Raw genomic sequence first — 67,353 nt, forward strand, 5'->3', positions numbered from 1 at the left:
AAAAAATCCCTGCAAGTGAGAGCAAATAAGGGCACTTACAGAGTGTTTACTGTGTACCATTCACAGTTCCCGTGGGTTCCTTCCTGTAATTCTGCTCACAGTCCTAATGGGACAGATGTCATTCTCCTCCACTTGCAGAGGAGAAAGCTGAGCTATAGTATATTCACATGTACAGAGAACAGCTTTGTGCAGGGCAATTTATTAAAACTGCAACTGCACATGCTGTTTGAGCTAACAACTGCACCTGTACAGAGGGCAATGAACAACCAGCGCAGCTGCACAGGACCCCATGATTAGGAGGGAGGGCTGTGTTTGGGCTTTAATGCTCTGTGTCACTCTTTTTTTTTTTTTGTGGCTGCTCTGGGTTTTAGTTGCAGCATGCAAGATCTAGGTCCCTGACAGGGACCAAACCAGGCCCCCTGCATTGGGAGCATGGAGTCTTATCCACTGCGCCACCAGGGAATTGCCCTCTATGTCGCTATCTTGAAATTCTTAACACTTTTCTTTCAATTTGTGTTTTGTAAGAGAAGTCCAGTGGGGTAATAGAATGTGTGCTGACGGTTTGGGGCCTAGATTCAAGCTTGATCAGGCTTCTTAATCTCCCCAGGACTGGTTTTCAGATGTCTTCAACTCCCCCCAGGAACCACTGCCACCCTCAGTGCCCCCCAGCAGGAGCCTGGGCACAGGAGACAAGTGGAGTCAGGCATACACATGTGTTATGCCCAGTAGACGGACGAGACCCTAGGCATGTGGGAAGGCCTACATTCACCCTGATGCCTGAAGAAATGCAACATTAAATAGCAAAAACAAAAACAAAGCCACCGTGACATATCAAGAGTGAAACCATAGAGAAAGCTGGAATCTTCTTGGAAATTCCCTAGCTTTCCAGTGGCATGGAATCCAGGCTTCCACTGCGGGAGGTCTGGGTTCAACCCTAATCAGGAAACTAAGATCCCACAAGCCTCATGGTATGGGCCAAAAAAGAAAAAAAAAAAACTTTTTTCTTTGTCCTGCTGAAACTTTTACAATCAGAGCCTAATATAAGGGTTGACACACATCATTTCTGCTAAATATTTATTAATTTAAGTTAATGGAATACATTTATATGTAACCTAGTAGCTGGTAGCTCAGATGATAAAGAATCTGCCTGAAATACAGGAGACATGGGCTCGATCCCTGGGTTGGGAAGATCCCCTGGAGAAGGGCATGGCAACCCACTCCAGTATTCTTGCCTGAAGAATTTCATGGACAGACCATGGGGTCGCCAAGAGTCAGACACTGAACAACCAAATAAACAAATAAGAATCCATTTTCCAAAGTTCAAGAGGGCTATATTATATATTAATGTGGGATTATGCATTACGTAAACATAAGAAGCAAAACAGCGCATGATCTATATTTTACACACTCTCTAGAAAAACTTACGCAGCACTGCTGTTAGGGAACATCTCGGTAAGCCCTCATTTACTGAGTGCTTACTATCTCACATATGGACAGTGTGTTGATTAACATATACATTAACATATTGATAGCATGCCACTTTGCATACTTGACTGTGTACACAGACTGTTATCAGACCTGGTGAGGGGGTGGCTCAAATGGACACTGCTGAGGAGAGCAAGAAACAACTGAAGAATATTTGTAAGAGTACATAACATTTGCCACACAGAATTAAAGTAACAATTAACTGTCAGGACCAGCCTGACCAACAGCACAGAGTTGTTAGACACGACCACACCATGCTCCATGCTCAGCAAACCCAGAGGCTCCTATAGCGATTTCTGTAACTGGCACCACCGGCTTTGTTTCCCCATTCTCTCCCCTTGTCCAGAGACCATGTCATCCAAGGGACTGCTCACCCTGGTTCCAGAAATCCACCCCCTTTACAAAGATATGAGGCAGTCGAGGGCATGGAGGTAAGGGAAGTGAGCTCTTCAGAGGTAGAGTGACTTCAAATCCTAGCTCTCGGCGACTTCCTTAGCCATCTGGTGGTTGGGACTCTGAGCGTCCAGTGCAAGGAAAATGGATTCTTATTTATTTGGTTGTTCAGTGTCCGACTCTTTGCGACCCCATGGTCTGTTCCATGTAGGTTCCACCCCAGATCTCACTTTCCTTGTGACACGGAGGAAACTGGAGAATGATGCCCCAGCTGGGGGATGCATCCTGGTTGCTGGTCTGTCCTCAATGCCTGTGTTGATTGACAGTCACTGACTTTGCAGATCTTACAATACTTTCTTCATGCCTGCCTCTCAGGTGGCAATCAACTCGTGACACTCAACTTGTGACTTTCCAAATTGTATTAATATTCTTTGGGAGGGAGAAGCTAACTAAATCCAAGCAATACATCAGAACATAAGGAAGGGCATTTAGATTTGCAGTGAGAGAGGGAGGTCAGACATTAAGAGGAATGAATGGCCTGGTGATGACAGAAGATGGTAGAAATAGGAAACTAAGTCTAAATGTTTCTTCCTCATTTTTTAAAAAATCCAACACAGATCCCTCTCCCTTGGCTAGCACCTGGACATAAGGGGTTGAAAAGACCTTGCAGACTATTTGGATAAGCTTCAGCCTGAGGTCCAGTGAGTGATTCATTCCAACAGGTCAGATCCTGGAAGCCCCCTGGAAGGCTGGCCACCAGGAGGGAGTGGGGGAGGAAGGCCCAGTACCAGGCAGCCTCTGCTCCGGCTCTGAGTGGGTGGGGAAGGCAAACCCTGGTCATCCCCTGGCTCTGTAGCCCTTTTGTGTAAGTCCTGGCAGGGATGACGTGGGGCTGTGCCTGGGAGCACAGCTGTGGCTCTGCTGGGGAGGAGGCAGGGCCAAGGCAGCTCTGCCCTCCCCGATCCTCCCCTAGGACTTTTTCAGGGGTGGGGACATGCACCCCCAGGGCCTCTCCTTAGCCTGACCCTGCTGCAGGGGCTCTCTGTCCCCACCGACAGTGGAGATGGCCAGTTTATTGAGCTCCTCTCTGCCCAGCTGTCTCCCCTCCCTCCTCTTCCTCCTCCTCCAGTTGACTTCCATCTCTGCAGGTAAGATTTCTCTTTATTCCTGCCCTGGGGAGACTCTGAGAATAGAAAGGCTAGTTCCCCAGGCTCACCTCCTTCAACACATCCTCAAGTTGCCATGCAAGTGATCTTTTCAAAACATAGATGTGCTGACATGATTCCCCTCAGACAACTTCAGTGCCTCCCTACAGCCTTCAGAAGGGACCCCAGCTCCATCATGTGACCTTAACTCAGGGCTCTCCCTGAACTTGGTTCTTACCTATCTTTCCAGCTTTGATTTCTCACCTATCAAACAGGGAATATCATAACAACCTTTTGGAGTTGCTGTCAGAGTTCAGTGAGATGAAACTTATAACATGTTTAGTCACACTTGTCCCACGGTAAACCTCGATAAATGTTTGTTGAAGTGTCTTGTCACGTTTGAGAGTTCTGTTCTGCAAGATCAGACACTAATAAGTTTTTACAGAGGAGCCCTGCTCTCAGAAGACACATTCCCAACCTCAAGGAGCCACCTAACAGAGAGGGGCTATGCATGCCTTCAGGAAATCTTTGCAGGTCTAATGGAGAAAGCAGCCTTATCTCCCAGTTGCTCCCAGTTGCTCCCAGTTGCTCCCAGTCTGAGGCGGAGATACATCCCACAGATGAAAAGACTGGGAGCATGTATGGCAGTGTCCAGGAGCTATAGAGAGGGCTGAAGATACAGAGGAAATGAAGAAGAAAATAGAGCCACCTCTAGAGTGATCTCAGAGAAGAATTTGGGACCAGGGTGTGAACAAGGACAGAGAGCTCAGAAGTGATAGAGAGGTGGTAGCAGTGAAGTGACCAAAGCAAAACCGCTAAGGGGAGAGTAAGAATCAATCTGGCCAAGTCTGAACAGGAAGGCCCAAGGGACCATTAAACTGAGCAATGTTTGGCTGCATTCCTAAGGGATGGGATGGCCACTGGCTAGAATGGTCTATGCAGGGAACTCACAGTATCTCTCTAACCAGAGACCTTTAAGAAATATTGAGCTTCTCCCTGGCTCTAGAATTCCACTTAAAAATCAAGCTGCTTCTTCTTTCCCTGTTTGAAGCAGCCCTTCCTTCCCATGAGAGACTTGTTTGTCCAGGTTCCCTCTGACGCTCAGTTTCTTTTTTTTTTTTTTGGTGTCTTGGACAGGACAGTTCAGAGTAATAGGACCAGGACACCCCATCCGGGCGCTGGTGGGGGATGAAGTGGAATTGCCCTGTCGCATATCTCCAGGAAAGAACGCTACAGGCATGGAGGTGGGATGGTATCGGCCCCCCTTCTCCAGGGTGGTTCATCTCTACCGAAATGGCAAGGACCAAGACGAAGAGCAAGCACCTGAATACCGGGGCCGCACGCAGCTGCTAAAAGAGACCATTGGGGAGGGGAAGGTGACCCTCAGGATCCGGAATGTGAGGTTCTCAGATGAAGGAGGTTTTACCTGCTTCTTCCGAGATCACTCTTACCAAGAGGAGGCAGCAATGGAATTGAAAGTGGAAGGTGAGTAGTGTGTGTATCAGTAGGTATCGCCTGATCGATGGCCAAGACCTTCCTCTGAGCCTCTGACCATTCTCTCAGTGGAGATGAGATCCTTCAACCCGAACAGCTCGCTCCTGGGAATTAACTTCATAGAGATACACACATCAGCACGTGGGAATTCATATGCCCACAATGTCTGCTACATCATTATTCTACATGAGAAAGAAGCCAGAATCAGAGTCCAGACCCAAGAGTAGGGAGTGAGTGAGTGAACACTGTTATCCATATAGTGAATATCATGGAGCCATGTAAAAAATTGCTTTAGGGCCATACCAGACAGCCTGGAGGCATTTCACAAGGTATTGTTGGATAATAAAAGACAGCTACAGAATATAGGGAACAGGACAAAACCTTATGTTTTATATCAGAGAAACATAAAAAGACATCGGTAAGAAAGTTAATATGGTTCACTTTGGGGGAAAGAAGGGAGGATAGGGTGTGATCCAACAAAAAGAAAAAGGACTGTAATTTTATCCATATCATCATATGTATCCATTTATATAAAAATGTATACATAATGTATACATTTGTGGGTATGCCTAGGGAAACCTTTTTATTTTAAATAGAAAAAAATGATAAATGCAGGCAGCAAAATCCAGAACAATCTATTTTTGTGTTATTTTGTGCTACTCAAGGGGAATATGAATTATCTAAAAGTTAATCAAAGTATCCAAGTGGACTTTTTCCCTTCTTGTTTTGTTTTGTATTATCTTTTTATTTATTTGTTATGAATAAGAGCCCTATTCCTAAGGAGTCAAACTGATCAAATCCTATTACAATGAATTCCTCAGCTGATGTGTTTGTGGTGTTTTATTAGATGAGGTACATTTTTGAAGAATATATTCCTGATAAACATAGCTGCAAGTGAGTTAAACAAGTAGAAGAAATGTCTGAATATATTCATAGAAAGAGATGTTACCTGTAGATTTTACCTCCATTGCCTCCTTTCTCCAGAATTTCATTGCAGTATGTTTTGTGTGATGGATGACTTTGAAACTTTGTTGTTTTATCTATCCCTGAGAAGTTAAGATGTGCATGAGAAGCGGGAGATTTGAAAGTTAATTGCTATTTAATTGAGGATCAAAAATATTTTGAGGCCAGAGCCTCAGGTCATTTTCCTTCCCTCCTCCCCACCTGCAGCACAAACATCAGACAATCAATCACTTTTGTGTCTCAAGGGCCGCTGTCGCAGCGCTGGGACCAGAAGATGGCATTGTATGTGGGATAACAAAGCACTGTTTCTACAGAGGGATTTCAGGCATGTGAAAATAGCTTTGTGTGGCACAGAATGTTCTTCATACAGCTGTTGTTACTGGGGGACTTTTACCTGCAAGGGAGTCTAAGAGTGAGGACCTCTCCAGTTGGCTGATTTTCCTCATTCCTGCTCAGTAACTTCCTCCTTGCTCAAAAACTGCCCCCCCCCATACATTTCCCATTCCCACTCCCTCAGGGGAAAAAAAAAAAAAAACCTCCCTGGGGAGAAAGTTTTCCTTTGGGTGAATTTCCATAATCCAACCCACTTCCTCCTGTCTCATAATCTGCATGCCTAAGAGTCTTTAAAAAAAAAGAGAGAGAGAGTATTTTATAAGGGACCACTCACCTAGCCTGTGGCTCCAGGAAGCCAAGACAAATTTAGGACCGGAATGCAGTAAGCACGTGATTGCCAAATTTCAGGTGTAATTGGTGGTTTAGTCACTAAGTCATGCCCAATGCTTGCGACCCCGTGGACTGTAGCCTGCGTCAGGCTCCTCTGTCCATGGGATTCTCAGGTGTAATTACCTTCCCTTTTCTCTAAAGAGTTTCTAATCTCACTTTCCAACTTTACATTTTTCTTGTCACTTTTATGATTTTATTACTAGTTGTCTCTAAACCTTTCCTTAAACTCTTCATTATGAAACTGTAAAATACTCCCAGGAGTAGAGAGATTCTTATGAGCCTCCCAGTTCCCAATCACCTGACTGCAGTAGTTATGAACCAGGGACAGACAGCCTGTTTCACCCAACCACACCCATCAACTTCCTCCCCAGCTGAATTACCGAGGCAAATCCTAGACAGCATTATCATGTCATTTGCTAAATCCTCAAGAATGTATGTCTCAAACAGAAAAACTCATCAAACAAAACAAAATCGTAACCAAAATATTGGTTACATCTTTAAACTTTAACAAAAATTCTTATTAATACCCAGTCTGTGTTCACATTTTTCTGATTATTTTATAAATACATTTTTGCAGTTGGTTTGCTTGAATCCAGTCCAAACAAGATCCACAGGTAGGTATTTGCCCTGTAGAGCTCTCCATGATTTCAATCGCATGGTGTTCAGCATGGTGTTCCATACCCTTTATTTCCTATGAATTCATTGGTTAGAATATGCACCATCAGATTCAGGTTTGATTTGTTTTGTCAGGCACATTTCACTTATCACTTTACATCAGAAGTCTCCCAATGTTTGCTTTTCTCTCATGTTGTGATTCTAACCCTTTGTTAAAATATAAAAGGTGTACAATGAAAGGAACTAAAGTATGTAATTGCTAAATCATGTTGCTCCAGGTTACTTCCGATAAGAACTTTGAAAACAGAGTTGACTGTGTTTTCTCCTGGGGGACACAGTAACAGACAAGAACCTGAAACTGCAGCTTGAAGGGTGGTATTTTTACCTAAGAGACCAGTTTGAGGTTTTTTGCTGTGACTTAATGCCTATCCTGATGTCAGTATCTTTATTTAGCCCCCTAAGTGAGTAAGTGAAGTCACTCAGTCATGTGGGACTCTTTGCAACCCAATGGACTATACAGTCCATGGAGTTCTCCAGGCCAGAATACTGGAGTGGGTAGCATTTCCCTTCTCCAGGGGATCTTCTCAACCCAGGATCAATCCCAGGTCACCCGCACTGCAGGCGGATTCTTTACCAACTGAGCCACAAGGGAAGCCGTTAGCCCCCTAAAGCAGAGGACAAAATGAAAAGCGCAGTCCCTGCACGCTGAGACTACACCAGGAGAGCTTTGAGGCACTGAAGGGCAGACTCTAAAATGGGCACTGATGGCACCAGAAAGGCAAAGGTTACCCCCTCTCTCTTTACCCTTTCCAGTCCACATCTACCAAATCCCCAGATTCCACTTTCTCAAAATCTCCAGAACAGAGGTTCTGAACTTTTCTTTGGGTCATGCACCCTTTTGTCAGACTGGTAAAGTTGACAGACCCCTTCTCAGAGAAGGATATTTGAAACGAATAACATACTTGTACTAAAATAGTTATCAAAATCGTGTTGCTCCAGGTTACTTTTAAATAAGATATGGGGTGGCCCTGATCAGAGTGTCATTTCACAACGGTGACCATAGGTGATATTCTGAGATTTCTGTACCAACTATGATATGAAAATAGTTGTGCTTTTTAGGGATGACAAAGTCTCAGGTTCTGTTCATATTGTTTCAGAGTGTTACCTACAAACATAATTGAAAGAAACACTACATTTCAGTTTAAAAGTTACTGAAAAGACTTTTTTCCTGTTTAAGTTCACCTCGATTTCCTACACTGTCCTAGTTCAGGCTCATGTTTTTTACTTTCACTATTATAGCCTCTTAATTAACTCCCCACCCCCTCCCCCCTATCCTGCAGTGTGTCAGATCTTGTTACTCCTCATCATGGAATCCTTCAGAGTACCCCCATGACCTTGAGGGTCAGATCTAAGTCCCTTCTGTGGTTCTCAAAACTCTCCAAGACTTGCCCAATATATAGACTCCTGTCATTCTAAACTACCGGCCCTGCCTGGAAACAACCACTTTTCCTTTAAGCCTAAGCTCAGATGTCAGTTCTAAGTCATCTTTGGGCACTGTGCGGAGTGTTGAGGTTGACCACGGGGCCTCCCTGGTTCTGCCTTTCAGATCCCTTCTACTGGATCAACCCCGGCGTGCTGGTGCTCATCGCCGTCCTGCCAGTGCTCCTCTTACAGATTACCGTGGGCCTCGTCTTCCTGTGCCTACAGCGCAGACTCCGAGGTACAGGCTGGAGGGCGGCTGGCGGGGGACCGTCCCTGAAGTGCCTGGCCTCTTGGAGCTTGGCCAGCTGATATCTATTTTTGAGGGACTTCTGGGTTCAGAACTCCATAATGACAAGTTTTATACCTTGCTAAATGTAAATATCATTTGAGCAATAGGATCTTTAGCTTCCATAAGAGGTAGGGCTGACATGCAATAACCCCATTTTACAGAGCAGGCAACTGAGGCTTGGAGCAGTTCAGAGATTTACTCAAACTGGTACAGCTTGTAAGTGGCAGAGCTCAAACTGAAACCCCTATTTTCTGGCCCCTGTAGCATACACAGCAGCTCATCCTTCTGAGAGAGTGTGAGCTTCAGAATTTGGCAGGTCTGTGTATCTTTGTTTAAAAAGTCCCTACCACATAGTAGGCATTTCTCCTTCTCCATCCAACACCGAGGACTGGGGTCCAGCTGTCTGAAGCTGCCTCTTGTGCCCAAGAACATTCATGACTAGACTTCTCCCCTCCACCAAGTGCTCCCAAAGCCAAAGCCTATAGGGCCTCTTTCCCCTTCCCATTCCTAAGACGCTAAAGCAACAAGGATGGTTTGGAGTATATAAAGGGGTGATATTGGTGGGGTCTTCTCTCCCCATGACCTCATCCCAGATATTCAGTAACCTCTTCACCCACATGGCTGAAGAGAAAGGACCTAGGAGAAAGGACTAGTGGCACCCCACTCCAGTACTCTTGCCTGGAAAATCCCATGGACGGAGGAACCTGGTGGGCTGCAGTCCATGGGGTCACGAAGAGTCGGACACGACTGAGCGACTTCACTTTCACTTTTCACTTTCAGGCATTGGAGAAGGAAATGGCAACCCACTCCAGTGTTCTTGCCTGGAGAATCCCAGGGACGGGGGAGCCTGGTGGGCTGCCGTCTGTGGGGTCGCATAGAGTCGGACACGGCTGAAGCGACTTAGCAGCAGCAGTGGAATTGGGCAGCCTGGGTTTGGGTCCAGCTCAATGACCAGACCCCTCCTCCGAGTCTCAGTTGCCCTGTCTGTGCCTGGCAGAGATAACACCCTCCCTCCTAGAAGGTAGGGGACAGTGTTATGTAAAGTGCCTAATACAGAGCCAGTCACAAAGCAGCTGCTCAACTAAATGTTTAGTTCCTTCTTTCCTCCTTCAGATGGGAAATAGCTTTAGATTAACAAATTGACAACCCAGCAGGGTGGAGTGCCTGTGTGACCCCAGAACCAGCAGGAAAAGGAGCAGTGGGGGAGGTAATGGTTGGTTTGGGGTCCTGGGGGACATTGCTGTCTACCAAGGTCTCCATTTCTTTAACCCAGGCAAAGAATGAGCCTGAAGCCCGGGATTCAAATTTGGTTCTCACTCTAAGGATGTTCCCAGGCTGCTGAGAAAAGAGCCTGCACAAAGGCCCAGGGCAGTGGGTGTGGAGGGGCTCCATCTACTGCCTGAGGTAGAATTAACAATGTTGCCTTTTTCTATTTTAGGAAAACTCTGGGCAGAGATAGGTGAGTTCCAGGCACCTTCCCTCCCCAGACCCTACTCATAACTGAAATGGTCATTTTCTCTGACCATCTCTGCCTCTGTCCCAACACCCTGTGCTCCCTTGGAGCAAGAACTTCACTATTTAAAACTCCTAAAACCAGTCGTACAAAGTTTCATTCCTCTTCCCTGCCTTCAGGGAGAGCAGAAGTAAAATCCTACAGCTTCCCTTCCTCCATCGTTGTGCACCACTTACAACTACAAACAATTGAAAGTGATTAAATAACAAAGGCTCAGAGGAGAAAGGATCATTGCAAGTGCACTACTAAGTTCATTTGCATTTTTTCTTCTTTCAGAGAATCTCCACCGGACTTTTGGTAAGTTCTGGGATACCCAGCCCCCCAGGGCAGCTTGGTGTTTCACTCGACTCCTGTCACCTGGGGACATAACGACCCCCAGCTCCCGGTTGGTTTTCTCCCTCTCTTGTTCTTTCTTTGAATGTCATCGTCTGCATCTAGGATTGGTTAGATAATAGCATTATTAATTAATAACACTTAGAGCTTCCAGATGGCTCAGTGATAAAGACTCTGCCTGCAATGCAGGAGATGTGGGTTCGATCCTTAGGTGGGGAAGATCGCTAGAGGAAGAAATAACTTGCTTCAGTATTCTCGCCTGGAAAACCCCACTGTAGACCTGGTGGGCTACAGTCCATGGGTCGGAAAGAGTTGGACATAACTGAGCACACGAGCACACACTTTCATGCGTGGAACTATAACTAACAGCTTCCCAATGTAAACTCATTCTAGGAATTACAAATACTTTATGTACGTGATTATATTTTTTCAGGAATTACAAAGGGGAGGTAAACAGAGCCTCTGCGCATCAATTTGATGTCTAGTTGGGGAAGTGATACATACACATAAATTAACTGGTGAACGAAAGTACATATACGTCATTGACAAATCACAAGGAAAAATGAGTTTTCATGAGTACAGAATAAGTAACTGACTCCTCGGGGAAGACTCAGTGGCGGAAGTGAAGACATCCCCCCTAGAATGCTGGCCTGGCAGTCCCTGGCAGTCCACTGCGGAAGACTCTGCACTTCCACTGTAGGGGATATGGGTTTGATCCCTAGTGGGGAAACTAAGCTCCTGCATGCCACACAGCAAAGGAAAAAAAAAAAGGTTGGCCCAAGGATATGGTTTCTGTCTTTTTTGTCACTGCAGATCACCTAGCACCTAAGGACAATGCCTACAACAGAAGGGCACCCGAATACTTGTTGAGTGGATGTTGCAGAAATTTTAATATGGTCCCTGCCCTGAGCAGCCTTCCCGAACAGCGTTTGCTTCTGAAGGGGCTGGAGGTGCCCTGGCTCCACCCTGGCATTTAATCATTGGGTAGAAAAACACACACAGTCTCCAACTCAAAGGGGGGGACCAAGATCTTTGTTTTACAGGATTCAAATAACAAAGGTCTTAACTCTGTACTTTTCAAGTCTGTGAAGCCTCGCGAACCTCTCCCTTCCCAGAATGTTTTGAAATGTACACATAAAATACAACACATATGATTACAAAGAAAATCATTGTTTTGAAAGTTATCGAAATATAAACAAATTTGTGATTAAAGTAACCAATGTTTCTTTAAATAACAAAACTATAGATTAAATAATAAAACGTAGTGGCAAGTCTAACAATCTGGTATTTCAAAATATTGATAAACAGTATTTTGAGACTTCAGAAACAACTCTGATGGGAATGATGTTTCCATTGGTGATAAAGTCACAGGTACCACTGATAACTGATTGGTTACCTACAGTCCTTTTTCAGGAAGAAAAAGCTAAATTCAGTTCCAAGTTAATGAAAATAAAAATGTAGTGCTTTTCTCATGCAAATTCATGATCTACCTGGATTCTATCCAAACTATTTTGGGACCCAGGTTAAGCAACCCCAATCCCAAAGAAATGCAATAATAAATGGAGGGGGTGGGTGGGACACAAGGGGGAACACAGGTTCATCCTGTTTGTTTTGTGGCAAATAATTCAGATCCCCACTTCCTGATGGTGCCCTGCTGGAAGATAACCCTATTTGTCATCGTGCCGGTTCTCGGACCCCTGGTGGCCTTGATCATCTGCTATAACTGGCTACACCGCAGACTAGCAGGTGCAGTGCTGGGGCAGCAGACGGGACCACTGAGCTGGAGGGGTCAAGCCAGCCCTGAATGGGAAACATAAAGAGGGTGGATGGGAGCAGGGTTCAAGACCCAGAGCCGGAATGTCCTTCCTGCTCTGTCCCCATGGCCAACCCCAGACTCCTCAGAGAATCCAAGAAGCGAACCACTTATTGAGATCTGAGGGGTCTCTTAGTGGAAGGGGGGAGGGGCGTGACTACAAAGTCTACAGGGAGGATGTGGGAGGAGCCAGTCATCTTCCGCTCATCACCTATTTCTCTTTGTTTTCAGGACAATTTCTTGAAGAGCTAAGTAAGTTTTCTTCAATTTCTTGTAAGCTGAGAGAAAAAGAGAAAGAGAGCAGCAGCAAGGGAAAGACGGGGATGCTGAGGGATCAAAATCCAAGAGGAAAGGAAGGGGCTGGCCTGGGTGGAGGGATATCTCCTCCTGGGGGATGATGGGAGCTGAAGGCACTCTAATCTGCTGCCTGATCTGCCCCAGCTAGGAGCCCCACTGTCAGGAATCCCACTCCGATCGCCTCCTTTCCCATTAGTTCATCCATTCCCTACAGCAGCTGCCCTGGGCCTCACCTCTGAGGCTGGGTGGCTCCTCAGGGTCTTTCTTCTCTCTGGTTTAACAGTTTCATGACAGGAACTGTTGACAGCTTTTTCAAGTTATTTTCTCCTCCTTCTAGGAAACCCCTTCTGAAGGATACCGTATCTTGGCTGGGATGGAGAAGAGCCTGGCTGGTCCAAGAATCAGTCCTTGGGGATGTCACACCCATTGAGTTGCACATTCACTGGCCTCCCTCCTCGCTGCAGGGACATTGCAATCTGCATTTCCAGGAATGCTCTGAATTCCAAACAGGATCAACTTCTCTTCTGCCGTTACCTTGTCTGTCCTTTTCCCCAGCTCCTTCCTTCCTCTCCCCCTTTTTGCTGCCCACATCGTTCTGCTCCTTAGTCTGTCTTCCACCTGAAGTCCTCTCGGGCTACAGCCAGGCAGGTGTTCTTCTCTCTGTCAGAGGACACCTGTGCTGCAGAGTAACACAGACAAGTGGGTCTCTGCCATGAAATGGAGACCAGGAACCTCCTTGTTGCAAATTACAACACATCAGCTTTGCAAATGGTAGTCATTTCTTCCAAAATCTCAGCGCTGGTAGGCAGAGCTGAGGGGTGTGAAGGGTTGAAGAGAAGGTGCAGGAAAAGTCCACAATATCTCAGAGAGAGCCAAGTGACCTGCAGAGTGAGGACCTGGGGAGAAACCCATGGAGTGCCAGCCAGAGCTCCATCTTGCCTGGGCAGCTCAACGAGGAGCCAGGGGAGCAAGGGATGAGAACGGAGCAACATGCCTGTTTTCAAACACCTCCCTCTACTTCCACACCCCGTCCAGATGGGCCCCTCAGACTTTCCCTTCTCTCATCCTCTCCCTCTCATCTTCATACCTAATGGAGATCCACACTGTCTTTCTGAACAATTGGTCTATCAGACACAAAGAAACAAGCCAGGTGCTAATTAATAACAATACAAGTTTCCAAGTGCCACTTCTTGTCCCCTTTCCTTTCTGTATGTCCTCCACTATCCCTTCACCTCTCTTCCTTTATCCCAGTCTCCTTACCCTGGAGGTCATTCCTCTGGAAAACCAAACAGAGAAAGACCTCGGGCGGACAGGCCATTCATTTCCCTTCCAAGACCTTCACTGCCTTGTCTGCTTTCCTTCTTCTGCGTGCCTTTTCCTCTCCCTTCCTCCCCTTTCCTGAGGGTCTGGATCTAGGGGAATGATTCATTTCCTTCCCTGCCACAGCAGAGGCATTGGGAAAGAAGCCAAGCCACTGACCCAGGATGGCCCAGCACTTGTGGGGACTGCCCAGGAACAGCCCCTTGCTTCTGTAGCCCCCCCAGTGACCCAAAAGGTCCTCTTTCTCCCCAAAGCAGACATCGCAGATAGGGCAACAGTAGACCCTCTGCTTCCAGTGAGTCTGCTGATGCCGGATCAGCCCGGAGAATAAAGTGAAGGACTTGCCACAGTGGAAGCAGCGGTTGGACTGCTCTGTGAAGTGGGCCTTCTGATGACTGGAGAGACGGGTTTTCTTGCTAAAAGTCAAGGGACAATGAGGGCAAGAGAAGACCTTGAGTCTTGAAGGCTTCTCTGGGTGAGAGGTGGACTTGGTGTTCAGGCGTGTGGCTCGCATGTTGGCTGCCAGGGTCCTGGTCACAGGCTCCAGGGCTGGGGTCCTGGTCACAGGCTCTGGGGCTGTAGTAACTGGGGCCTGAGCTCTCACAGTGATTACCAGGCTCTTGGTGGCAGGTGCCTGGTTCCTGTCGATAGACGGCTGGGGCTGAGTCTTGGGACCCTTGGTTTTAAGTGTGGGTCCTTGGGTCCCAGCCACTGGTGCATGCTTCCCTGTTGCCAGCCCCTGTAATCCAGCTCTGGTATCCAGAGTCCTCACAATATGCTTCTGGTTTCCAGCACCCAGATTCTGGCCTTGGTGCGTCTTCTGGTGGCGTTTGAGCTCAGACTGGTCCCGGAAGCACTTCCCACAGAAGGGGCACGCATGGGGCCGGTAGCCCAGATGGACACGGCGGTGACGGCTCAGTCCAGAAGCATCACAGTAGGTCTTGCCACAGAGCGAGCAGCAGAAGGGCCTCTCCCTGAGTTGCTTGCGCCGGCTGGAGCTGAGGTCCTTGGGGTTCTGGAAGGACTTCCCACACTGGGCGCTGTTGTGAACAAGCTGGTGGTTATAAAGGCTGGAGCGCTTGCTGAAGCACTTGCCACAGGTGTGACAGGTAAAGGCTGGCCGAGCCCAGGATTCCGGCAACGCTGGCGTCTTGTCCGGGGACCCAGTTGGAGGAGAGGTTGGGCCCGAGCCTCTGTGAGCAAGGGAAGCCTTCTTATCATCAACAGTCCCCTCATCTCCCAAACTCTGACTCTGTTCTTGGCGTTCCTCCTTCTCGCCTCCTGGAGGGAATGAGGAAGAAGGATGGGATTCATCACGACAGCCCTGACACAGCTCTCTGTTCAGTCCACACTGCCTCCTCTCCCACCCGACATTCACCCTCACCCTTACACCTCAGAGACCAGAGATAAGAATAAACTTTTGGGTTTTCAAATTAAAAGCATTAAAAAATTTAACTGGAATCTTCCAACAATATCGGAGATCAAAATTTTAACCACATTTCTGGAAATCCATTTCTTTTCATTTCCTTTTTTCAATTACTGAAGTATAGTTTACTTACAATGCGTGTGTTAATTTCTCTCATCTGCAATATTGATCACACTCCCAGACACCCCAGATATCCACAGGTGACCTCATAATATATCGTGAGGAATGGGACACTTGGATGACCAGAGGTGCTATTAAGAATCAAGCTAAGGTGAGAAGCATAAACCAGAGCTGTCCCAGCAAACCAGGAGTGGGGTCAGCTCAGACTTAAATTTCTCTCAAGTCCTTATTCTACTCTCAGGAACAAGTCATCCTTAGTCCAACTCAGCATCAAGCTTATCTCCTATCCCTTCCTTTTTCTCTTGGGAAGGACTTTTTAATCAAGAGGCTATCGCTGCCATAAGCAACTGACATGGAAGCTCTCAGTCTCTGGAAACTGAAGATATTCACTTGTCCCGAATGGCTCAGATACTCATCTTCTTGATGCCAGGGGACTTGAGCAGGTGATGTCCAGGCAGGAAGGATGCAAGCTAGGACCAGGGATACAGAGCCCTGTTCCTCTTAGGCATTTCCATGCTCCTGAGGCATGTCCTGGGCCCTTTTCACCCTCCTCTCTCCTTTGCAATTCTCACCTGAATGAAAGCCTTCTCCATTTGGGGAACAGAGATCTGCTTCCCACTGTTTCTCTTCTTGCTCAAGCTTGGCGATCAGATCTAGATTAGACAGAAAGATTCCATCTGGGGAATGGGAAGAAGAAGAAGAGCTGAGGTACCAGGCTCAGTCCCTTCACACCTCATGGGGAGAACAGGCTCCCTTCTTGCATATCTGTGGTTTAAGAGCCATAATCTGGGACACTTAAGTGCTGGGAGGAGACACACAAAAGGCCAGATTCCAACAAAGTGCCAGGTACATAAGACAATAGGGAAGTCGCTCAGTCATGTCCGACTCTTTGTGACCCCATGGACTGTAGCCTACCAGGCTCCTCCCTCCATGGGATTCTCCAGGCAAGAGTACTGGAGTGGGTTGCCATTTTCCTTCTCCAGGGGATCTTTCCAACCCAGGGACCGAACCCGGGTCTCCCGCATTCCAGGCGGATGCTTTAACCTCTAAGCTACCAGGGAAGCCCACATAAGACAAATGACTTAGTAAATACTGACTGGATGAATAGGCAGATTTGCATTCTTTGAAAACACTGTCATCATGTTACAAGTGTTATCTTTGCTTTCACGCAAGCTTTCATTCCTTCTTTCACCCTGAGCCTAGTAACCCAAATCTTTCCCACCTGGAATATAAAGAACCAAAACCAAGGATCAACGAAGATAACTGTGAGCTGATCTACCTATCCAGGGAAACCAGATGTTCCAAAGGCCTGGGACAGAAGGCTTGTGAGGAACCCCAGCCTCTTACCCACAGACATCAGGTTTCTGACAGTCTCTGATATAACATCCTGGTAGAGGACCCTCTGACTGGCATCTAGACATTTCCACTCTTCCTGGGTGAAGTTCACTGCCACATCCTCAAAGGTGACTGGCTTCTGAAAGAACAGGAGAGATTCGGGGAGTTTGTATACAGACAGACAGACATCCAGTCTAAAGGTTCAGAACACTAAGAGCAAAGAAAAACCACGGAAGGAGGGAAGAAATAGGAATAGGAAAAGACAAGTACAAAGTCAGCAACTTTAATGTACAAACAGGAAAGGAAGGGTGGAGAGGAAGGGAGAACAATGCAGGGGAGAAGGGAGGGCTATGTACTGAATACAAGTAGGAAGGATGAAAGGCTGCCACTCTGATGAATTTCAGCAAGTAGTCCTCGAAGGATTCCAGGTTGGTGTGGAATCTGAAAAAAGGACTCGAAGCCCCTTCTCCTGGATGCTTTTCAGCTTGGAACCCTCTGAGATTCCACTGGTCTGCAGACAGGATAATGGATGAATGAGCTCCTAGAGTCCAGGACCTGCGCCCTCCCTCCCTTCCTCTCGCTTGGTCTCCTCACCTTCACCCACGCCTTCCACCAGCACTCTCCCTTCTGGGCTTTCGGCAGATCCTCCTCATCCACCTGAGGGAGCAGCTTCTGTACAGGTTCCACTGGCTTTGGCTGGTCAGACACCTTCTCTTCCATGCTATCTCTTTTAAGCTTTATCCATGCGTGGCCTGCCCCCCAAGGCTGACTAGGCTCCATCCTGGGGCTATCTACCTTCCAGCGACTGAGGAGATGGAGAGACCTGGCAAAGGCCTTTGCAAGGGGTTTGAATTGGCCTCCTGTGTCAAAGATATCTGCTCCAGGGGGCTATCTTCCTTTTTTGTTCTGCTGTCCAAACTCTCCTTTCACAACTGAGAACACCTTTGATTCCCTTCAAGCCTCAGCCACAGAGTTCAGGGACCTGGTCCGCCTTGGCTCAGCTCAGCAGTCACTATTCAGTAATGCCAGGGTGCCGCTCTGCAGGTGTCATCTGCCTTCTGCTTCACCCTGCTTCTAGCTGCTGCCCACCTCCAGGAACCTGAGGTCAGAGAGAAACAAAACTTATCAGTAAGAGGGGGAGTGAGGAACAACAGCTTCCTAATTTGGTCAGGAAACACCAAGAGTTACTGAACCTCTGATCTGTACCTAAAACCTCTCAGTACTGCCTCATGAGGTAATGATTAATAACCTCATTTTAAGTAATCTAAAGTACAGAGATGCTAGGTAATGTGCTCAGGGATGCTCCCAGTCTACAGCAGAGTTAGTGTTCAAAGCCTGGACTCTATCACCAAGGACAAGATCCCTGCTGTACCAAAGCCCCCTCTAGGGTGGCAGTATGGTATTCTGGAAAGAAAGCATATGCCTGAGGTAACCAGCCCTTGTTCTGTCACAAACAACCTTGTGCAAGTATCTTCATTCTGATGTGGTTTTCCTGGAAAATAAGATTAAAGGAGACTCTCTAAGATCCCATCTAAGATGATTCTGTGAATTTTTAACACATACAGATCCTTGTAAAGAATGATAAGGAAGGGACTTTCCCTGTTGGCCCAGTGGTTAAAAGTCCAGGCTTGATCCCTTATGGGGATCCTGCATGCCCCACAGCAGAGTTAGTTTAACGACCGTTAAAATAAAAAAAGGGGGTAACAGCCCAACAACCAACACTTACACAGGGCTCCCAGGGAGCCAGCGCTGCTCTGCCCAAACATGGCGGAACTCCCACCTCCTCCTGTGGACTGCCACTCAACCCCTCTAGGCCTCCCTCCAGATGGAATGAATGGAATGAAAAGAATGAAGACTTAAAAACCTGTTGATGTTCTTCCTTTCACTTTTTTGAAAGGTGGTAGAATTGAAAATGCCAGAAAGGAAAGGGGCGTTCAACAATGAAGTTAATAGGACTGCTAAAAAGAAAAGGAAAGTGAAGTCGCTCAATCGTGTCCGACTCTTTGCGACCCCATAGACTGTAGTTTACCAGGCTCCTCTGTCCATGGGATTTTCCAGGCAATAGTACTGGAGTGGATTGCCATTTCCTTCTCCAAGGGATCTTCCCAACCCAGGGCTCGAACTAGGGTCTCCCGCATTGTAGATAGACGCTTTACCGTCTGAACCACCAGGGGCGTGCTAAAAAGAAAGCTGACAGGAAAGGTGCGTTTCCTAGGAGGTGAAGTTGGTCCCTCCCTCCCTTCGCTTCAAGCCCATCCACAATCAAGCAGTGAGATGGTGCAGGTCTGGATTATTCTCCTACTAGCCCGTGGAACACAGCAAAAGTAACACTTCAAAAGTCTCTATAATCGTATCCTCAAAGTTCTGGCTCTACTGTTTTCCCTCAGGAAAGACCCACCCTTGTAAGTCTTTCTCAAAAGCATTTGCTGGGGGTGGAGGCCCGGGGCGCTCGGTCCAGAGTCTAGGCTGGTTGTCTGGTTTGGGGAAAGAGCATGACTATGGAGTCTGAACTTCTGGCCGCTGCCGCCTGCCCCTGGCACGTTGACCTAGAGAGTACTTTCTACATCTACTCGCCCCAGAGCTCAAACCGGTTGGCCGGCTAGTGCGAGGCGGCTGGGATAACTTACGACTCTAGGCGCAGACCTGTTAATCAGTTCAGGGCCCGTCCCCGCCCTTCCAAGAACGTAAGCCCCTCGAGGGAATGTGTCGCCATCTTCCAGTGCTCTGAGTCCACCCGATCTCTAATCCCAAACCCGTCCAGTGTTTTCTGTAGCGATTCTGAGAACCACTGAAATCCCCAACACACCCTCCAGGCTTCAGGGGGTCCGCCCTCCCCGCCCCGCTCGCCGCTGCTTCAGCCACTGGAGTTTTCTACCCTCCGGCCAAGCAGAACGACCCTCGGGCCTTCGCCCTTTTCATCCGGTCTTCGGGTCTCTGCTTGGTCCTAGCTCTGCCCGGTCAGATCGCGGGCGAGCGGCGCTCACCTCTAGCCACTGCGCGCCGGGCCTCGGACCCCAGCCTCGGAGGCTCCCGCGGGCAGGGACGGAGAGTTTCGCTCACGATTGCGTGGCCCGCTCCTCAATACCCACTGAACCGGTCCCGCTGACGGGAACTGCACTGCCCCGAAACCTCGTTGAGGGGACCCCGACTTTTTCAACACGTGCTAGCAGCCCGTGCTCTTGGCTGAATCCCCAGGGAGAGAGTGGTCGCCGCACCGGACCACACCCTGACCAGTCCAGGTTTCCCCAGGGCTTGGGGAAACTCCTCCAGGACTAGGGGCACGACTCTCCCCTCGCCTACCGAGGTCCGGGGCGGAAGATCGCGGGACAAACCTTTCACTAGCCTCCACCACCCCGAGCTCAACTCCCCGCTGCCCTTACTCACCCGCCGCTGCCGACGACCCGGGCTCCAGCACGTAGGACTTCCGGTGGGCCAGCGGCTAGCCGCTCCAACCCAGCGCAAGTGTACCGGGAGCCCACGACCCCGCCCCGGCCCTGCCAGGGCCCCGGCCCGGCCCCGCTCTCCTCGCGGGTTTCCGCAGACCCACCGCGTACCCTGCCTGGCTTTGCTTGTGGGACCGCCCAAGTCAAGAGTTCAAAACAATCTAGGAAGCTTAAAAGAAAAAGGAACCGCCCATCCCACTAGCCCATCCCTCCTACCAATTGTAGCTGCTGGTCCCACCCAGGGCTAGGATCTCATTCCCAGTCTCAATTCACTCTTGGGAGAAAAGGGGTTGAATTATTTCTGATAAAAACACACAATTGGGCTACCCAAGTGGCTCAGTGATAAAGAATATGTTTGTAGCTCGGTCGTGTCCGACTCTTTGTGACCCCTTGGACTCTAGCCCACCAGGCTCCTCTGTCCATGGAACTCTCCAGGCAAGAATACTGGAGAATGGAAAAGAATGGTTACCATTCCTTTCTCCAGGGGATCTTCCTGACCCAAGGATCAAACCCACCTCTCCTGAACTGGCAGGCGGGTTCTTCACCACTGTAGCTGAGATGGTAAAGAATCTGCCTGCAACACAGAAGACCTGGATTTGATCCCCGGGTTTCAAAGATCCCCTAGACAAGGAAATGGCAACCGACTCCAGTATTCTTACCTGGAAAATCTCATGGATGGAGGAGCCTGGCTACAGTCCATGGGGTCACTAAAGAGTCTAACAGGACTTAGCAACCAAACAACAACAAAAACACACAATCACCAACCACCATCACCTAGAGCCCAAAGGGGAAAAATGAGATCTTCATGGGCCCCCAGAAGGAGACCTGGAAGTACATAGCACCTTAGAAAAGCAAAGACAAAGGAGGAGAACACACACTGCGACTTAGATGATAACAGCATGCATGTGGTGCAGAGAGGACCATGCCCAGGTAAAGTTTTACTTAACCTTAGCTGCTTATCTGGTTTCTCAGCAATGTCTTTTTTTTTTTTTTTTTTTTCAGTCTGCTAACAGAAATTACATTTATTCTTTCCACTTAATTAGCACTTATCATAAACCATTTTGTATCATGATCATGTTTGACATGTCACACTGGCATGGGGTTTTACAATTTTCAAAAAAAAAAACAAAACTTGAAAACATAGCCTCCATTAAATCCTCATAAACATCTTGTGAGAGGTTGGAATTGTTACTCTGTCTTTACTGGTAAACAGGTTCAGAGATATTGAGCCTTGCCAAAGCCCACATCTGGCTTCAAGGAACAGGAAACCAGACTCTACTTCAAAGTCTGCACATTGGAGTCTTGACTCCTTGGTTAGTACTGGATGGTTAGCAAATGTGGGGTGGGGAAGGGGGCTTGCTAATTTTATTTTTTTAATATTTATTTATGGTTTTTCTTGACTTCCTACTTTTGCATTCCAGTCCCCTACAATGAAAAGGATATCTTTTAGTTCTAGAAGGTCTTGTAGGTCTTCATAGAACTATTCAACTTCAGCTTCTTCACTGTTACTGGTTGGGGCATAGACTTGGATTACCGTGAATCCAAGTTTGCCTTGGAATTATGGTTTGCCTTGGAAAAGGACAAGCTAATGGAGTTCTGCCACGAGAACGCACTGGTCATAGCAAACACCCTCTTCCAACAACACAAGAGAAGACTCTACACGTGGACATCTCCAGATGGTCGACACCAAAATTAGACTGATTATATTCTTTGCGGCCAAAGATAGAGAAGCTCTACACAGTCAGCAAAAACAAGACCAGGAGCTGACTGTGGCTCATATCATGAACTCCTTATTGCCAAATTCAGACTGAAATTGAAGAAAGTGGAGAAAACCACTAGACCATTCACGTATGACCTAAATCAAATCCCTTATGACTATACAGTGGAAGTCAGAAATAGATTTAAGGGACTAGATCTGATAGACAGAGTCCCTAATGAACTATGGGCGGAGGTTTGTGACATTGTACAGGAGACAGGGATCAAGACCATCCCCAAGAAAAAGAAATGCAAAAAAGGAAAAGGGCTGTCTGAGGAGGCCTTACAAATAGCTGTGAAAAGAATAGAAGCGAAGAGCAAAGGAGAAAAGGAAAGATATACCCATTTGAATGCAGAGTTCCAAAGAATAACAAGGAGAGATAAGAAAGCCTTCCTCAGCAATCAATGCAAAGAAACAGAGGAAAACAAGAGAATGGGAAAGACTAGAGATCTCTTCAAGAATTAGAGATACCAAGGGAACATTTCATGCAAAGATGGGCTCGATAAAGGACAAAAACGGTATGGACCAGAAGATACTAAGAAGAGGTGGCAAGAATACACAGAAGAACTGTACAAAAAAGATCTTCACGACCAAGATAATCACAATGGTGTGATCACTCACCTAGAGCCAGACATCCTGGAATGTGAAGTCAAATGGGCCTTAAGCATCACTATGAACAAAGCTAGTGGAGGTGATGGAATCCCAGTTGAGCTATTTCAAATCCTGAAAGATGATGCTGTGAAAGTGCTGCACTCAATATGCCAGCAAATTTGGAAAACTCAGCAGTGGCCACAAGACTGGAAAAGGTCAGTTTTCATTCCAATCCCAAAGAAAGGCAATGCCAAAGAATGCACAAACTACCGCGCAATTGCACTCATCTCACATGCTAGTAAAGTAATGCTCAAAATTCTCCAAGCCAGCCGTCAGCAACACGTGAACTGTGAACTTCCAGATGTTCAAGCTGGTTTTAGGAAAGGCAGAGGAACCAGAGATCAAATTGCCAACATCTGCTGGATCATGGAAAAAGCAAAAGAGTTCCAGAAAAACATCTATTTCTGCTTTCTTGACTATGCCAAAGCCTTTGACTATGTGGATCACAATAAACTGTGGAAAATTCTGAGAGAGATGGGAATACCAGATCACCTGACCTGCCTCTTGAGAAACCTGTATGCAGGTCAGGAAGCAACAGTTAGAACTGGACATGGAACAACAGACTGGTTCCAAATAGGAAAAGGAGTACGTCAAGGCTGTATATTGTCACCCTGTTTATTTAACTTATATGCAGAGTACATCATGAGAAACGCTGGGCTGGAAGAAGCACAAGCTGGAATCAAGATTGCCGGGAGAAATATCAATCACCTCAGATATGCAGATGACACCACCCTTATGGCAGAAAGTGAAGAACTAAAGAGCCTCTTAATGAAAGTGAAAGTGGAGAGTGAAAAAGTTGGCTTAAAGCTCAACATTCAGAAAACAAAGATCATGACATCCGGTCCCATCACTTCATGGCAAATAGAGGGGGGAAACAGTGGAAACAGTGGCTGACTTTATTTTCCTGGGCTCCAAAATCACTGCAGATGGTGACTGCAGCCATGAAATTCAAAGACGCTTACTCCTTAGAAGAAAAGTTATGACCAACCTAGATAACATATTAAAAAGCAGAGACATTACTTTGTCAACAAAGGTCCGTCTAGTCAAGGCTATGGTTTTTCCAGTGGTCATGTATGGATGTGAGAGTTGGACTGTGAAGAAAGCTGAGGGCCAAAAAATTGATGCTTTTGAACCGTGGTGTTGGAGAAGACTTTTGAGAGTCTCTTGGACTGCAAGGAGATCCAACCAGTCCATTCTAAAGGAGATCAGTCCTGAGTGTTCATTGGAAGGACTGATGTTGAAGCTGAAACTCCAGTACTTTGGCCACCTCATGCAAAGAGTTGATTCACTGGAAAAGACTCTGATGCTGGGAAAGATGCAGGAGGAGAAAGGGATGACAGAGGATGAGATGGTTGGACGGCATCACCAACTCAATGGACGTGGATTTGGTTGGACTCCGGGAGTTGGTGATGGGCAGGGAGGCCTGGCATGCCGCGGTTCATGGGGTCACAAAGAGTCGGACATGACTGAGCGACTGAACTAAACTGAACTGATTTATGTTTCGGCTGCACCAGGTCTTTTAGTTGCAGCACTCATCATCTTTATTATTAATAGTTGCAGCGTGTGGGATCTAGTTCCCAGACAGGGATCAAACCCAGTCCCCCTGCATTGAGAGTGCAGAGTCTTAGCCACTGGACCACCAGGGAAGTCCCTAGAGATAGGTTTTAAATCTGAGTGTTCCCCAAGGTACCTGAACCAGTGATCTGCCTTTGCAGACAGATGATGCATGTGGGCAGGCTGAGGAGGCGCCCACAGAGTCAGGTGGAAATAGCAGGCAGGTGGAGATGGTGGTGGAGGCAGCCTGTGTTCAGTGGCGCCCCTTAGGGTTCTGGGCCTGCCACCTTCCTAACATGGTTACTGGGTACACTTTTCTTTTTTTGAAAAGCCACATCAGCTTGCTACTGGGCTCCTACTGAAACTAAACACCTAACACATGGAGGCCTTCGGACACTCTTGCTTAATATTCACATTTGAGGGTAGGTCAACTTGGACTCAAGACCTCCTGGAGTAGGATATAGCAACCCACTCCAGTATTCTTGCCTGAAGAATCCCATGGTCAGAGCAGCCTGGTAGGCTACCGAGCCTGGGGTTGCAAAGAGTCAGACATGCTACAGCTTGGACTCAACTTCTGACAAAGTGGAAAGGATTTAATAATCCTCACTTGGAAATGGTATATTTAAAGATGTGGCTGGCCTGGCCTCAACATCTCTACTTTACATGAAAAAGTGGCAGATATCCCTCTGGGGAAACTTTTCCCCCTACTCTGCCAACTGAAGCAGAGCTGTCGGTTCCATGCGGCCCTTAGCTCACAGAGATTTCCCTAAATGTCTGGCCCTGGTTCACTGTGGTTCCGCTAAATTCAACTCTCTCCCTGGCTGATTCAGCCATTCAGTCTCATTGCCAGTGATGCAGAGCCAAAAATGGCTGTTGTCAGTCCTCTTGGCGGGCAGAACTCAAGGCCATTTCATAGCTCTCACCAATAATCCCTTTGATCAACCTTCCTGTAGTTTTACTGCCTCCTGGGCTGTTGCCAACCTATTTGGTCTGCCGCTTGAAAACTAGACTGGTTAGGCATCTCTCTTTGGAGTTGGAAACTGTGGAAATAAATCATAAATGCTTATCTAACCACTGAGAAAGTTCATCCTTAGGTAGGTTGATAAGGGGTCCAGGGCCCTTGAGGAGGAGGGAATCCAGGGCCTTCAAGAAAGAGAAAGGGGTCTGAGGCTCTCAAGGAGGAGAAAAGGACAAACTTTTTTCCTACATACCTTTGTCTTAGTCAATATAACAATGTATCTTGCTCTAGGACATGTTTCTTCTTAACAAGAAGGTACTGATTAATCTTGTTATCTTAAGATGGATTGTTTTGGGAGTGTGTCTGGTAAGACCCTTTACTGTAATAAGGTATATAGCTCCCTTGCAAAGACTGGTGAGCGGGGGCACTCTCTGTCCCCTTTCTGATGTCTATGTTAGAAGCTTTCTCTGTCCCTCTTTATATTTTAATAAAACTCAAAACACAAAAGTTCTTGAGTGATCAAGCCTGGTCCCTGATCCCAAAGCTAAATCTTCTTCAGAGATCATGACTCCGACATCATCCATCGTAAGCTATCACCATCTGGGTCACTCAGGTGACTGAACACAGAATGAGTCTAGTCTCTGATGGGGTTGGTTATAATCAAGCTTCAGGTGGAAACATGTTTTGTGAACTGTCTCCCCTGCTGCCTGAGTCTATCATCACACCAGACTTGGCAAGATATTCACCATCATCAACTAGTAAAGTAAAGGACTCAGATTTTTTTTCAACATTTATTTACTTACTTAACTTGGCTGCCCTGGGTCTTAGAAGTGGCACACGGGATCTTCGATCTTTGTTGCTGCATGACACGCTGGATCTTTAGTTGCAGCATGTGAACTCTTAGCTGCCCCATGTGGGTTCTAGTTCTCTGACCAGGGATCGAACCCAGGACCCCCGAATCGGGAGCTTGGAGTCTTAGCCACTCAACCACCAGGGACGTCTCAGGACCCAGTTTCTGATTTGGACTTGCGACTGCTGTCAAAGGTTGACTTGTCTTACCATGATCGAGGCCACACAGCATGGGGCATTGTCCACACCTGCTCCTGGCAGATGGGCTCCATGGGCTCTTTGAGCCCCTCAAGGGCTGTTAGTGGTGTCTCCCGAGTGTTGACACTTAGGGTGCATGTGTGCTAAGTTGCTTCAGTAGTGTTTGATTCAGTGTGACCCTAGGGACTGCAGCCCACCAGGCTCCTCTATCTATGGGATTCTCGAAGCAAGAATACTGGAGAGAGTTGCCGTGTCCTCATCCAGGGGATCTTCCAAACCTAAGAATTAAACCTGCATCACCTATGGCTCAGCATTGTAAACAGATTTTTTTTACCCACTGAGACACTGGGGAAGCCCACACTTTAGGGTACAGTGCTGTTATTCTAGTCCAGCCTCCTCCATCCATATCACTGAAACTAATGTGTCATGGTTTTGACTTTCTAGAAAACACAACTTTGATCTGTATAATTCTGATTTCTCTCATACATGTAAGTAGATAGACGTGTGTGTGTGTGTGTGTGTGTGTGCGTGCGTGCGCGCTCAGTTGTGTCTGACTCTTTGGGACTCCTTGAACTGTAGCCTACCAGGTTCCTCCATCCATGGAATTTCCCAGACAAGAATACTGGAGCAGGTTGTTATTTCCTACTCCTGGGTATCTTTCTGACCCAGGGACTGAACTCAAAACTCTTGTGTCTCTTGCACTGGCAGGTGGATTCTTTACCACTGTGCCACCTGGGAAGGCCTCACTCAACATGATGTGCCTTTTACTGCAAAGCCACTTGACAATGGATGATAGTCAAGGTATCAGTCAATTTTTCATGTTTCCTACCACATTCGTGTTTAAAAATGCCACAGATTCAGACTTATTCTAATTTGTAAAACTTTAGCTCTATTTAAAATACACCACCCTTGCACATCTTACATCCTGAGGCTCAGTTTTCAAGCCACTATGACTTTCATGGTTAGAGATAATATCAGGCATGCTTTAATGAGTTAAAATCTTATCTCAGGTTAAGTTACAGTATGAGGGTTATAGTAATTATCTGCTTTGTCTCCTACTCTGTGTTCTGATAATCTGTTTCTATTTTGGACTTTCTTTTTAAAAAAAGAAAAAAATATATATATATTTAGCTGCATCAGGTCTTAGTTGTGGCATATAGGATCTTTGATCTTTTCTTTTTTTTTTTCTTTTTTTTTTAGGATCTTTGATCTTTTAGTTGCAACATGTGGAATCTAGTTCCCAGACCACGAATTGAACTCAGGCCCCCTGCACTGGGAGTGAGAAGTCGTAGCCACTGGACCACCAGGAAAGTACCTAGTTTGGACTTTCTTAAAGCCCAACTGTTGGCTCAGCTTAGCCTAAGACTCAGAACTTGTTCGATCCTAAGTGGAGACCAAGTCAATAGTTTTACAGCCTGGATCTGTCAGTGCTTCTATTCTTAATCCAGTGTTTTATCCTGAGTCTTATGACTGCTTGCTTACCTTTTCCTTTGGTACTTTACTCCAGTTTCTGAAACAGGTTCCACTGTGCCCTGCCTGATCTCCAGCTTCTCAGGATGACTGCTCTTCTCTGGTCTCTCATTTTCTATGTACTGCATTCCTACCCTTGAATTCTAGACCCCTCTTGCTGCCAAATGCCTATAGGGTCTTCTGCTATTGTTGGCACCTTCTTCTCTTCATTCCACCCTTCCAGCCACATGGAGCACTTTGCTGATGGCTCAGCAGAAAGGGATTTGGTGGACTGATGGGCACTGAAGCCAGAATGCAGGGAGCCGGTATAGACTTTCCAAGAGTCTTCACTATGAAGGAGTGCAAATAAATAGCATAGTAGCTTATGGTTTGTTGTTTTTTTGTTTGGTTTTTTTTTTTACATTTTTAATTAAAAATTTTTTTGGTGGTGCCACTCAGCTTTTGGGATTTTAGTTCCCTGACCAGGACCTCAGCAGTGAGAGCACCAAGTCTTAACTACTGAAATGCCAGGGAATTCCTGCACATAGAAGCTTATTTAGATGGGAGAGATTTGAGTACAGTTCATGGGGTCACAAAGAGTCGGGCACGACTGAGCAACTAACACTTGCTTACCTACAGGTCAAAAGGATGGTGTAGCAGTGAATATCTTCATGGTAAACAATTACCAACAGTTAATGTATCAGGTTACTTTTCTATCCCACTCAACTCAAAGGGTTTATCATTACCCTAGTGATTTGGATTTCTAAGTCTTTTGTCTCTTGCATACTGATGAGCCACATTTTTGCAAGGTATATAATCTAAAACTGTGACATGAAGATGGAAGACCAGAGAACAACAGGGCAAAAAAGTCTGCATGAGGCAAATCAGGTGGGTAGGAATAAGATGTTGGTAGGTGTCCTGGTCACATTCCAAAAGGAGCAAGGGAAGAGCTAGTTCCTGAACCCAATTGAAGCAACTTCAGTCAACTCATTTCCACACAGAAGTTGCCTACAGTAATTTTTTAATCTCTGTGGGATTAAGGAGCATCTCAAATATAAAGAAAACTAAACTGATACTAATGTAAGTGATCTATTATACCTGCAAATATTGTTAAAGACAAAAAATGGACTGTGGGATTGAGGTCTAACACAGGAGTTATATTTATCTAGCACCATACTGTACAACATGGTGGTCACTTGCCACATGTAGCAATTTTAAATCCATGCAAATGAAATAAAATGAAAAATTCAGTCCCTCAGTTGCACTAGCCACATTTCAAATGCTCAGTAGCCACATGTGGGAAACCACTACTGTATTGAAGAGGAAAGCTATAGAAGAGTTACATCACCACAGAAAGGTCTATTGGACAGTGCTGATCTAGCAATATCTGTGGTAAAGGGTGTCCTGCTGATACAAAAGGGTGGGCATCAGGATGATCATAACTTAAGTGTAATATTCCTTAAGCCATCCAGTTTCCCTTTTTCGGCTTCTGTACTCACCAATTCTGAACCCCAAATTTACCAACTTTTGGAAGGACATCTATTTGAGAGTAGGTGAGTTGGGTTACCTCTGAGTGAATCCAAATTTGTTTAAGGTCTTGTTTAAGTGGGTAATAGAAACTGACAAAATATGGAGCTGGCAGAAATATGAGATATTACTACACTTTATACTCTGACCTTCTTCCTCACTCTGCTCACCTAGGTTAGATGTCCCTCCTCTGTACACACCTAGACATACCTCTGTCATAACCCTTTTTGATTATCTGTTCATAGAGTGATCTATGCCATTAGCTGTAAACCGGCCAAGAGCAAGGATTTCTCTTAATTCATCTCAGTAACTAACAATGCCTGGCACATAGGAGGTTCTCAAAATTAAGTCTCTCACACAAATAAATTACACGGTATAAGCTAGACTTTTACAGCCTGGTTAGCAGTTCCCCAATAAAGATATGAACAGAAAACAAAAAAACTGCATGGTGACCTACAGCAATCTCAAGATAACCTTTGAGGCTGAGGGTAGGAGGAATGGAAGAGGCAGATTGGAACAATTCCTTATTCACCATCTTTGCCCAACCCAGGTCTTTCCAAATGGAAAACCCAATATTTATGAAATATCTGATACATGCTAACGTTTCACAAAAATCAAATCCTCTTATAAATGCTAGGAACTATTATTTCCCAACTTTACAGATTAGGAATGAACATCAAAAAGGATAAGCAACTTGAACAAACACAAGGCAATGAAAAATAGCGAAACTAGTTTTAAACTCCAGAACTATCTGACACTTCTGTATAAATGAGAAACGTCACTGAACCCTGCAAAAGAGAACTAGCATTAAAAAAAAGTGTGTGTGTCGGGGGGGCAGGGAGTTACTCACTTTTCCTGGGTCGCTCTCATGTATATATGTTATTAAACTTTTGTTTGATTTTCTCCTGTTTAAAAAATAAAGGTCCATTTAAGAGACATGATCTAATCATGAAAGCACTAAATCTTTTATTTTTCCTATTTGACTTCTCAAAAAGGGTGGCATAGTTAAGAATCTTCTTTGAAGTGGCTTGATCATTGTGTTGTTTTCTTCTCTATTCTGAGACTTTTCCATCAGAACATTCACTTTAATCCGACTGCTATTGCATGGCTGGAAAAGTGGATATGCAATAACACTTTCATACTCTTTTATCTCTTTCTTTATGCTCTTTATGCTCTCACACTTCTCACGAAGAGGAGGCTGGCTCCGGTCTTTCCTCAAGATTCCTTCCTTGAGTTTTTGCTCTACAAGTTCTCTCCCTCTAATCATGCGTTCCCGGTGATCTTTAATCTGCATCTGTTCTCTCTCCTTTACCTGCTTTCTTCTCTGTGTATTCTGGATGCCATGCTCTCCCAGCACAATTCTGGGAAATTTTATTTCACTAGAGTACGGTGGTAATTGTTTCAATGTTTTACTCTTAAACTCTCTGACCTGTCCACCTCGATGTATGTGCCTTTCTATATGTTTCATTTCTCTCTCAGGGAGCAAATAATACCGTTTTTGTCTCTCTGTGCTTTGGGTTGTTTTTCCCTCCAATCTCTTGTTGATTTCACTGCCTTCCTCTTGTTCTTTCACCGTCTCCATTATTCTTTTATTATAATAAGACTCTGCTTTGGCAAGCCAGTAGTCAAGGGAAAGCCCTTGCTCCCTACAGAGTATTTCATACTCCTCTTGATATTTTTGAATTATCAGTTGTTTTGCTTCTGATGTATGTACGCCACCTAGATTCTGTCAAGGTGAGGTGCAGAATTTTGTAATATGACCATCTTTTTACTTTGAACATATTTAAACAGAGCCTATTCTCACTGACACCAAGAAAGGACCACGGCGAGGGTGGGGGTGGGGGAAGAAAGGACCATGTTCTTTCATTAACTTTGGAGTAACAGGGATTTTACTTCCATCACTCCTAGGTGAGCCTACAAGCTCTCGAAGTTGATGTTCTTACCACCAAAATCAATAACTAGTTGGTTTGTTTTTTTTAAATAGTGTTGGTAGCTTTCAAAATAATACTTTGTTATAAAACAAAATAATACTTTGTTATAAGTAAAGATTTAGCTGGAAAATATTTGCCAGTGTGGACACATTACGGCAAAGTGTCACTTGGGTGGCAGTAGGATTTTAAACCTAACTTTCCTTCTTCTAGTCTTTTCAAACAGTATGATGTTAGGATGATTTATTTACCAATATTTTTTTCTCCAGTGGAGACTGTAGACCTGCAGCAATCCTAGGGTCTTTTGATACTTTAGCCCAGGCCAATCTGTAAGATAAAAAAGCAAAGGTAAAATAGAAGGTGAGAGATGTCAGAACAAATTTGCTCTTATAACAACTGAATCAAAAGAACCCAATTGTTTTGGCTAAGGCCAAAGGTATTTCCCTCAGAAAGAAAACACCTAGGAATAGGTAGGACTACAGCAGGGCCATTTTCTGATGAGAAACCATGACATTCCTATGGTGACAAATAATGAATACTCTTAAAAATAAGGACATATAAATAAGAGCATACAGTCATCCCTCAGTATTTGTGGATCACCCTCCCCACCAATGTCCCTTGGTTCCAGGACCTGCTTCCTCCAGATACCAAAATCCATGTGCTATCCCTTATATAAAATGATATCATATCTGCATATAACCTTGGCACATCCTCCCATTTACCTTAAATTATCTCTCAATTGCTTATAATATCTACTACAATGTAAATAGCTGTTAATACAATGTAAATACTACTTAACAGTTGCCACTAAGTGGCAAGTTCAAGTTTGGCTTTTGGGACCCTTCCACAATTTTGTTTTCCCTGAGTATTTTCCATCCACAATTGAATCTGTGGATAGAGAAACCTCCGATATAGAGGGCCAACTGTAATCCTCTCATATAAACTTAAAAGCATACTTCTCCTGTGGACTCAACATGAACCATTCTGAATCTTGCACCCGGGACTGGGCGTGGGAAGAGATGGGCTCCTTGGTGAAGCGTTGCCCAAGCACATTTACACCATACTGCTCAGTCTGGCTTCCTCTTTTGTCTTCTGGGATGAGTCTAGACTTCGGTGTTATCAGTTCATTCTCTTTGTACAGTTTCTTGAGCCGGGCCCTCTCTGCCTCTATCACCACATACAGCATCTCCGCCCTATAATCTTTTGTTCTGAAATTCTATTCTTATTTGTTCACTGTCTGCTTGCCTTCCTTATTCTGCCAGTCATTCTTCAACCTAAATCCACTGAGACTATTCCCTGTTGATCCACTAGGGATGAGAATCTGGGGTCACTCTGAGTTTGTTTATAGGACAGGCTGATGGCAACACAAATGAAGACTACCAACTCTTTGTGTGCCATCTCTGGTCTAATCTGAGTTTACTGTGAGGTCATATTTAAGCCACCAAGGATGCCTGGCATCTCATCTCTGTGCCTTTATTTATACCATTTATGGTTTACACAGCATGGGCTTTGAAGCCTTATAGGGCTATGCCTGAATCCTAATTCCACCATTTCCCAGGTGTGTGACTCAGGGCAGGTAACTCAGTCTCTCTCTAAATCAGTTTCCTCATCTGTAAAATGGAACTATAAGACAAAAATTTGCCTCTTGGAGTTATAAAGAACAAATGAGAATTAAAGATCCTGGCACAGTGCTTTATATATGGTAAGTTCTCAATAAACAGCAATTGTCCATCCTCCTCAGGTCAAGGCTTGACCATAAAATCTTCCCAGTCTTCTCTATGCAACAGCAATTTTTGCCTCCCTATGAACATAATATTTTTTTACTTCTACAACTCATTTGAAAATCAATCCTGGTTTCCACTGTGATATCTGTATCCATATATCACTTTTAACATTTTGATGCTGAAATTCAGATTCACAGAGTAGGAGCTATAACTTTTTTATCTACAAATATAGAAATCTATCATATTAGAAAGGATCTGATATCAAATGTTGGATCTCACTAACCTCTTGGGCATATTCTTACTTGCCTGACTACATATACTTATTTTGAAATTTTTAAAAATATGACCACCTTACTTTTATTTCTGTGTACACAGTACCTAGCACAGTACCTAACATTAGAGTCTGTAATCTCAAGTTCTCAAAATTAATGATTTGCTGACTGGTGATTATCCTCACCACAGAATATGAGCATCGTCCTCTCTTACATTCTCCATAATATTGAATCTTTTTATTGAAACTTTTTATAGTTTTTTATAAACTATTTAATAAATAGTTAAAGTCCTATTTAATAAGTAGGACTTTTAAATAAATAGTCCTCCTTGAAGTATAGAGGCATATCTGTTGTATATGCCTTTCCTGGGCTCTCACCTTTTGTCCTGTAAGTGTACTTTCATTGCATTCTAATTATTCATTTGTATTCCTTAAGGTCAGAGACACAGTTTTGAGCTTGACAGCCACAACTTCAGCTCAAAGACTGGCATATGTGCTTAATAAATATGAATAGGAACAGACTGTTGAGCTTTTGTTGGGGAAGAAACATGCCTTATAATGCTTAGTTACTTTACTGCATTAGGACAGTATTCAACTCATTGTGTATATTCACTGAGTTTTGTCAATGCAGCCATGAAATTAAGAGGCTTGCTCCTTGGAAGGAAAGTTATGACCAACCTAGATAGCATATTCAAAAGCAGAGACATTACTCTGCCAACAAAGGTCCGTCTAGTCAAGGCTATGGTTTTTCCAGTGGTCATGTATGGATGTGAGAGATGGACTATAAAGAAAGCTGAGGGCCGAAGAATTGATGCTTTTGAACTGTGGTGTTGGAGAAGACTCTTGAGAGTCCCTTGGACTGCAAGGAGATCCAACCAGTCCATCCTAAAGGAAATCAGTCCTGCGTGTTTATTGGAAGGATTGATGTTGAAGCTGAGACTCCAATATTTTGGCCACCTGATGCGAAGAGCTGACTCATTTGAAAAGACCCTGATGTTGGGAAAGATTGAGGGCAGGAAGAGAAGGGGACGACAGAGGATGAGATGGTTGGATGGCATCACCGACTCAATGGACATGAGTTTGGGTGGACTCTGGGAGTTGGTGATGGACAGGGAGGCCTGGCGTGCTGCGGTTCATGGGGTCTCAGAGAGTTGGACAGGACTGAGTGACTGAACTGATACTGAAAGGGAAAGCTGGACTAATCTCATTTCTATTTTCAAAGGAGACACACACAAAGAAGAGAGAATAAAAACTTGCCTACCATCATGGGCTCAGCAGATCTCTCCTTGTAAGACAAATTATTATGGGGCTTGTCACTTTCTAGTAGCTTGCTCAGAGTTTTAACCCTCTCACTAATTTGTGTTTCCATTATTTCAGAGAGTAGAGGATCAAAACTTCTCTAGGAGAGACCACAGCTTGTTCTCTTTCAAACAGGAGAAAATAGTGATGGCTCCGGGACTTTCATACATAAGCAGCTTAGCACAGCTATGAGGTTGAGAGGGGGTGGATGGACTGGGAGAGAACTAGGAAACTCGTCTTGAAGCTGTCCCTTCAGGACGACAAGATTCTACACTTTAGATTGTAGGTTCCGGATGAATTAAAACAGCAAGACTTTTAAGACACTTGTCCTCATGTTTTATAAAAGATCAAGGATATGTCAACTCTCCATCTAATGGATGCAATGATGATGTAGAGCTGGTTGGATGGGAGGCCGGGGACAAGGTGGAACGGGGTCCACAACTGAAAGCAAACCTCGACAGTCTTCGTCACAAGGCTGCTCCCTTGACTAATGCTAACCTCCCTCATCTGACAGGCATCTAAAGAGGAAGGAGTCCCAATCTCTTCTCTTCCACTACCTCCAAAGTCTTGAGCCCCTTCCTAAAGTGTCCTACTTCATCCCTGCTTCCTTTCATTCCTAGTGACTAGGCATTCCTCCTCCGCCTTCACCGTTTCCACTTCATGCCGGGTAAGAGGTCGACTCACCCCTTCCAAAGGCCCAGTTCAGTTCAGTCGCGTCCGACTCTTTGCGACCCCATGTACTGCAGCATGCCAGGCCTCCCTGTCCATCACCAACTCCCGGAGCTTGCTCAAACTCACGTCCATCGAGTGGGTGATGCCATCTAACCATCTCATCCTCTGTCCTCCCCTTCTCCTCCTGCCCCCAATCCTTCCCAGCATCAGGGTCTTTTCAAATGAGTCAGTTCTTCGCATCAGATGGCCAGAGTATTGGAGTTTCAGCTTCAGCATCAGTCCTTCCAGTGAATATTCAGGACTAATTTCCTTTAGGCTTGACTGGTTTGATGTCCTTGCTGTCCAAGGGACTCTCAAGAGTCTTCTCCAATAACACGGTTCAAAAGCATCAATTCTTCGTCGCCAAGGGCCCAGCACTCGAGCCAGGCGGTGCTCTGCAGAGCGCCCTTGCTTGCATCGCGAGGTCCGAGGAGCGCTAGAACTGTAACTTCCAGAATGTTTCGCTTTGGTTTTTGTTTTTTTAAAAAGAACCAACTCAAGAAGAGGGGAAGTTGTAGTTCCCAGAACTGGGTACTGAGGGGAAAACAACCGGAGGCTCAGCTTCAATCACCTGTTTTCTTATCCAACGTCACAAAACCAGCCTGAAGGTAGCGCTGCAACCTTCCTTCAAAGGTTCCGCTCCCTCCGGGGATCAAGTTTGCGATTAATTATGACGTAACAGCCAATCGACAAGCCGGACGACGGGGCGCTCTAGCCCGCCTTGCTCTCGCTACTCCGCAGCAGCGTAGAGCCGGCGTTCTAGCTCGCGGAGTTGGCTTCCTCTTCTCGCCTGTCCCAGGTAAGCAAACCCCCAAGTCGAAGTACCGGACCCCGGTTTGGAATTCTGGATATGTGGGCTCCTTGGTCTTAGAGGCACAGGCGTACGTGGGAGAAGGACTCGGGTTCTGTATGCTTAGGTCCAGGGACAGAATAGGAATGACCCTTCAGTGGGGAGGGAGCTACTCTCGTTTGTTAGCAATCTCCTCTCCTTCCCAGCCCTCGACCACCCTCCGTCATGGACCTCGCCGGCCTCTGCTCCAGCTTTCAGTCGGACCTGGATTTCTGTCCAGATTGCGGCTCGGTCCTGCCTCTGCCCGGGGTTCAGGATGCGGTCGCCTGTACCCGCTGTGGCTTCTCCATCAATGTGCGAGGTAAGGGGCTTGTACGCAGCGACCCCGGCAGAGGGCCCAGCGTGAAAGGGTCAGTGGCTTGAGGACCTTAATATCGGTTGGATTGAAGAGGGGGACCCTGAAGCAGGGAATCAGGCACTTTTGGCCTTGGGTCGAAACCTGAAGGGAATATAAGGCCTTCTGTCCTAACCGAGAGGGAGTTATGGGTGTCAGCCCTCCTTACTGTCTCCACAACCAGTTCTTACTGTTTGCGCAGACTTTGAGGGGAAGGTTGTGAAGACCTCAGTTGTGTTTAACAAACTGGGGACAGCCATGCCTTTGTCGATGGAGGAAGGACCTGAGTTCCAGGGACCTGTGGTGAGTGAATGACATCGAGGACTGGCCTCATCAAAGAAGGGTGGGAAAGAAATGGAGGGGCGATTGCACAGATTTGGAGAGTTTTGTACCTAATTCCAAGAGGGAAGGGTGTGTGCTGTGCTGAGTCGTGTCTGACTCTTTGCGACCCCGTGGACTGTAACCTGCCAGGCTCCTCTGTCCATGGAATTTTCCAGGTAAGAATACTGGAGCGGATTGCCATTTCTTCCTCCAGGGGATCTTCCCGAGCCAGGGATGGAACCCGCGTCTCCAGCATTGGCAGGCGGATTCTTTACCACTGCGCCACGTGGGAAGTCCTTTAAGAGGGAAGAGGGGTCTTTAAAACATCAGAGTCTGGGGAGTGTGACAGCCTGATGTCTGTGACCGGAAAGGGAAATTATTAATCCCACCAGTTGCTTTCCAGGTTGACAGGCGCTGCTCTCGATGTGGGCACGAGGGAATGGCATACCACACCAGGCAGATGCGGTCAGCCGATGAAGGGCAGACTGTCTTCTACACCTGTACCAACTGCAAGTGCGTATCCTTTCCCTCCTCTCTGCCCTTTCTCAATCTGTTTGCGACCTAAACAAATCCAGTGACTTACTTTTTGTACTGAATAAACAGTTGTGTTCTTTGATCCCATCCCTCTCTTCTGTACAGTTGAAGTAATAGGGAAACTTGTGGTCGTTTTTTATTTTAGAAAATTACACTTTTCTTATCCTTTTTATACTCGGTGAATTAAACCTTTTAAGATATTTAAAAGGAAAGAAAAAAAGTACAGAAAGCAAATGTTGCTTGATGATCTGGGTGTTACTGTTGCATCTTCCACTGTACTCAAGGTAGTTTTACTTCGGTGAAAATTAGTCATGGGTGATTTAAAGAATATGATTCTCTGAATAGTTTTGAGAACTCCCCTTTGTCTTTGGGGTTCTGTGGTTTCACTACAGTATATCTGGATGTGGCTTTCTTTTGTTTATCATGTTTAGGATTTGCTGGGCTTTCTGAAAGTAAAGATTGATTTTTTTTTTTCTTTCCCACCAACCTTGGAAAATTATCTGCCATATCTCATTGAATATTGCCTTTACCTATGTTCTCACATGCTGGAGTTCTAATTAATTAGTTGCTTATTAGACTTTACCCACTACTCCATTTCTCTCACTCTTTCATAATTTTCCATCTATTTTCTCTTTATATTGCTTCTGGGTAAATTCTTCTGGTCTTTCTTCTGCTTCACTAATTCTGTCTTCAAGTTTATGTCAGTTATTGTTACTTAAAAAAAATTTTTTTGAGTTCTGCTTATTTTTCAAGTCTCAACCATTTTTAATAATTCATGATTCTTTAATCCTAAATTATTTTTAAGTCTCACATATTTAAATATATTAAGCATGAACTTTATATTCTGTGTCTCCTAATTCTCATACCCACAGTTTTTGTGAGTCTGATGCTGACATTATTCCTGCAGACTTTCTCATGGTGCTTTTTTGTTTTATAACTTTTTAATATAAGCTCAGATTTTTAAGAATTTGGACTATGGAATTCTTTGAGGCCTGGAGTGAAAACTATATTCTTGGCATGTGGTGCTTTTTTGTTTTATAATTTTTTAATATAAGCTCAGATTTTAAAGAATTTGGACTATGGAATTCTTTGAGGCATGGAGTGAAAACTATATTCTTAGCATGTGTGTTTCCTCTTCAGGTGCCTTGAAGCACTACCAACCTGTAATGACTTTAAATAAATTTTCAGCTTCATGTGTTTTGTAGCAAATAGGTAGTATGGATTTGTGCTGCAAATCCAATGTAAAGCTAGCTTTTGGTTAGAGATTCTAGAGGGAAATTTTTTTATTTTTTCTCCCTCTACCTAGTGAGACAGTCAAATTCCTCTTCTGCAGAGTTGGATTATTTTTCCTGTTCACTTTTATATACAGGTGTAGCCCTTTGGGGGTTTCAAACTTACTCAGTATTTCCTATTAGACATTGTAGGCTTGTCTCTGGTTCACTCATATGGCTCTCAAAACTGCAAGGGCACCAGTGTACTAGGGGCTTTCAGTTTTAATGTACCTGTGTAGATTCCTGGTTTTATATACTTTCACTCAGTGTGAAGATTGCCTTTACTTTCTTGCCTTCTCATCAATGGATTAAAAATATTTACAGTTAGAAATGCCTTTGGGGAGTATTTCTCAGTCAGGCTGAGAAATTAATTTAATTTAAACAACTAATTTAAGAAAATTTAAAATTTTTCTTAACTTTATTTTTTTTTTAATGACCAGAAGTTTTTCATTTTTATGAGGTCTAGCTTATCCTTTTTTCTTTCATGGCTAGTGTTCTTTGTTTTCCTAAGAAATCTTGACATAATTCATAATTTGCAAGATATAGTTTTAATCCCAGCATTTTTAATTGTCTTGAATTTGTGTAGGGTTATTTAGGGGAGCTAGTCCTCTATGGTCATAAATGAAAGTCCTTCCTCGATTATTTCTTTCATCTTACACTGCTAGTACCTCTTCCTTTGGTCAAATATAACAAGTCTTTTCTTTCTCTGTAGGTTCCAAGAAAAGGAAGATTCTTGATTTTTTTTCTAAGCGACTCAACAGTCCTTTTCTTACTTGGAAGCTGGAGGATATTGGGTTCTTAGGTCCTTTGTCCATCTCCCGATTACAGTGTTCTGCTCACGGAGGAAAAGCAGATCGTCGTGTGTGGATTACCATTGTCCCCAGAGTACTCCTACCCTCATTGAGCTTCCTTATTAAAGTTATATTTTTCTATAAGAGCCAGACATATGTATGTTATTTATAATCTATCTTGTTCCAAACGAAATTTATATTAGCTTAGAGAGATATATTCATTCTCTCAACAAATGTATCAGTGACAAAAAGGGAATGTAAATTGGTACAGCAGAAAGAAAAAGCCGGTGGCGGGTGGGGGGGGGGTGGAATAAAAACCAAGGATAAAAAAATGGAGCCAGGAATGAAGCTAATAACATAAAAAGGCAATTATAAGTATTCCTGCATTATCTAAATCTTATTTGGTTCCTGAGTTTAGGGAAACAAAAAGTGGGAGTTTGGATAATGAGCTTCAACAGAAAACTCTGAATCAGATTCATTTGATATGTAAGTTTGGACAATAAAATCTACACTCAAAGACACAGGTGGACACTCTGGAAATTTTTTTATTGCTCTTGAGATAATGTTTTATATATATATATATATATATATATATACACTTACCCCTTGGAAGGAAAGTTATGACCAACCTAGATAGTATATTCAAAAGCAGAGACATTACTTTGCCAACAAAGGTCTGTCTAGTCAAGGCTATGGCTTTTCCAGTAGTCATGTATGGATGTGAGAGCCAGACTGTGAAGAAAGCTGAGGGCCGAAGAATTGATGCTTTTGAACTGTGATGTTGAAGACTCTTGAGAGTCCCTTGGACTGCAAGGAGAGATCCAACCAGTCCATTCTGAAGGAGATCAGCCCTGGGATTTCTTTGGAAGGAATGATGCTAAAGCTGAAACTCCAGTACTTTGGCCACCTCATTCAAAGAGTTGACTCATTGGAAAAGACTCTGATGCTGGGAGGGATTGGGGGCAAGAGAAGGGAGTGACAGAGGATGAGATGGCTGGATGGCATCACGGACTCGATGGACGTGAGTCTGAGTGAACTCCGGGAGTTGGTGATGGACAGGGAGGCCTGGTGTGCTGTGATTCATGGGCTCGCAGAGTCGGACATGACTGAGCGACTGAACTGAACTGATATATATATACATACATAAATACACACACACATATTTTTAACACTGTAACATTCATATATAGAAAAGTAGAAAAAAAAAATCAACAGGAATCCCAATCCACAATGATTTTTTATTTTAATGGGCTTTACTCTACATGCTGAGTCATAGCTTACTTTTTTCAGTTTGAGCCAAAAACTTTAAAGGCAAACAAATACTTAGTCCAGGCACAATCAGCATATTCAAATTTCAGCCTGGGAATTAGTATTCCTGCATTCTTTGGTTTAAGTAGTGACTAGATGATGACAATCATGATTATCTTACAGTTGGGTGGCCCTTTATATTTTGGGAGTTCTCATGAGTTTGAGCAAGCTCCAGGAGCTGATGGACATGGAAGCCTGGCTTGCTGCAGTCCAATGGGTCACAAAGAGTTGGACACAACTGAGCGACTGAATGGAAGTGAACTGAACTGATATACTATCCATGGCAACTTAGACAGATGGGCAAGTTAGTTTCCTCCACTGTGTGTCTGAACATTTCTGGTAATTGACTTTAGTGCCCCACTCCTGAAATCTGGTAAAATCTGTTCATGTCTCTGTCCTACTTTAAGCCTTTCACTGACTGGATAATCTCCAAGTTTCTTGCAAACTTTACAGGGCCTCATAACCACACCTACCTGTCAGTCATCATCTGGAACTCTCCTTCAGTTCAGTTCAGTAGCTCAGTCGTGTCCAGCTCTTTGTGACCCCATGAATCGCAGCACGCCAGGCCTTGCTGTCCATCACCAACACCCGGAGTTTACTAAAACATGTCCATCAAGGCGGTGATGCCATCCAGCCATCTCATCCTCTGTCATCCCCTTCTCCTCCTTCCCCCAATCCTTCCCAGCATCAGAGTCTTTTCCAATGAGTCAACTCTTCGCATGAGGTGGCCAAAGTATTGGAGTTTCAGCTTTAGCATCAGTCCTTCCAATGAACACCCAGGACTGATGTCCTTTAGAATGGACTGGTTGGATCTCCTTGCAGTCCAAGGGACTCTCAAGAGTCTTCTCCAACACTACAGTTCAAAAGCATCAATTCTTCGGTGCTCAGCCTTCTTCACAGTCCAACTCTCACATCCATACATGACCACAGGAAAAACCATAGCCTTGGCTAGACGGACCTTAGTCGGCAAAGTAATGTCTCTGCTTTTGAATATACTATCTAGGTTGGTCATAACTTTTCTTCCAAGGAGTAAGCGTCTTTTAATTTCATAGATGTAAAATGAGTCTTACATCTATGTTAATATTCTAATGTCTTATATTTTTGTTAGTATTTTTTCCAGTCTTCCCCATTAATTGTTGTAGACTTGGAGCTAAAACGCAGACTCTAAGAGTGTTTCATGCGCCAGTGACAGGAAAGAATCCATATTGAAGGTGTATTAAGTGCCCTGCTCTAACCCCTACGGGCAAGAGGGAGGATTAAAAATCTTAATCAAGTGTGTTTCCAGCTGCTCCCAGGTCCCGATTGCCTAATTCCCAGACAAAACAATAAGGAAACGAAGTTAGGCTGTGGTAGGATCATTACTATTGCCCCTTATTTTTTTCCGCCCTCCCACACACACACACGCAATGGAATAGACTCAGCTACGGGACGTCTGAACCCGGTGCAGTACCCAGCCTTTAGGAACAGGCCCAGTTCTAACCTCCACCGCGCATTCCTGCTCAATCTCTGCGTTGCAAGACCATGCAGTCATTGCTCGCCCCGCCTGCTGCTCCCGTACCGAAGTGACGCCTCTTCCGCCAAAGTTGTGTCGCCTCCTTGCAGCGCCTGCGCACCTTGCCATTACGGCGGAACTAATCCGGCGACCCGGCGCTTTGACGCATTTAGTGCCAGGAAGGGAAAAGGGGGACCACAGAACGCGTCACACCCGGAAGTAGGGAGCCGGAAGTGGGGTTGGACAGGTTATCCCCAGGGGTGGGGCAGCGGAGGCCCAGGAGGAGGGGGAAAAAAGAAGGTGGAGGATCCTGGCCGCTAATCTGAATCGATACCGATTCTCTTAGACCTCAGAGACACAGAAAAGACAGAAGGGTGCCTCATCCCCTTTCCTCCTCTTCTCTCTCTCCTCAGCCTTAGCCATGGCGGAGGCAGGGGCCGGGCTGAGTGAGACCGTCACTGAGACAACGGTTACCGTGACAACCGAGCCCGTGAGAAAGGCTGGGGGCGGTGCTGTTTAGGGGTCTGGGAGATACCGGGAGGGAAGGGATAATGCTTTGGAGAGTTGCTGGATGGGCTGGGCCTGGGGAGGAAGTGAGTTTGGGAGAATCGCAGAGTATTAGGGATTTTTTGGTGTGTCAGAGTTGGTGCAGAAGGCTGGTCAAGTGACATGCAATAGAGTTAAGATGTAGGTGATACTGCTTGGGATGGTGGTGTCTGTAAATACTGAAAGACCGGGAACTTGGCGATTAATGAGCAAGGGATGTGCTGGGGGAAATGAAGGGTTGTGTGAGAAAGCATGGTTGGAAACTCGCTGTAGGGAAACTTGACACTAAGCATGCTTATCAATAAATATTTCTTGAAGGGATTATTGCAAACGGAAGCAGAGGGAATGAGGGAACAAGAAAAGGGAAATTATGGGAGTATTTTGAAAAATCAGAGATGTAGAGAAAAACAACATTTTTGCAAAAACATTGCTTTTAAAGGGAGATGTTCCTGTCGGGCTTAATAACCCTTTGATTAAGGGAGTTTAGAGTAATAGTTACTAGAGATGCCAGGATGCTGGAGAATAGGTGGATAACAGGTTGGGAGGGCTGGGCTTGAGGATGAGAGATGTGAGAACAGAGTCATTTCTTTAATCGGAAAAAGAATGGGGGTTCTGGGAAAAGAAAGGGAGATCAAAGTTTAGGCGTTGGTGATTGAGAAAATAATTTGCATATATTAACACCACCAAGGATAATTTGGGGAGGAAGACGGAGGAACAGCGAGGATTATATTTTCCTTTGAAGATTTGCTGGGACTTTCCCTAGGTTAGGAATTGTATCTTCTCTGTATACTAGTGGTTACTAAGAACAGAATTCCTCAAGGGACTCCTTGAGGTCAAAAACCTGTTCTGTTTTATCTTCTCCCAGCCTCAGCTCCTCTGTTGCTGTGTTTGTGATCCTGATTGAACTGGAGAAGGGAAGAAAGGAGGCCCCAGGGAGGAAGCGGGAAGAGTTAGTAGGAGGGGACTAGCTAGGTATGCCTATCCTTCTTAACCTTCCAGGAGAACCGGAGCCTAACTATCAAACTTCGGAAACGGAAGCCAGAGAAAAAGGTGGAATGGACGAGTGACACTGTGGACAATGAACACATGGGCCGCCGCTCATCAAAATGTGAGTAATTGTTGCCCCACAGTAACACTGGAGTCCTGGCTCCCCTCAGCATATCTTTTGTCTTCTGGCATTCACTGGCCTTCCCGAAGCCCCCAAATGCTCACAGTCCTGTGGCTGCCTTGGTGGTTCTCTGTTATCAAGGAGAGGAGGTTAAAGTTAGAGGGAAAGAGGTAGGGAGGGGCTTGAATTTCGATGTGCCAAGGCCTAAAGTCAAGAGGTATCTGAGGTGGGAGAAGAGGAGCTTTGGATTCCTGGCTGGAAAGGCAAGGTGGGTGGGTGACAGAGTCCCAGAGTGTAGGCCTGGGGAAGCTGGATCTGGAAGGTAGAAGGAGAAGGTGGTGGGAAATAGGAATTTTGACTGAGATCCAGTGGGAATGGAACTGACACTACATCTGAACCCTTCCTCCTTTTTCACTGGGCTCCTCCATCCAAATCCAGGCTGCTGTATTTATGAGAAACCTCGGGCCTTTGGCGAGAGCTCCACGGAGAGTGATGACGAGGAAGAGGAGGGCTGTGGTCATACACACTGTGTGCGGGGCCACCGCAAAGGACGGCGTCATGCAACCCCGGGACCAAGCCCCACCACCCCTCCCCAGCCTCCTGACCCCTCCCAGCCCCCTCCAGGGCCAATGCAGCACTAAATTCCTCGCTCCCCCACCATTCCTGTGTCTGTCTGGCCCTGAATGTATTCATGTGGCTACTCGGGGACTAAACCCACGATTTGATCCCTTCTCCAGCCCCCTCCTCCCCTCTCCTCTGCCTGATAGAGGGAAGAGGGAGAGGAAGGTGGACAGAGATCCTGGAATTCTGACTTGCTGCTATTCCAGAACCCAGGCTTCTGGGTTCCCCCAGCCCTCATTTCTCCTTACAATACCCAGCCTCCTCTCTCCAGGGATCTAGGCATCTTGATCCCAATCTTTTTCCTTTGTTCTCACTGCCAAACTGCCTGTCCTGGGATCCAGTTATCTTGGCCCCTTGCACTCTCTACTTGAGTTCCAAACAGCTAAATTGGGTTTCCAGCAGCCCCAGCTTTCACTGCCAGGGTCCTAGTCAGATTCCAGGCAATCTTGCTCCAGCTATGCTTGTTAATCCTGGCTTTAGAGCTCTTCCACTAATGTATTTATGTCATCCTAATTCTTAGTCGTTGCCTGTGGGATGTGAGGTCTTCTGTGAGACCTCAGGGCTCCTAGCCCTTTCCCTCCTCTCCTGCCCACTTCCCCCAAGCCCTTAAGAGGAGTTAGGAGAGAGGGAGGTCTTTGTCATTCTCACCTTTAATGAGAAATGGAAAAAACAAATGGGCATGTCCTCTCCTCACCGTTCTCATGTGACTAGGGTTTCTGACAAAACTGGCTCCAAGACTAGTCACTTAGAGCCCACTATCTCCTCAGCCTTTGGTCTTCCAACTTAGGAGACAGATCCAACCCGGCCCTGGGGGCCTGGGTCCCTGGGAGAGGATGGAAAAGGGAGGGAGCCAAGAGATGCAATCTCACCCCTTCCTTCCAAGGCCTTGATGTCTCTCCCAGCCCAGATGTCCAGCCCTCCCAGCCCTCCCCACCCCTTACTGGGATCTGGATATTGTTTTCCAGGCCTTTTCCTGTGCACGGTTGCAGAGATCAGTCAAATCCATACCACCACTGAGATCTCATTTATTGCCACAGATGCACAAAATAAATAACCCAACATCACAAAATGTGTTAAATACGGACCCATTTATACATATGGGGAAAGAAGTGAGGCTATATATACAAGGGCAAATTTGGGGTGCCTGGGCCATTCCCAGGTTGAGAAAAGGCGAGGTAGCACCATTGGTTCCGTGTTATGAGTATGTGCCATGCTCAGATGGAGCTGGCTGTGGGGCTGGTGGGGGAGCGGGTTGTTGGTTAAGATTCTTAACAGGAAATGGCTGTAAGCATGGAAGGTTGTCAGGGTGGAATAGAACTGTCCTGCCCCCGCATCTCCCAAAAAAAGAGAGCCCTAAGGCCCAGGCCAGAGTTAAGCCTCTTGTTTTAGGGGAGGAAGGTCTCCTTTGTCTTGAAGAGAAACCTTAGAGTGGAGGAGGCAGGGAAGCCCAAACCTCAGAGCTGTGGAGAGGGGACCGTGCTCTTCTTTGCCAGGAGGAGGGGCAGGGGTGGGATGTAAATATTTGACCAGCTGGCCCTCTGTGTATTAAAAATGGGCCATTTACCAGTACTGATGGGGCAGGACCTGTTCCCCAATCAAGCCTGGGAAATATAGAAGGGGAGGGATCCGTGGGGGGAAGTACTGAGATAACCGAGGGGGAGGAGCATCCCGAGATGGGGAGAAGGAGGTTCAGGGACTCCGCTTTGGGCATGGATGTGGAAACGAGGCCAGTTGAGGTCCTATTTGGAGAATATGGAGGGAGGTCCGGGGTGCTTCTCAATACACTTGACCAGTGGGCGCGGGCAGGATCCCTGGAATGAGTACGGATGTCCGTGCTCATTTGGGCCAGGCCAGGACGGGGATTGTGGGCTAGCTTCTCAGCCTTCCGCGGGCACGATGCGGAGCTGGGCGCGGGCGTCCTGGGTGCACAGCAGCGGGAAGACACGCTCCCCGAGGGGACCGGGTGCCTGGAAGGCGAAGAGCAAGTCGAGGGAGCGGCCGTCGTAGAAGGCCACGCGGCCCCGCTCCCAGTCCAAGTCCACGCGGATACGCCGCGGCGGGGGCCTGGCGCCGCCCAGCGGGGTGGGCTCCGGGGCGGTGAGCGCCCACAGCCGGCCGCCGCGGCCCTCCACGGCCCACACGGCGCCTGCGGGGCACAGCCCTACTCGGCCCTTGCGGCGCACCGACTCCCCGGCCGCTCCCAGGGCGTAGAGGCTCTCCCCGTCGTCCTCATCCTCTCCGGAAGAGTCTCCGCGGGATGCGGCGTCCGCGGTCTCCACCTCCCAGCAGTGGCGGCCAGCCCCAAAGCCTTGCGCGCCCAGCACCGCTGGAAGCTGATCGAAGCGCCCCGGGCCGTCGGGGGGCGCCGGTGTCCCCGGTGGGGCCAGTCGGACGCTGCGGCGGTCCTCAGAGACGAGCAGGTGGCGGTGTGCGGTGCCAGGATCCAAGGTCAGGTCGGCTGGAGAGAGGAAGGCACGAGAAGACCGTGTGAGATGGCCTTCTCAGGCGGAGGCGGGGTCGGACGCAAGAGGCTCACAACCGCGCTCTACAAAGGTGGCCGTAGGACCACCGAGGGTGAAGGCAAATGAAGAGTAGGCCTGGGCGACTCCCCGCTAGCGCTGATGGGCCGCTTCCTTCTGGAGAGTTGGGCCTGGAGAAGGACCCTGCCGGCCCAGGGCAGGGGCATAGCGCAGAGGTTCAAGGAGGGGTTGCCTGGGTTGTGGACTTGGGGAGAGTGAAGCTGGACTGACTTCTTGGGAGCCAGAAGACCGATACGTCAATCTGAAGCATCTGGGGCAGGGCGTGGGAGCTGGGTCCACAGGATGGGAAAGGTGGAGCTAAAGAGGAGGACTGATACCAGAAACCAGCACCCCAAGTGAGGGAGTGGGCAGAGGGAGGAATCCGAAGTATCCTGAGAAACCAGCCCACCACCCACGGGAATAGGTGGGAGTAGACAGGCCTAGTTCTATAGGGAGGGTGGGGCGGAGGAGAGAGAAGGCGGTGATAGCCAAGGGACCAGAAAGAATTAGTCCTTGACCTTGTGTGTATGAGGTGCTTTGAAGAAAGATTTCTGGACTAGGGGTACTAGAAGCCATCTGGTTTGGTGGGATGGTGGGTGTCCAACAGGGTGGAGCACCTTCTCTAGGCAGTTTAAAGAGGGGCAGAGGACAGCCGTGGGAGTGATGGAAGGAACTCCCCAGAAGCTGCAGAGAAGGCCCAGAGCCCCAGGGGCAAGGAGACATGCGAGTTCCAGGACACTTCTGGAAGGGAGTGATGAGAAGTGGTGGCAGCAGAGATTCTTCAGAAGCACCTGACCTCCAGGGGTCTGTTGTGTGAGTGTATGAACAGGAAAGGGGAGACTGGCTGGAACATGAGGGTTAAGGCTTGACCTTGTTATGGGTTAAATCGTGTTCTCCCCTCCCCTCAAAGATATGAAGTCCTCCCAAGACCTCAGAATTTGACTGTATTTGGAAAGAGAATCTTTATAAAGGTAATCAAGTTAAAATGAGGTCTTTAGGGTGGACTCTAATCCAATATAACCCATGTCCTTATAAAAAGGGAAAGTTTGGACCCAAGAAGTGTCTCTAGAGGAAAGACACAGGGAGAATGCCATCCACAGGCCAAGGAACACCTGAGGCTACCAGAAGCTAAGAGAGAAGTCCTGGAACAGATTCTCCCTTCCAGTGATCAGAAAGAACCAATGCTGTTGACACCTGACTTCTATTTCTAGAATCATGAGACACTAAATTTCTGTTAAGCCACTTAGTGTGAGATGCTTGGTTACGGCAGCCCTAGGAAATTAAGAGAGACATCAAAAAGGACTGGATCATATTTGAGAAAAGGGAACAAACTGAAAAGTCTCTCATTTAGTTCCCTCTCTTCTGCCCTCCTTACCCGTCAGTCTGTGAAGCATGTTTTTGACCACTGGGTAATCTTCAGGGAGCTCATCCTCTGAGTTAGATGCCTTGGGTGTCGGGGCATCAAACCTGGAGGGATGAGGGAGAAGGGTCAAGAAACTGGTAGACACCCTCTGCCCTCTGATGCCTGCACCCCTCCTCCACTCACATATCTGGGGCAGAAAAGGGTGAGGCCAACCCAGGAAACCTGTCTGGGAATGGGGACAAAGATGTGGTTCCTGTGACAAGGTGATGGATGTGGCCGCTGGTAGTGGAAAGGAAGAAACAGTAAAAATGGAACTCACCTTCTCCATGTCATCTTCATATCCTGGAGTGGACAGAAAAAACAGGTGTGAGGTCTGGGCTTCATCCTGAGGGGAGCTCCCCACCCTCAGGTGGCTGGGTCTGTTCTGGTGAGGGCCCTCTCCACATCTCAGAGTGATCTCCCATCTTTAGCCCCATGTGCTCCTTATTCCTCTCACTCTCCCCTTCTTGCATGACCTTTCCTTCCTGTCCATCACCACTTTCTCATCCCCCTAACTCCACCCCCCACCATCCGCCTCCCTCTCCCCAGGGCCACTCAATTCCCCTTCCCTAGGATCATCCCGGCCTTTTTCTGCCCCCAGAGTCCTCACCTTTCCCTGCTTCCTCCCCACCTCCCTTCTCTGTGTCAATAGCCCCTATCCTCATCCACCTTCCTGAGGGCATATCCCAGATAAACATCCAGCTTTATCCATCACAGAGACCAAACACATACCTAGAGTCCTTAGGCTAAGAGTTCGTTTCCCGAAGCCTTATAATAAAACCGCTTCCCCTCTTGCCATAAAAGCCCAGTGGCGTTTATTGGGCCTTTTGTTCTGTGTTCTCTGTACCCTGACCATGGAGGCAGCTGGACTTGGATATGTCCCAGAAGGCCCCGCCGACCTGCAGGGCACCCTGGGAGCCAGGAGAGGGCGTGGGATGCTCCCTCTCCAAATTCTAGGATTCCCTCTTTCGATTTCTCTGTCCAGTGGGGAAAACTGGGTCAGACCAGAGGGATGGTGAAGGGAAGAGAGGAAAGACAACTTGTCTAGTTGTGCCAATTATGCATAGACTAATTAGGTATATGTCGACTTCAAAGGGTGGAAACAAGACTCTAGACCGGCTGGGCGGCTGGCGAGAAGCCAGTAGGGAATCCGGGGCGCCTGGGGGTCGAGCAAGGGAACGGGGATGGTTGACCGCCAAGGAGTCAGAGGCCCAGGAGGGACGCGGGAGAGTGGGAGGGTGGGTGATCAGGGTGGGAAGTGGAGAGGAGCCAGGGGTCCCCAGGTTGTTCTCCCAGACCTTGCCTCCACCCGTGTCCGCCTCTGCCTGGGGCCCTGGGAGGAGCTGAGAACAACAATAACAAACAACACAGCAAGGTCTAGACCGGAGCGCGAGGACCTACCCCAGGATGCTGCAGGAAAGTTTGGACTTGCCTCTCTTCTTCCCTCCTTTTGACAGCCCCCCTCCTCTCCTCCACTCCCGCTTTTTCTCCGCCCTCCCTCCTGCTCCTCCTCCCCTGGGCGAGTTCCGATCTCCCTTACCAACCTCCCAGGCCCCCAGCTCGCTCCCGCCCCCGTCTGTTTCCTCCCCTTTCCTCCCCGCCGGGCCTCCTCCTCACGGGCGCCCAGTGGCGTCTTTCCCAGCTTCCCAGTTCGCGCGCTCTTCGCAGGGCCTCGGGGATCTCCCCGCGTTCTGTCTAGTGCCCCAGCCCCTTCTCTGCCTCCCTAACCCCTCCCCTCCAGCCCCTCTAACAAGAGCCGGGCATCCGTCCAGCCCCCTTGGCTCTGGGCACAGCGTCAACTCCTTCCCGCCGTGCGTCCCGGCACCTCTCAGTTGACAGCCGCCGCCCCCTCGTCCTCAGCTGGTCTCTTCCCAACTCCTTCTTTTGCCTAAACTTCCAGAAGGGCCCCGGGTCGGGAGTTGCTGTTCTCCCTAGCCGATCGCCCCTTCCGCGGACAGCTGCGGACTCGCGAAGCGCACCCCGCCTCACCTCTCCCTGCGGGTCCAGGCAGCCCATGGTAGGGATGCGCCCGCCTCGGCGTTTCCCCGCGCGGGCCCCGGGCTCGGCCAGCTTCTCCCGCAGCCCGCGGCTGATGCGCACCTCCACCGCCAGCCGCACGTTAGACCTCAGGCTGCGGCGGGGGCACGGCACGCCGCAGCACGGACAGGCGGTGGGGGGCGTCTCGGGGCCCGTCGCCGGCGGGGTCCCCCAGCTGCGGGCCAGGCACGCGCGGCAGAAGCTGTGCTCACACGCCAGGAGCACCGGGTCCTCGAAGGGGCCCCCACACAGCGGGCACGTCGCCAGCTGCTCCAGACGCTCCACCAGCCCCGGTCCCAGAAGCTCGGACGGCTCCATGGGGAGCCAGCGCCCGGGCGCCGTCCCCTCCGCGACCACCGCGACCGCCTTCCGGTGCGCAGATGGCGGTGCGCCTCGGCTGCTGGCTGCGTCTCTGCCCCACTCTCCGCCTCCCGCATTAACTTTCTGACGCTTTCCTGGGATCGCCTCCGTCTTCAACCAGTCTGTCTCCACCAATCTCCCCACCACATCAGGCTTTATAGGGAGGGAGGAGGCCCCTGCGGGAGGTAAACATCAGGCCTTGCGTAACACCCCATCTGGTTCTCCCGCTTCCCGGTAAGGTTCGGGGGAGGAGGGTGGAAAGGACACCTAGGTCTCGAGCCGAGCAGGTGGTCGCTAGGAGGCGCTCTGGGGGCAAGGTAGCAAAGTAGCAAGGTGTGGGGTGCGTAGCCCGTGTCACCACCACCCCACCTCCCTCAAGAGCCGGGATCTCACCTTCCCCCTGGCCTGCAGTGTGCAGGTGGGCAGGGTGCCCAGGCTCCCTTTTGGTATGTGTGCCCACATCGCCAGGGTATGAGTCATTCCAGGTGGCTGGCACACCTACATCTGGGGGGCTGGGGGCACTGAAGACAGATCTGGTTTGTGTGGCTTTGGCAGGCCTCTAAGCGCTGGCAAGTGGCTGTCATTCCAGGTGCCTCTCTCCATCTGCCTGCCTTACCTATTAAGGGCTTAAGGACACCAAAGCTTTGGGGTAAGGAGTGGGAAGCAGGCGCCCACACTCCTGCCTCAAGGAGTCCGGGTCGGTTCTCTCTGCTCTGCCTCCGGCTGGCTCCCAGGCCTCTCTTGTTTCTTCCTATATCTCTCTTGCTACTTGTTTCTGTCTCTTTTCCCTGTGTATGTTTTTATTTCCACTTTTCTCTCCTCTCCTTCTTTGGTGTGTACCCAAAGGTTATCTATTTTCACTCTTTTGGTCAACTGAGGCCCAGACAGCTGGCATTGTCAAGGTCACACAGGTGATGACCTGAAGTGAAGCCATACCCAGATCTTCTGATTTATGGCCTTGCTGTGACTCCACCCTGCCCCTCTTTAGTTTCAGATCCCTAGAGTCAGTTCAGTTCAGTCGCTCAGTCGTGTCCGACTCTTTGCGACCCCATGAATTGCAGCACACCAGGCCTCCCTGTCCATCACCAACTCCCGGAGTTCACTCAAACTTACGTGCATCGAGTCGGTGATGTCATCTCATCCTCTGTCGTCCCCTTTCCCTCCTGCCCCCGATCCCTCCCAGCATCAGAGTCTTTTCCAATAAGTCAACTCTTCGCATGGAACTCCCGTCTATATATATATTTTAATGTATTTATTTATTTATCTTTGCGCTGGGTCTTCGTTACTGCACACAGTCCATCTCTAGCTTCAGTGAGCAGGCTTCTCATTGCAGTGTCTTCTTTTGCTGTGGGGCCCAGGCTCTAGGCGCATGGGCCTCAGTAGTTGTGGCCTCTGGGCTCTAGAGCACAGTCTCAGTAGTTGTGGCACAGGAGGCTTAGTTGTCCCATGGCATGTGGAATCTTCCCAGACCAGGGATCAAACCTATGTCCCCTGCATTGACAGATGAATTCTTAATCACTGGACCACCAGGAAAGTCTTCTCTTCTACTTTCTGATTTTTTCTTTTTTTGGATTTTTCCTCATGCCCTGTTCCATTACCTCCAACTCTGTCTCTCTCCTCCTCCGTCCTCCTCTTCTCTCCTCATCTTAGTTCCTCTGCCTCTTTCATGCTAGGCCTTTCTGTCTGGGTACTCCTGGGGGGCTGTGAATAAGTAAACATTCAGATGTCTACAACTGCAATCACACACTGTTGCACAAACATGCGTGTGCACCCAGCAATGTCTAAATGCCCCCCAAATGCACAGCCCTAATAGGCAGATACCCTCATACAATGCAAAACAACACATATGCCACAAATGGTCTCATACACACTGTATCACAGGGATGGACACCCGGATTATTTAGGAACAGATAGACATACTGGAAGAAAACATGCAAAGACACTCTGTCATTAGTTTTATTGTCAACAAGAACAACAATACAACAACAGTAAGTCTTTATGGAGCAGAAGCAGGTTATTAGGCAACCCCTCCAGGCATCCTTCTCCCCCTTTACTTATCAGGGAGACACTCAAACACGACACTCTGATAAACAAAGTACACAAATGAACACACATACACTCATCTTGAAACAAATCTCCCAGCTCCCTGCTCATAAAATGCACAGCTACCCAAGCAAATGGCTACAGATATGACCAAAATCTATGTTGTGAAATGGACTTCCATGTTATGGTAGGAAGAATAATGATCCCCCCCAGAGATGCCCATGTTCTAATTCCTGTGAACATGTTACCTGTGGCATGGAACCTGTGAACATGTTACCTTACATGGCAGAGGGGAATTAAGCTTGCAGATGGAATTAAGGTTGCTAATCAGTTGAGTTTTAAGTAATAAGATTATTCTAGATTATCCAAGGTCCTTAAAAGTGGAGGACAGGGCCTTCCCTGGCAGTCCAGTGATTAAGACTCCACTTGCACTGCTGGGAATGCGGGTTGGATACCTGGTCAGGGAACTAAGAATTGGTATGCATTGTGATGTGGCCAAAAAAGGTGGAGGACAGAAGCAGAAGAGGACAACCTTCCTCTTTGGATTAAAGAGTCGTGAGAGTACTCAGCCTGACACTGCTTGCTTTGAAGGCTGAGGATGGGGAGCCATGAGCAAAGGAAGTAGGTGGCCGCTAGCAGCTGGAGAAGACAAGGAGATGGATTCCAGATGGAGTCCAGCACTCTGACACCCTGTAAGACCCATTTTAGGCTTCTGAACTACAGAACTATAAGATGACAAATGTGTGTTGTTTCACAGATTTCAAACAAAAGTTCATCATAATTTTTCTTTTAAATTTAACTAAATTAATTTACTTTTTGGTTGCACTCAGTCTTCGCTGCTGCGTGCCAGCTTTCTCTAGTTGCTGGTGAGCAGGGGTTACTCTCTTATTGTAGAGCATGGGCTCTAGACCACATGAGCGTCAGTGGTTCAGTAGTTTCACTGCCAGGAAATGTCTCACTTTTCAAGACTTTCTCCCTTCCTTGCTAGAATCCCCAACAACTCTACACTTGATCCTCTAATTCTCCCTTGGTTTATTCTATTTTCAGAGAAGCAGATGGGCAGAGCTGGTTTTTGGTGTGTTGGCTTGGGTTCCTCTAGTTGACCATGACTACATCCTGCCTCTTGGTTAGCACCACATCTTCTCATACAGGTGTCTCCTACATAACTCTTCCTACCCCTTTCCAACTCCACCCAGGATATCTGCTTGTGATGCTGCTGAATGTGGTAGTTAGCACCCATGCATGGCAATGGAGATGCTAGAGGTGGGAAGGCCTTGCATAATTCTCTCATTTCTTTTCCATCTCTTCCTTTTTTTTCTTCTTTTGTTTATTTTTCAGTCTATCTCTTCCCCATGTCAGTAAATCCCATCATTTTTTTTTATTATTGCTTTGCCAGGCAAAGGGAGACACACCAGCTTCTGCCTTGAAAAATTATGTATCTCCACCATTCCCATGTTATTAAAGAGCCTACAAGGCTTTAGGAGCCTTGGAGGGGAAGAGGCAGGTATGAAAAGGTGTTTGGGAGACTGATGACAAGCCAGCCATGGCTCCTGCCCTTAGAAGTATGATAAGGCAGGTAAAGTATATCCATCATCATCTGAAATCTGCCATTACTGAATCAGGGAGTGTGATGAAACAAATAAGGTATCTCCATCATTGATCAAGATCTGTTATTACCAAATTGTAAAGGTGTGCTGAAGGGAGAAGAGTGAGTGGAGGGTTTTGTTTACAGGTCAGAGAATGAGTGGAAACTATTTCAGGAAGGCTTCCTGGAGGAGGTGGCTTGTAAATGAAGGATGGGTTGGGTTGAATTGGAGAGAAATGAAAAAGCCTGAACAAAGCATGTGAAGCATCTTAGGGGAAAAAACTGAAAGTGGGAAAAGAGGCCCAGGGGTAAGGAGCACTGATGAAAGAAACCATTATTCTTTGTCAATTCCCACTCACAATACTCCTTCCCAAAGAGTTTCTTCAACCTCGATTGCTTCTAGAAATACTCTTTTTTTAGAGAAAAAAAAGGACTGCTGTTTACAGTGTGCTTTAACATGACTGATCCTAATAGAGCACGGCGGCTTTCCTATTCAATGGCTCCAAGAACTCTGGGTAAAACATCTTGTGAGGCTCAGGGCAGCCTCAGGAAGTATGAATTTAAGACTGACATCGAGGACAAAGATTCAGTTCAGTTCAGCCACTCAGTCGTGTCCGACTCTTTGCGACCCCATGAATTGCAGCACGCCGGTCAGATTAAATGAGAAATCTTGATGCTCAAAAATGTGACCAGGGTTATACAGGACTGTCATCCATATTGCCTGATCTCTTGTTCAGCCGTTTATCAGCTGTGGGGTTGAGAATCCAGATATTTTACAGTGACAACTCGTATTCCAGCATGGTAAGGGATTTGCCTGGGCTCAAACAGCGGGTGAGAGGCAGAAGTGGGAGTGAAATTCAGATGTCCCACCTCCGAATTCTATGCTCTTTCCCTTAAGCATTACTTCCTCCCTTCTGAGATTTTATTTTCCCTACCAGAAGCTTCCTTTATCCCTCTCCCTGTAAATCCATGCTTAAGGCTAACAGTTTCTCCCAGATGTTGCCTCTCCTTCAAGTTCATTCAGGATGCCTTTTTATTCTCTTTCCTTCTGATAACCCTCCATTAATATCACTGACATTTCTTAATCTGTCCTTTAAATTCCCCCTTAGACATTCACTAATCATTTTTCTCTTAGTGTCCCCTAGGCTTTAAGAGCTGCTTTCATTAAGCATCTGAGCTTTAAGAGCTGAGCATTCATTCATCCATTCATTTAATCATTCAGCAAATATTTATGAAGCAGTTGGGAGAAGGGAATGGCTACCCACTCTAGTACTCTTGCCTAGAGAATCCCATGGACAGAGGAGCCTGATGGGCTACAGTCCATGGGGTCACAAACAATCGTACATGACCGAGTGACTAACACAACATTCTATATGTCAAACACTGTTCTAGGAGTGAGGATACACTGGTGAACAAGCCAGCCATGGTCCGTATCCTCTGGCAATTTAGATCTTATTGGGAAAGACCAACAATAAGCAAGTAAACAAATAAATTAACAAGATAATTATAGATGTTGTAAGTTCTTTGGAGAATATAAAGTGGTTAATATAAGAGGAAATAACTGGAGGAGATGTGCACTGCTTTTAATAGGCTGTTAGAAAAACTTCTCTGAGGAGGTGACATTTAAGCTGAGCTCTGACTGATGAGAGGGAGCCAGAAGTAAAAAGTGAGGAGAGCTTTCTAGGCAGCGGGCACAGTAGGTGCAAAGGCCCTGCAGAAGGAAAGATCTTGATGAAGATGGCACACTATGAGGTGTGACAAGAATGGTATAAAGAGACACTGGAGAGATACTAAGAACCAAGCTGTGCAGGGCCTTAGGGGCCAGATTAGAAGCTGGGTTTGGTTCTACAAAGTGCAATGCCACTGAAGGGCATTAAGTGCGGGGAGGGGGGGGAGCGGTTTATAGGGTCCAATTTATGTATTTAGACATTCCCTTTGGCCTAGTCGTCTTTTCATTTCCTTTTTTAACTCTTGTCCTCCTTCAGTGTATTCAAGATCAGCATCTTGGAACTTCCCTGAATATCCAGTGGTTAGGACTCCGTGCTTTCACTGCAGTGGGTGTGGGTTTGATCCTTGGTAGGGGAAACAAGATGCCATGTGCTGCCTGGCACAACCAAAAAAAAAACCAACGAGCATCTCATTGAAGAATGAGTCTTCCAAATTAACAATGTATTAACCTGTGCAGTGCACCAAATGTAGCTAACTCGATTCTGATTGCTTCCTCTACTACAGAGATGTGTAGAACCTTAGAGTTGAAAGGTGGAGAAGGCAATGGCACCCCACTCCAGTACTCTTGCCTGGAAAATCCCATGGATGGAGGAGCCTGGTAGGCTGCAGTCCATGGTGTTGCAAAGAGTCGGACACGACTGAGCGACTTCACTCTCACTTTTCACTTTCATGCATTAGAGAAGGAAATGGCAACCCACTCCAGTGTTCTTGCCTGGAGAATCCCAGGGACGGGGGAGCCTGGTGGGCTGCCATCTATGAGGTCGCACAGAGTCGGACACGACTGACGCAACTTAGCAGCAGCAGCAGAGTTGAAAGGGGCCTGTCTTCAGGCAGCTTAGAGTCTGTGGGTGAGAGGAATACTGTCCAGTCACACAATGTACACAAACTGTGATATGAAGGGAAAGAACAGGGTGATGAGAACTGTACCAGGAAGGCCTCCGTGCAGACAGAGGAAACCTCTCTGGGTATTTTAAGCAAGGGATTTAATTCAGGGAACCAGTTGACAAGAAAATCGTTGAAAAACCTGGAGAATTAAGAGTCAAGAGGTCCTAACTGGGTGATTGACTTCAAGGTCAATCTCCAGAGATCAGAAATGCTGCAATCACTCCGCCAACTGGTCTACTGCTACGAACCTCTCATGTTTATTGGAGCTTGTCCACCTGACCATCTGTTACAGGAAAATGGCTTCCCCCTCACTTCTGCCTTTCAAATTTCATACAAATACATCTAATTGGCCAACCTTAATTCTGGGTCAGAACCCAGCTGCAAAAATTTCTGAGAAGTAGTTTTTTACTTCCCAACCAAATAGAATGGAAATAAAGTCAATCCACATATCTAGAGTTGCCAGGTAAAATATAAGCAAATTTGAATTTCAGATAAATGATGATTTTTTTTTAAGTATTTAAGTATCTTCCAAATATGTTTGGGGGCATATGTATACTAAAAAAAATTGATTCATTATTTATCTGAAATTCAGATTTCAAATAGGTGTCTTGTATTTGTACTTGCTAAATCTGGCAACTCTTTAAAGATCCAGCACAAAGACTGATAGCAGGCGGCTCTAGTTTAGATGAGAGGCTGAGGAAGTGCTCTCTGAGGAGGTGACATTTAAGAGGGTAACTGAGAGATGAATAAGAGATCATTAAGCACAGAATAGAGGGAAGGGTTTTCCAGGCAGAGGGAACGACTTGGCAAAGACTCTAAGGCAAGAGCAATTGAGGCTAATTTAAACAAAGCTGACCAGTGGTTAGAGCTCAGCACTTTTACTGTCAAGGATGTGGGTTTGATCTCTGGTCCAGGAGTTAAGATCCGGCAAGCTGCACAGCTCAGCCAAAAAATAAATAATAATAATAATAAATCCTAAAGAAACAAAACAAACCTGGTGCATGGGGAGCAGGGGAGTGAAGATGTTACAAGGTAGATAAAAACTTAGGCAAAGACCAACTGTGCAGAGTCTTAAGTTGTGAGCAGTAGATTAAGGCAAGAGTGGAATGGGAGAGACCCAAGGCCACTACATGCTTTTGACATCCCCTGGAGCTGTGCAAGATGGTCATTTGAAGAGCGAAAACTATTCCAGTACTTTAGGTGAGAGGTGATGATGGTTTCAGTTAGATGGTAGCCAGTGGACTGGGAGATGAACAGGCCAATTTGAAATATATTTTGTAGACAGAACTGAAGAAAGTGTTGGAGTGGTCATTGGAGGGTAAGGGAGGGGAAAATCAGGGGTGAACTCCTAGTTCCTGCAATGGGCAACTGGGTTGATACAAGAACTATTTAGGGAAATGGGAAAAGCTCTTAAGGAGCTGTGGGAGTTGCGATGGGATCACAGGAGAGGAAGAAATGCCCAAGTGATGAAATACCTTGTTTCAGTGGGACAACAGTTCACAGCCACTGCCTCTCTCTGCAGCGTGTCTCCTGACATCCACTTACTTGCCTACTCCATCTCCTCCACTCCCTGCCTTCTCCTCCAACATTTTCTCTCTCTTACTCTGTCTCTCTTTTTCTTTGTAGTCATCCTATTTCCTGGACAGAATCAGAGACTCAACCAGTGAGACGTGTGGAGTATAGGAAGCAAGAAATGAAAAGGTTTCTCATGAATCTGTGGGCCACAGTTTCCCAGTGGACTTGGCAAACCATTTAGCCTCACTTCCCTGGACCCAGAAAGGGATGAGACTGGGAAGAGTGAGAAGAACTTGGACTGAAGCAGCTAAGGAGGCATCATTCTCTAGAAAATGGAAAACTAACTGGTCTAAATCTCTCATTTTGTACATGTTTGAGGGGGAAGGAAACTGTGCTGTGTGGCATATGGGATCTTAGTTCCCTGACCAGGGATCGAACTGGTGTCCCCTGCTTGGAAGATGGATTCTTAACCACTAGACCGCTAGGGAAGTCTTAATCCCTCATTTTGAACTGAAAAATCTGAGACCTCTGCTCCTTCTGACTAAACTAGGTAAGAACCTACAGAGACTGAAGGAACACACACATCGCATTTGGAAACAGTGGGGTATTCAAGATTTGATTCAAGTCTTGTTCTTTTTGTGACTATAAAGCAGGAACAATCATACTTATCTCAAAAATTGTTTTAAGGATCAAAAGAAATAATTTATATTCATGTATTTAACAAAAGGCTATTAAGCACCTACTATGTGCCAGGTACTGGTGGGAGGTGGGGACTCAGCAGAGAATAAAGTAGACAGGAATCTGCCCCTATGGGAATTACATTCCAACGGGGACAACAGATACATACCAAATAAATAATGAAAAGTATGATAGGTATCATAAAACAACATAAAGCTTGGAAGGAAGATAGAGGTGTTAGATAGAGTGCATAGGGTTATAACTGTACTAAATAATACTCAAGCAAGGATTTGAAATGGATGAAAGAATGAGCCAATTGCTTATCTGGAGGGAGCATGGTCCAGACTGAGGGAAAATCAGGGGCAAAAGCCTATGATATGTGAGACATAGCATGAAGGCCATGTGGCTGGGGCAGACAGAGGAGTGGGGAGAGTGGTAGGTAGGTAGAGAGGTGATGGGCTGACTGTGTGTGGTCTTGAAGCCACTGTGAGGACTTTCTTTGGTACTGAGTGAGGTGAGCCTGGTAAGGAATGAAGGTGATGAGAAAGGGCTGACTTCTGGATGTGAGCTGATGGAGAGCTGATAAGGTTGCCACTGAGTTGCATTTGGGGTATGAGAGCAAAACAGGAGTCAGGAATCTCCAAGAGATTTGGCTCAAGCACCTTGGGAGGATGGAACTGCCCGGATGGAGGTAGAGAAGACCGTGAGGGGCCAGTTTGGGTGCAAAGTCAGGAGTTAAATGGTGAGCATGTGAAGCTGAGCTGCCTGTCAGATATTCAGTTGCTTCAGGGTGTTTTTGTTTTGTTCTGTTTTAATTTTTTATTTATGGCTGCACTGGGTCTCCGTTGCTGCACGGGCTTTCTCTACTTGTAGTGAGCAGTGGGAAGGGGGCGTGGGGAGGGGGCTACTCTTTGTTGTGGTGCACGGGCTTCTCATTGCAGTGGCTTCTCTCATTGCAGAGCACAGGCTCTAGGCGAGCGGCCTTCAGTAATTGGGTCACATGGGCCCAGCTGCCCCGTGGCATGTGGAATCTTCCCAAAACAGGGATCGAACCCATGTCCCCTGCGTTGGCAGGCGAACTCTCAACAACTTGACCACCAGGGACGTCCCCAGTTGCTTTGTGAACTGTGCAATGTCTGTAGAAATAATCAATCTATAGTAAAAATAGAAGAGAGTTTTTATTTGAGCCAGATTGAGGACTACAGCATGGGAAATACAGACTCAAAAGCGTGGATGACAAATGGCAGAGGCTTATAAAGGAAAAACCTCCAAGGTCACATAAGATATTTGTCAAGAACTAGGATTGAAGCTGGCAAGAAGGATTGGTTGGGGTCCAAAATGGTTGCATAGTTGCAAGGGGAGACCTTCAGACCACAAGGTTATACCTAACAGCTGCTAGCAGATACTGTTTTGAAAATGGCTGGTGTCCTTGACTTTGATACAGTTCAGACAATTCGGGTTCTCAGTAATGTAGGAACCTCTTTGAAACAACAGCCATATTGGCCACCTGGTTCTATTTTTGAATGCTTGAACCACAATTACTCCATGTTGTTTTTTAGATACATTCTTTTCTTTAATGGTTAAAGCAGATGCATGCTCTACAGGTTGTAAGACAGGGTGTTCTACTTAACATGAGCTCAAGCAAAATCATGCATAAGCCAGAATGACTTCCCCATACCTTAACAAGGCCCAGGTAAGCGTATGACATTATGAGCAGTGACAGCACCAAAAAGAATAGTTCATGGTTATATAGAAATTTATAATCTTCAAAGCTTCTTATTATTTTTATTTTTGAAATTTCACTAACCACTCCAGGGGCGTTCGTAACATTCAGCCACAGGGAAGAAACCAAGGCCCAAGCTTGCTTGCCCAAGGTCAAAGGCTGCAGAAGGCAGAGTCAGGGAGGGCTGGGTTCAAGTGCCTCTTCTCTCAACCTGACACCTGACTCCCAGGGGCAGAGACACAAAGGGAGACAGAATGAGAGTCAGAGACACGGACAGTGAGTCAGAGAGACCAAGGCAGAAACATGAAAGCAGGCGTGAGGCAGAGCAGGGGCACCCTTGAGGGAGACAGTAATACAGAGAATGACCCAGAAAAGCCTAATGAGCTGGAGAGCAGTTGAGAGGAGCCCCACGTGCCTCTCAGGTCTTGGCCCACATGACAGACTCTCCCTCCCTCCCTTCCTTCTTCTTCCCAGGTGACAGATCGCCAAAACATCACTGGCATGTTGCTGGCATCCGGCCTGCCAATTAGCTCAGGAGCCTCTCCCTTTGACTTCCTCCGGAGCTTCAGATGTGCGCCTACTTCCTCCCCTACCCCCAACACTCCCCTCCAGCCCAGTCCTGCCCTGCCCTGCATCTTTGGGAGGCACACTGGCTTCGAGGGACCTGCGGTCTCTGCGGCTCCCCACAGGGGTCAAGCTCCTCCTGGCGCAGAGCGTGGCATCGCGCATCCTTTTATCTGCCACCTCTGTGCACCTTTGCGAGCGTCTCGAAACCAGTGCTTGGTGGAGGCATCAACCGGCCACGCCCGGCGCCCCCGCCTCGAGGGGTGGTGCGTGTGGCCGGGAGGACAGGGAGAGGCTTCAAGGAAGTGGAGGAAAAGGCCCCCCACCAAGGCTCCTGCGATGGCTCCGCGGAAGCTGTGAAGATTCTTCTACACGTAAGAGGAGAAAGGCAAAGGCTGCAGAGACGTCACAGGGGGGATTAGCGGAGAACAGGGCCCACCAAATCAGATGAAGGGGGCCGGAGGGTGGAACCAGAGCACTGGGAATGAACGGGGAACAAACAGATGGAGAGGAGAGAGACGGTTTCACAGAAGTGACTAGATTTAGGGTGATTTGTCAAAACTATGTTGCAAATGAGTTTGGAGAAGAGGCAGTAATGACAATTGTTGCTTTCTAGAGCTCTTTCGCATATTTTAATTTACTTCATCCTCCTGAGGTAGGCCAAGGCGCAGAGAGGTCACGTGACTTGCCCCAAATCACACAGCTAGTAAGAATCTAAACACTCTCTTTTATCCTTTATACTACAAGTGCAGCTGCTTCTGTATATGTCATATTATATAGAAAAGGGAGATTAGACTTTTAGGTACTCGGAGATTTTCATCCAGCAAACATCTATGGGGCCATTGTTATGTGTCAGGCAATGTGCTAAGCCCTGAAGATGCTAAAGCAGTCTGCCTTGAGAAGGTTCAGCTAATTGAGGAGTGGTGTGAGTAGTAAGCACAGGACAGCATGGCAGCCCAGATGACTGGGGCTCTTCTCTGGAGGAGGGCAGCTTTCAGGGGGAACTGACACAGTCTGATCTTGGAAGAAGGAAAGTATTTCCCTAGTGGATGGTGGCGGTGGGGGTGGGAGAGCCTTTAAGGCATAAGCAAGCAACCACAGTCTGGGAGAGCTCCCAAGAGTTGAGTGAGTTCAAAGAGAATAAACAAGGGATCTGAAGGGAATTGGATGGAGTTCAGTGACATTTAATTCATGATGGATTTAAAACCATTGCAGGGTTGAGGAGGGATCTTACAACTATACTGTTAAGGAATAGTGAGAGTGCTTCTCCATTATGTTGGAGTAATAGGAACTTAAATGAAATAAAGAAACATTCATTGACAATTTCTAGGTGCCAAAGAGCAGGCAAAGCACTTTCTCATACATTATCTCATTTAATTCATGGAGCCATTAGGAAGGATGAGGACGACTTCTTTGGATCGATTTGTGAAGACCTCTAATACTCATGGTTTAAAAGTGCAAGATTTTGCCCTATGAGTTGTGATCCATATTAAAGACACACAGGGAAGGTTTCGGTAGAGGGAACAGGGAGTACAGAGCCAGGGAAGCCCAGGGGAACAAGGTGTGTCTGGAGAATGGCAGGCAGTTGACCTTGGTGAAGATGATGTTTATGGTAAGGATGCTTGTGCCTGGGGCTGGAGCTGAGAGGGAGGTGGGGCTTGCCATGCAAAAGGCTAAATATTAACCCTGTTCTCCTAGGTGAGTCTCAGAGACTTTTTTCTTTACTTTTAAGATGGTAAAGGATCCACCTGCAATGTGGGAGATCTGGGTTCAATCCCTGGGTTGGGAAGATTCCCTGGTGGAAGGCATGGCAAGCCTCCAGTATTCTTGCCTGAAGAATCCCATGGACAGAGGAGCCTGGCAGGCTAAAGTCTATAGCGTTGCAAAGAGTTGACAGGCCGAAGAACCTGGCCCAGCACACTGCTGCTGCTGCTGCTAAGTCGCTTCAGTCGTGTCTGACTCTGTGAGACCCCATAGACAGCAGCCCACCAGGCTCCCCCGTCCCTGGGATTCTCCAGGCAAGAACACTGGAGTGGGTTGCCATTTCCTTCTCCAATGCATGAAAGTGAAAAGTGAAAGTGAAGTCACTCAGTCGTGTCGACTCTTAGCCACCCCATGGACTGCAGCCTACCAGGCTCCTCCATCCATGGGATTTTCCAGGCAAGAGTACTGGAGTGGTTTGCCATTGCCTTCTCCAGCCCAGCACACAGCACATAGTTATTATAAAATATTGGCTATATTCCCTGTATATATCCTTGTAGCCTATTTTATACATAATAGTTTATACCTCTTAACTCCCTACCCCTATATTGTCTCCCCACTAGTAACTACTAGTTTGTCCTCAGAGAGTTTTGTTTTGTTTTTTGGCTGTGCTGGGTCTTCCTTGCGATGCGCAGGCTTCTCTAGTTGGCCTCTCTACTTACAGCACGTGGTTTTTGTTGCCCCTTGGCATGTAGGGTCTTAGTTCCCCTACCAGGAACTGAACCCGTGCCCCCTGATTTGGAAGATGGATTCTGAACCACTGGACCAACAGGGAAGTCCCCTCAGACAGTTTTTAAGTGGGGAGAAACACACTCTGATGAAGCATGTTGCATCAGACACCCTCTGATGAAGCAGGGTTCTGGCTGCAGGTGGAGAGTGGACTCAGAGGGCTACACAGGCTGGACCGTGGGAATGGGGAGGAGGAGAGGGAAGGAAGTATGTGAAACTGGTCTGAGGGCGTGAGTGGGCAGCAGATCTCCACATTGCTGATGAGGGGCAAAAGGAACCCAAGGCACAGATTATTTGGGAGAGTGTGACCAAAGTTATAACTGTACATGAAAAGGCAAATAATGAGTTAATGAGAAAAACCAGCAGCCCCACCCACCTCTACCACTTTCAACTCTTTCAGCTGATTTACTTTTTGGTATGTGTCTCCATATCTGTAAACACGATTATATTATTACTGCATGCTTTTTCAATTTAGGTATTATCTATTGGTTTGCTTTCACAAAAGAAACAGCTTAAAAAAAAAAAACCACCAACCTACTTGGTCCACGAACAGATAGCTTCATCATCCCCACTATCCTCACTTTATAGATGTTTTTAAGCTACGTACACACAATTCACATATTTCCATGTGTACATAAATATGTATATAAATGCACAGAAAAAAGGACCTCATCAAACTAGGATCCAGGGGACACTGACTAAAGGAGACTTTCATTGGACCTGTCTGGTTTAAATTTTTTTTTTAATATATAGATAAGAAGTGACTTATAGATAGGATGCTTGTGAGGCTTACAAGCAGGCAGGTGAGAAATGCCATGCTGAGCACTTACTGGACTAGGGTTTTATAAACAAAAGAAAAGTGGGGAGGGGAGAACTTCTTTGTCTTTCTTGAGTAGATGTCATACTTCCATCATCAGCTCCTCCTCCAGGATAGGCAGAGGAGTTTTCTTGTCCCTACGTGGTCCAGCTGGTCCACAAATTATTGCTTTTTATGTGTGCAGAGAGCATGTCCTAGGAATCATTAACTTCCTGAGCTCACTGGGCAGGATGTGGGGCTCCTGTTGTTGTTTAGTTGCTCAGTCGTGTCCTACTTTTTGCGACCCATGAACTGCAGCCTGTCAGCCTCCTTTCTCCATGGGATTCTCCAGGCAAGGATACTAGAGTGGGTTGCCATTTCCTCCTCCAGGGGATCCTCCCAACCCACGGATCAATCCACATTTCCAGCAGCTCCTGCATTAGCAGGTGGATTCTTTACCACTGAGTCGCCTGGGGAGCCATACATTAATTATTATGTGTGTAGTAAAAAAAGAAAACAACACGAATCCACACAGCAATAGTAAAAGGTAATTATCATTATCCACAGTTTACAGATGCAAAAACTGAAGCCCAGAGACTTAATTAATTTGTTCAAAGTCTTACAGCAAGCAAGTGGAACTGGTAAAAAACAGACTTGTGCCTGAAGGAAGAGAAGGGACCAGTGCTGGGTCAGGACAGGACATGAAGATGAAAGCCAGGAACTCTAACAGGAGAGGTGCCATCTTTGGCAGAAAAGGATCACGAAGGCAGGAGGCAGGAGGCAGTCATGTGAGAGCTGTGGTCTGGGAGGAGATGTTCAGGGCTCTATGGGAGAAGGGGACTCACTAGATCGTTAGACAGACACCCTGGACTGAAGGAGGCAAGGTCATGGCCTCTCTCCTGCCTGTCCTTAAAGAGCATCCCTGGAGAACTCAGGAGCCAGGCATCTGCAGTGAGTCACTGGAATCCAGAAACTGGTGGTAAGAGTGAGATCATCAAAAGGCAGGGAGCAGAGACAACAAGGCCCTTGGGGTCCAGGGAGCTCAACCAGTCTGGTTAGAGGCCACAGTCACAAAACCAACAAAGAATTCATATCTAATAGGTTTTCTTCAGGGCTCACATGAGTCGGTAAGGGAGTCACTGTGAGGCTGTGATACTGGGCAAGATGACAAACAAAAACATCCAGACCAAGGAGTCAAGCTGCAGAGTCCCTGTCCTGTGAGGATGCGGGGTGTCTGGGGAGGAGGAGTCTGGGAGAGGTCGCAGCCAAGGCCGTCGAAGGCAGCTGGCCTCTCCCTCGTCATGACTCAGCTTCACCAGTGCCCGGGGTCACCAGTCCCCTCCCATGGCCGTGCGGGTGATGACCATGAGGGTGAATGTGTCTGCTGGTGACCTGAATTACATGGCTGAGTTGGCAGTTGGACACTGGAGATAAACTCGAGACTTACTCTCTTTGAAAGTTTCTGGCATTGAACGGATTCTGCACAGGTAAACACATGTGCCCCAACCCCACTAATTCATCCTTCAGCCAGTTCCCCACTTAAACACAGAGAAGCCTCTGACAAAACAGCAGGCTCTGACTTTCAGAAGCTGCCTTGACACTCACAGGCAAACCACATTATTCTCCTATTAGGCATAAACTATCTTACAAAACAACGACCTCAGACGAGTTCACTGAAATCACGAGACAAAGCAAGGCCAGCTCATAACTGTATCTGAGCACAAACGAAAAAACAGTCACTGTGCCACCCACAAAATATCAAGCACTCCTTCCCAAGGCAAAAAAAAAAAATGCTATTATTTCTTTACCCTCATTCTAATCTCCTCTCTCATTTTTTAAAATATTTATTTATGGCTGTATGGGGTCTTAGTTGCAGTATGTGAACCCACATTCCCTGAATTGGAAGGCAGATTCTTAACCACCAAGGAAGTCTCTGTGGAAAGAACTGATTGAGATAGTTACAAAATTTATCCTGTTTTCTGACAGCATACTATCTGGCGAAAAATCCCTGCTTCCTTAATGAGTGCATCTGTGTGTGCTGACTCTTTGCGACCTCATGGACTATAATCCGCCAGCTCCTCTGTCCATGGGATTTCCCATGCAGGAATACTGGAGTGGGTTGTCATTTCCTCCTCCATGGAATCTTCCCGACCCAGGGCTTGAACTCAGGCCTTCTGCACTGGCAGGCTGATTCCACTGAGCCACCTGGGAAGCCCCTATTTTCTTAGGCCTGCCCCCAAATCGCCTAACCAAAGCCCTCATACTGTCATAGGTTTTTGTTCTAACACCCTCTTTCTGAGATGTCCCACAGTTCCCTACTCTTTTGATGCAAAGAGTAATAAGCCCAACGTGTTCAACTACAGGTGTGTTTCTGGGGGTTGATGGTTGGAGGACATTGATAATATTCAGTATTTCTTTTCTTTATTCTTAGCCTCTGAGCTCTACCTTAGGGATTCGGAGCCAGGCTGTGTGAGAGAAGATGGTACAAAGGCAGGAAGTGCTGTCAGAAGGGACAAAACCACATGCATTCACTCGACAAATATTTACTGGGCACCTACACAGGCCACACAGGGATCTAGGTGCGAAGGACAATAGACAAATAAAGCAGGATCCATGATTTTTCAGGAAGCTCTCATCTGGGGACTTGAGAGGTGGGAAAGAGGCTTCCCAGCTGGCCCAGCGGTAGAGGATCCGCCTGCCAGTGCGGGAGCCACAGGGGACGCAGGTTCGATCTCCGGGTCGGGAAGATCCCCTGGAAAAGAAAATGGCAACCCACTCCAGTATTCTT

General features: G+C 46.8%; 5 protein-coding genes and 1 long non-coding RNA gene across 11 annotated transcripts; 3 read left to right on the forward strand and 3 right to left on the reverse strand.

The window, feature by feature from the left end:
- Positions 1–2,256: 2,256 nt before the first annotated feature.
- On the forward strand, positions 2,257–14,308 carry MOG (myelin oligodendrocyte glycoprotein). 3 transcript variants are annotated; one of them, XM_040250052.1, is made up of 8 exons: positions 2,257–3,026; positions 4,161–4,508; positions 8,425–8,538; positions 10,028–10,048; positions 10,379–10,399; positions 12,065–12,181; positions 12,480–12,500; positions 12,883–14,308. In XM_040250052.1, the coding sequence occupies exons 1-8, from the start codon at positions 2,942–2,944 to the stop codon at positions 12,894–12,896; spliced, it is 741 nt and encodes a 246-aa protein (XP_040105986.1). In that variant the 5' UTR covers positions 2,257–2,941; the 3' UTR covers positions 12,897–14,308. The 3 variants fall into 3 exon arrangements, 2 of the variants coding, with proteins under 2 accessions (XP_040105986.1, XP_040105985.1); XR_005722770.1 differs by having other exon boundaries at positions 12,065–12,500; positions 12,883–13,397; XM_040250051.1 differs by having other exon boundaries at positions 12,480–14,308.
- Positions 10,334–20,352, reverse strand: ZFP57 (ZFP57 zinc finger protein). Of its 3 annotated transcripts, none has more exons than XM_040249975.1 (5): positions 20,301–20,352; positions 17,341–17,845; positions 16,759–16,885; positions 15,984–16,064; positions 10,334–15,146 (listed from the first exon to the last, which is right to left on the reverse strand). In XM_040249975.1, the coding sequence occupies exons 2-5, from the start codon at positions 17,524–17,526 to the stop codon at positions 13,864–13,866; spliced, it is 1,677 nt and encodes a 558-aa protein (XP_040105909.1). In that variant the 5' UTR covers positions 17,527–17,845; positions 20,301–20,352; the 3' UTR covers positions 10,334–13,863. The 3 variants fall into 3 exon arrangements, with proteins under 3 accessions (XP_040105909.1, XP_040105908.1, XP_040105907.1); XM_040249974.1 differs by having other exon boundaries at positions 20,131–20,334; XM_040249973.1 differs by lacking the exon at positions 20,301–20,352 and having other exon boundaries at positions 17,341–18,771.
- Positions 20,353–21,151: 799 nt separating this feature from the next.
- Positions 21,152–42,055, reverse strand: LOC120870478. Its single transcript, XR_005722781.1, has 3 exons — positions 41,954–42,055; positions 39,696–39,698; positions 21,152–21,167 (listed from the first exon to the last, which is right to left on the reverse strand). It is a non-coding gene; the product is annotated as an uncharacterized LOC120870478 (long non-coding RNA).
- On the forward strand, positions 35,709–39,317 carry POLR1H (RNA polymerase I subunit H). The gene is made up of 5 exons (XM_040250114.1): positions 35,709–35,863; positions 36,061–36,215; positions 36,451–36,551; positions 36,973–37,082; positions 39,087–39,317. Exons 2-5 carry the CDS (start codon positions 36,080–36,082, stop codon positions 39,109–39,111), a joined length of 372 nt encoding a protein of 123 aa, XP_040106048.1. The 5' UTR covers positions 35,709–35,863; positions 36,061–36,079; the 3' UTR covers positions 39,112–39,317.
- A 41-nt stretch (positions 42,056–42,096) lies between the features above and the next one.
- On the forward strand, positions 42,097–45,309 carry PPP1R11 (protein phosphatase 1 regulatory inhibitor subunit 11). 2 transcript variants are annotated; one of them, XM_040250099.1, is made up of 3 exons: positions 42,097–42,683; positions 43,511–43,619; positions 44,058–45,309. In XM_040250099.1, exons 1-3 carry the CDS (start codon positions 42,672–42,674, stop codon positions 44,258–44,260), a joined length of 324 nt encoding a protein of 107 aa, XP_040106033.1. In that variant the 5' UTR covers positions 42,097–42,671; the 3' UTR covers positions 44,261–45,309. The 2 variants fall into 2 exon arrangements, with proteins under 2 accessions (XP_040106033.1, XP_040106032.1); XM_040250098.1 differs by having other exon boundaries at positions 42,097–42,455.
- RNF39 (ring finger protein 39) lies at positions 45,246–50,999 on the reverse strand. Its single transcript, XM_040250005.1, has 4 exons — positions 50,151–50,999; positions 48,442–48,464; positions 48,135–48,226; positions 45,246–46,698 (listed from the first exon to the last, which is right to left on the reverse strand). The coding sequence occupies exons 1-4, from the start codon at positions 50,514–50,516 to the stop codon at positions 46,118–46,120; spliced, it is 1,062 nt and encodes a 353-aa protein (XP_040105939.1). The 5' UTR covers positions 50,517–50,999; the 3' UTR covers positions 45,246–46,117.
- Between the last annotated feature and the right edge of the window lie 16,354 nt (positions 51,000–67,353).

The sequence above is a fragment of the Oryx dammah genome, unplaced genomic scaffold, assembly GCF_014754425.2.
Source record: "Oryx dammah isolate SB20612 unplaced genomic scaffold, SCBI_Odam_1.1 HiC_scaffold_11, whole genome shotgun sequence".
In the NCBI taxonomy this organism is placed as follows: Eukaryota; Metazoa; Chordata; class Mammalia; order Artiodactyla; family Bovidae; genus Oryx; species Oryx dammah.

What these genes read in the sequence shown, in the direction of transcription:
- MOG (XM_040250051.1), top strand. Translation starts at nt 2,942, where the DNA reads ATGGCCAGTTTATTGAGCTCCTCTCTGCCCAGCTGTCTCCCCTCCCTC. An exon ending in GTTGACTTCCATCTCTGCAG is followed by an intron (nt 3,027 to 4,160) that starts GTAAGATTTCTC and finishes TGTCTTGGACAG; the next exon opens with GACAGTTCAGAGTAATAGGA. An exon ending in GCTACACCGCAGACTAGCAG is followed by an intron (nt 12,182 to 12,479) that starts GTGCAGTGCTGG and finishes CTTTGTTTTCAG; the next exon opens with GACAATTTCTTGAAGAGCTA.
- ZFP57 (XM_040249975.1), bottom strand. Translation starts at nt 17,526, where the DNA reads ATGGAGCCTAGTCAGCCTTGGGGGGCAGGCCACGCATGGATAAAGCTT. An exon ending in CAGAAACCTGATGTCTGTGG is followed by an intron (nt 16,065 to 16,758) that starts GTAAGAGGCTGG and finishes TGTCTAATCTAG; the next exon opens with ATCTGATCGCCAAGCTTGAG. An exon ending in TGGAGAAGGCTTTCATTCAG is followed by an intron (nt 15,147 to 15,983) that starts GTGAGAATTGCA and finishes CATTCCCTCCAG; the next exon opens with GAGGCGAGAAGGAGGAACGC.
- POLR1H (XM_040250114.1), top strand. Translation starts at nt 36,080, where the DNA reads ATGGACCTCGCCGGCCTCTGCTCCAGCTTTCAGTCGGACCTGGATTTC. An exon ending in CTTCTCCATCAATGTGCGAG is followed by an intron (nt 36,216 to 36,450) that starts GTAAGGGGCTTG and finishes CTGTTTGCGCAG; the next exon opens with ACTTTGAGGGGAAGGTTGTG. An exon ending in TACACCTGTACCAACTGCAA is followed by an intron (nt 37,083 to 39,086) that starts GTGCGTATCCTT and finishes CTTTCTCTGTAG; the next exon opens with GTTCCAAGAAAAGGAAGATT.
- PPP1R11 (XM_040250098.1), top strand. Translation starts at nt 42,387, where the DNA reads ATGGCGGAGGCAGGGGCCGGGCTGAGTGAGACCGTCACTGAGACAACG. An exon ending in TTACCGTGACAACCGAGCCC is followed by an intron (nt 42,456 to 43,510) that starts GTGAGAAAGGCT and finishes TTAACCTTCCAG; the next exon opens with GAGAACCGGAGCCTAACTAT. An exon ending in GGGCCGCCGCTCATCAAAAT is followed by an intron (nt 43,620 to 44,057) that starts GTGAGTAATTGT and finishes ATCCAAATCCAG; the next exon opens with GCTGCTGTATTTATGAGAAA.
- RNF39 (XM_040250005.1), bottom strand. Translation starts at nt 50,516, where the DNA reads ATGGAGCCGTCCGAGCTTCTGGGACCGGGGCTGGTGGAGCGTCTGGAG. An exon ending in ATGAAGATGACATGGAGAAG is followed by an intron (nt 48,227 to 48,441) that starts GTGAGTTCCATT and finishes TCATCCCTCCAG; the next exon opens with GTTTGATGCCCCGACACCCA. An exon ending in CATGCTTCACAGACTGACGG is followed by an intron (nt 46,699 to 48,134) that starts GTAAGGAGGGCA and finishes TCCTCTCTCCAG; the next exon opens with CCGACCTGACCTTGGATCCT.